This window comes from Syzygium oleosum, unplaced genomic scaffold (genome assembly GCF_021117445.2).
Source record: "Syzygium oleosum isolate NSW1041296 unplaced genomic scaffold, Sole_v2.1 Sole_v2.11, whole genome shotgun sequence".
NCBI classification, from domain to species: domain Eukaryota; kingdom Viridiplantae; phylum Streptophyta; class Magnoliopsida; order Myrtales; family Myrtaceae; genus Syzygium; species Syzygium oleosum.
The window spans coordinates 7,160,301-7,232,389 of NW_026607495.1; the positions used below are offsets into that span (position 1 = coordinate 7,160,301).

Genomic DNA, 72,089 nt, shown 5'->3' on the forward strand with positions numbered 1-72,089 from the left:
ATTATTTTACCTATCATGGCCAGTGACCAGGCCATGGCAAAAAAAGAAAAATATATATATTTTTAATAAAAAAATATTTTACCTGCCATGGCCAGCGACCAGGCCATGGCCAAAAAAAACTAAAAATGTATATTTTTAATAAAAAATATTTTACCGGCCATGGCCCAAAAAAATAAAAATGTATATTTTTAATAAAAATATTATTAATAAAAAAAATATTTTATCGGCAATGGCCGGCGACCAGGCCATGGCCAAAAAAAAGAAAAAATACTTTTAATAAAAATATTATTAATAAAAAATATTTTACCGGTCATGGCCGGTGAGCAGACCATGGCCAAGAAGGAGGAAAAGAAAAAAAGAAAAGAAAAAAAAGAAAGAAATATTAAAATATTTAAAAATATTATTAATAAAAAGAAATTTTGTGGCGTTACCAAACGCATTTCTGTTCTTTTTCTATTCCAGGGATGGAATTTTGGACAGTTAACAAACTCCTTAAAATGCTCAGAATCAATTCCGGGCACAGAATCAAAAAGAATCATTTCTGAGCAGAATCTGTTCCCGGGCACAGAATCGTTGTCATGCGCAGCCTAAATATAAGCTCTTCTTTGAAGTTTTTTTAATCTACATCATTAACCTTTTTACTTGGAGAACTTGATATTTTTAACACCTGCATCAAAATAGAACTTGATATCTAAATTGAAGAGGTCTCTTTGATTTCTTAATTAGCTAAAGGAAAATTTCAAATTCAGCTCAATAAATCCCGTAAAAGAAGCCGCGCATCTATATCTCATTGATTACCTTGATTTCATTTCTTGCACATTGTTTCTTGGTAAATTATTGACTGGATTAAATAGGTGAAATGATTTTTAGTTTTCTTTCTGACCATTGATTTTGCTAACATCTTCTATCATGACACGTTTCTTAGTTTTTGCGGTTTGTGTTTTGCTACATGCTACCTTTCAACAGATGCATGGAAATCGTCCCGTCCGCAAGGACAGCAATCTAGCAAAAACTAGTTAAAGAACTAGAAAGACAAACATATACAGAACCGGCTGTACTTGGGATGTGTGCATTAGAATTGAGGACACCAAAAAGCATAGTACTTTATACTCTGATTAATTGGAATAGAAGCTATGATTTCATTCAGGAACTCACAAGCTTCTGATACAATAAAAATTAAATTCACATCATTGAGATAAATAGGAAGTCTACGCGACCAATGCCCTCAACGTCAAACCCAAAAGGGTAGTCCACGAGCAAGCAACCCTTGACCGGTAGCCACAAGATTCAAGCCCTCATTCACCTCATGGCCAGTCAATCCCGTCATCTTTAATATCTGAAGAACAATACATATATCATCAGATGTGGCCACCCTTCAAACAATATGTTTGCTTACTTCAGTGGAACCATAGATGAGCATTCATCAAATCTCACACTACTAATGAGGCCACTATAGATTTTCCAAGAAGTTAGTATGCATTTACCACACTAATTACACTTCGATCAGTCCTTATCAATAATTCGTATCAATGAGATAATGCAGAAAGTGGGATGATAAGAAGATGAATATTAGAAAACACCTATATAACTAACTCTGTTTGTATGCAGTTACAACAGTTCGTAAGTTGACTAGACCTAATCAAACCCCAAATACGAGAATAGCAGTGTGACAAAATGGAGTCGAGTATAATACTTGAGATTCCAAATGATTTAGTGTTTCATTTGAGCCATCTTCACATTTACGCTCCTAAATGGGACTGATCACAGCAAATATCACAAAAATATCCACCTTTTAAACTCATTTAATGGCTTCCTAATGCTAATTTGACCATTCCAGAGTTGTGGGGTGTTGGTTTTTATTGGCACGCTCTCTGTACTTGCTCTGTCCATTTCTTGGCGTAAAACAGTAAGAAAAAGAACAAACTGCTTTCCTTAATGAGAAGAAATGAGCTGATGAAACTCCTACTCTTCTACACACACGAATCTGTCCAATGAAAAGGATAATGACCCAAAACCAACGCCGCAGCATCGGTGATAACATTCTGCTTTCAATCCAGTAAGTCTCCCCCACACCACATTCATCATCACAGCTAATATTAACTCTGCATATTTTCAGTTTAGAAGTCCTAAACTTTCTTCTCAATTTTTCTACAAAACAGGATAAAACAATACCATAACGCGAAGCAATCGACAGTATAGGGACAATTCAACGTACTGAAGGCTAGGAAGTTTGACGGTGATCCATACAGTTGTTCGAATGGCTGTACATTGTCATCTTCTGAAGGCACCGCTTGGTCCAAACTGTCAATTTGGTTCCCCATGCCATTTTGGGATTTGAGACTTTGGGATTGTGTTGGCATTCTAGCAGCAGTAATGCCACTATATCCTGGAGAGAGAGAACATTTAAACGATCAGCATTTGATTCCACACCTAAGAGACTTGCTACTCCTGGCTTGCCCACATTCATGGTCTGCATTGGTGGTCAAATCATATCCCATTGCGCTTCTGGAGTGCCTCAAGGTTGTCACATCTACACTCCCCTGTGTATGAGGTACATATGGAAAACGCACTGTTTCCTCTTCACATTACTGATCTTTTGAAAACCGTTAAGACTTGTAAAACAACAGGTTCGCTTGTTCACACACAGAGTAAGTTCACTTGGATATCTGCAGCATATTACTTTCTGTTTGTTCCTCCCTTTATGTCTAGTAAGACATCCAGCACATATTTGTAATTCACAAGATGCTAAATGTAGCTTTACTTTATCTCTTTGCATATAGCTTATATAGTTGTTCGAAAATGGTACATCAAAATGTTGAGGTTTGTTTCATGTCGCATATACCAGAAAATCGATGCAACATTTCTCATTAGAATAAACCTGTTAAATGGAAGGATCTGAAGATAAACAAGAAATGAGGTGGGAAAAAGCATGATCTCAAACTCAAAGTGGTGAAAAATCACTGCACAAACAAAATAAAAGAACCAACAAAAGGATGTGGTGCTTGTTGTCTGACTCTATGTTACTTATGGAACAGTTCATTTTAATCACCTCTAAAGCCATATCATTGGAAGCCTGCATATTTCCCTCCCAAAGGTGTTTGGTACTGTGGAACGTTTTAGCTGCATCATGTCACTTTGATAATCTAAAACCACAAAAGAAGTGGCTACATCTCGGCTAGTGTTTAATTACGAGCAACTTTTTCTTTACCTCATAGCTAGTTAGAGCACATACCTTCCACTATGGATGCTGAACTTTTAGGAGGTACTTTCAAACCAACTTGACTACCCAATCTCAGCGGAGGCATATTGTCATGAACTGGATGGCAGTATTGTTGCTCTCCTAGAACTTCACATAGAAAAAGAAAATGAGATCTCCTACAACATGGAACGTGAAGAAGCCTCATCCTCGAACTGTATAATATCATTCCAATTCTCATAGGCCTTTTTCACCAACCTATCTGCGTAGACCCGGAAGACTAGACAATTACTACTTCCTGAGCCAGTCGCTTTATCAGGCTTATCTTACACCCTAGGTGACTCTAAGAATTCAGGCTGGACTTGTATGTATAACCAAGGCACTAAGAAGATGTGTCTAATATGTTTCTTCTTTTTTCTCAGACAGATCAAACAAGGTAGGAAGATGCAAAGTAAGCGGTCAAAATACAATTAAGGAAATCGTGGACATCAAGTAGATGAAAGCAACAAAAAGCATCTCCAGTTGAAAGTACCATAACATGGTGAATGAATCAAAACTTTGAACTCTGTAGAGCATAGAGTGCTCCTAAGATGCTAACTGCACTCCTGATGCTGCAGATGGTGATTGTGGTCCCATGGAGGGTGCTTTTGGTGATGTCTTCTCAAAGGGCAAGAACAGCGAAAGAGTTGGGCACTTGTAAAAATTAAAAATAAGCGGTAATCTACTATTGGGTTTGCGAATGGTGAAATTGTGATATTCATTACTTACAATAGTTGACCGGACTAATAGGTTACTGGTCATTAACTTACCATCTATATTAAAATTTACTATCAGCGTTACTTGTTTACCATCCATGGGAACAAAATTCCGTTTTTAGCGAAGGAATTATGGAAATCTGCCCTCAACCTCCCCCAATCGCCCACTCAAATATCAGCTAATTTTTAATTGCTTGGACGGAACACGTACATAAATTCATCCATGTACGGCCAAATGGATAGTGTATTGAATGAGGCTCATTTTGCAACAATCGCAGCTTATAAAATATAGTTTTGTGCTTAAAGGGAGAGATAGTTTTGTGTTTTAGAGCACGTACATTCAGCAGCAGAGCCCACATTTGCCAGAGGAGCTTCCGGACCATCTGGAGCGGCACAGATTCGTGGAGTCAATTTACATTGAACAGGGGAGAAATTTTCAATTTGTAAGACTTGAGATGGAAAAGAGCGTGAGCTTTTCTTCTGCATTGAACAAGAAAAGGTCTCTCCATTGAACTCCTTAACATCATTCCAGTTATCAAAGGCCTTTTTCACGATTGTATCTCCATGTTCCTGGAAGAAAAACCCTCGGTATATCACACAAGCTGGACTAAAAAAATTACTTATCAACCCGAGTACACGCTCTGACTTCAAGCAGCAATATCTTATTTCAGCAAGTGATGTTGCATTCCAATGGATGAACTTGTATTCAGAGTAAGTACATAAGTGCAGCACAGAGAAAGAATAACAAAAGAAACATTGAAAGAATTTCAATTCACTTTAGGCGTATCGCTGCCCATTTCTCCATCACATAAAGGTCAGGTGCTCAAAAGATGTAATGGAGAATATGATCAAGGCAAGGGTCCTCAGGGTGAAGATGCAAAGTTGATCAAGAAAGGACCAATGAAGAAATAAAACACGCATCAACTTGTATTCTGCAAGTAATTAATATCTTCATAGTTTTAAACTTGGAAAGTAATAGTTGCAACGTGAATGTGTTAATCGTTCAAACGACAATACGACGAAGAGTGCCTCGGATTTTCAGGGATGACACCAAATCGACTGCTGAAATTGATCTCTAGGTTACTCATGCTTTTTTGTATAATTTTCACTGCGGAGTACAGAAGGCCACTGAGATATACAAGGTCACTATCCTCAACTATGCATTGCAACAGGCAAAAGCTCAAAATCAATCTATTAATAAAAAGTTTCAACTATGGATCTAAACAAAGCATCTAGATTGTCTTTTTGTTCTCTCTGCGGGCACTTCATACCATTTTTACTGATAAAAAACAAAAACAAAAGCATCTAGATGTCCAACCAACTCCTCGTTTCAAGTTTCCATATCTCTGACTAATTCTAAAACCTATTAAGCCACACAGCTACGAGTAAACATCAAGACAAATTATATGAATTAAGCATGATAGTGTATAGCGCATGAACTGGCTTGGCAAAACTTAGTAGAAACTCCTAGTTACTTACCTTTTCATCAACAGAAAGTCGATGAGTAGCACAATATATACTATCTTTGATTAAGCCGATCATTGACGATCAGTGTTGAAGACAGCACCAGGCTTCCGCACGCCATCAGGATAGTACAAATAAAGTTTCCAATTGGTGTTGCAACTCTTTGCATGATTTTCAAGGGTATCCCAGTTCGTCGAATTTGAGCTCATCCCAAGAATCTATGATGAGTGAACACACCAGACTTACATTCTTTGTAGTCAATCAAACCCTAATTGAGAATAATTATCTAAATGCCTACCTCTTTCAGTTTCACGGGGTCCGTAAACAATTGCAGTAGAAAGTCCCCCACTTTATGTATTCCGGCTTCACTCAGTTTTTGGTGATATTTCCCAACCTTGGCAATCATCTTCGTTGGGTTTATTATTTAGTGTAGTGTTAACAAGTTGGGGGCATTTTTTGTAATTATGCTAGGCTTAAGGTTAAGCCTATATATACCTTTTTGTATCTTCTTTTACCACTAACTATATTGAAGAGAGAGACAGAGAACTTTGCCACATGGTATCAGAGCTCAGGCTCTCGTCTCTCTTTCTCTTGAGCTATCCTCCCCTCCGATCCCTATGATCGCACCACCGCCCGCTTCTGGGCCGCCTACATCGACGAGAAGTGGTTCCCGTCCATGAGCGGCATCGCGAGAGCGCAAGGGGAGGAGGCGAAGAAGGCTGCGATAGACCAAGTCGTGGAAGGCCTATCTCTGCTGGAGGACGCGTTCGGCAAGATCAGCAAGGGCAAGCCCTTCTTTGGCGGGGACACCATCGGCTTCCTCGACATCGCGCTCGGGTCGTCGGACTGCCAGCGTCAGGATTTCTTCTTCTTCTTCGTTCTCCGCACAAACCACGCTTGAAATCCCAACCGGCCTCTGTTGAAGTCAAAACTCATGCTGATCGAGTGATCCAAGAGAGGTGGTCATCGCGCATTTACGGTGATCTTCTCCAATATTTTCGTCTTGGGCTCTTGTTTTTCCTCGTTTTGCTGCACGTAAGCTGTTTGATTTCTGTCCTCAGTGAGAGGCATTTGCTTTTCTTGGTCCTGTTTCTTGAATTTGGAGCAAAGCCATATTAGCATCTCGAGATGACCTGTCTTCAATTCATTGGTAAAACCGTGGCTTCTTCTTCTTCTTCTTTTGGCGTCCGAGGAAGATGATAAAAGAGGAAGATTTTGCGAAACGTATGTAAAGAGGTCATTGCTGAAGAATTAATCTTGTCAGCGGCTTTGGTCTTGATCTGGCTCGTTCGTGCGACCTGCTCCAGCTCGTGTGAGCTCTCTGCGTTAAAGGGCTGAGGCTGAAACTGGTGAAAGGGTTCCTGTTGCTGCTGCTGGAGGTAGAGATGGTCGTGGCTGGAGGGGGTGGAGACGTTGCTGTGGGTCGCCATACTCGGGATCGCTCCCTCTCCCTCTTGTTGTGTTGACCCAGAGTCTTCTTTCATGTTACAGTCTTCCCATTCACGTATGTGTGCAAACGTAAACCGAAGCAACTTGGCAAGTTCTTGTTCTTTTTTTGGTAGTTTCAAGGGAAACCTGATTTGTCTTGCTGTTCCGTGTTCAATATAAAATCTGCATCGGGGTTGTTCTCTCTGTCGAAGCGGCTGCCCCTCATTCATTCTTGTTGAAGACAGTAGTGCTATGGTGGCTCGTGGTGGTAAAGGAGGTCGTGGTGTTCAGGGCCGAGGTGCCCCTTGTGGTGGTGGTAGTAGCGGTTCTAGAAGAGCTAGTGGGGGTCGTTTTTGTACTCATTGTCAGCTTACAGGACATACTGTTAATTATTGCTATGACCTCCATCCTGAGCTTTGGGGTCTACATGTTTCAACTCCTTCGTCTGAACTTCCGTCTGGACAGGATATGGTACATTTGACTCGTGCAGAATATGATGAACTGATTAGGGCACGACAGCTTGGTGTTCCTTCAGATCCAGTTGCTACCTTGGCAGAGCGCAATGATCATACTTGTCTCTTGTCCACTACAGCAACCCCTCGTCCTTGGGTTATTGATTCGGGTGCCACTCATCATATGACTGGTGATCAGCATCTTCTTACCTCAACCTCATCAGCTTCGTCCACTTCAGTCACTTTGGCAGATGGTTCTCAGTCCAAAGTGACAGGTTTAGGTTGTGTATCATTGAGTTCTTCTGTGTCCCTTTCCTCATAATCTACTATATGTCAGTTCTCTTACCCGTGAACTTGATTGTGATATTATCTTTTCTTCTTCTTCATGTGTTTTTCAGGATCGGAAGACTGGACGCCGAATAGGTGGTGGGCGTCAGGCTGGTGGATTGTACTTTTTGGACCCCGGGATTTTTGCTGCTGCCACTACCGTTCAAAAGAAGGCTGTAGATGACTCCTATCGATTACATTGTCGCCTTGGTCACCCCTCAGCAGACGTACTCCAACATTTTCCTTTTATGTCTAGTTCTAGTCTTCAGTTTGATTGCGAAACATGTCAGATGGGGAAACATCATCGTGTGTCTTTTCCCCCTCGTGTTTTGAGTCGTGCGTCTCAGCCATTCGAGCTAGTCCACTCCGATGTTTGGGGTCCTAGTCGGGAGTCCTCTTTTGGTTTCCGCTATTTCGTAACCTTTATTGATGATTGTACTCGTACGACTTGGTTATACTTAATCAAAGATCGTACCGAAGTATTTTCTTCTTTTCGCCATTTTTATAATGAAGTTCGTACTCAATATGGCTATCCTGTTAAGTGCTTGCGCACTGACAATGCTCGCGCACTGACAATGCTCGTGAATATTTTTCTTCTTCTACCTTTATTCCATTTCTTGCGTCGCATGGTATTTTACATCAGAGTTCTTGTGCTCACACTCCACAACAAAATGGGATTGCTGAACGAAAGAATCGTCATTTGTTGGATGTTGCTCGTTGTTTACTTCTCCATACCCATATGCCTAAGTCATTTTGGAGCTATGCTCTTCTTACAGCATGTCATCTTATTAATCGTCTTCCGTCCTCTGTGTTGAAGGGAGCTATCCCTTATGCTCTTCTTCATCCCGATCGTCCTTTGTGGACTGTTCGTACTCGTATTTTTGGGTGTGTTTGTTTCGTTCATTCTTTGTCTCCTGGGTTGGATAAATTGTCGCCTCGTGCTGAAAAATGTATATTTGTCGGTTACTCTCGTACTCAAAAAGGATATGTCTGTTATAGTCCTACTCGCCATCGGGAGTATGTTTCTGCTGATGTAACTTTCTTCGAGGATCAGGCATATTTTGGCAATGTTTCTCCTCAGGCGCCATTAACGATGGATCTTCTGCCACCTTCCGGACCTTATCAATCGTTGCCGCGTACTCCGATTGCTTCTCAGCCGGAACCACCACCTGTTCCTTCTACTGATGCTCCGCCTGATTCAGGATTACCTAGACCAACTCCACTTCAAGTCTATAGACGTGGTCCTCGCCCTATTTGGGGTCGTGCCTCTCCACCAGCAAACGTCCCACCACCACCTCCGGCACCAGCTTCTGATCCTCTTCCACCAACTCTTGCCGATTCTCCTATTGCTCACCGTACCCGATCTCGGTATCCTCTTTCTCATTATGTGTCTTATCATAATTTAACCCCTCAAATGTCTCTCTGTGTCATCTCTTGCGTCTGTATCTGTGCCCAGTAGTGTGCAGGAGGCTTTGGCCCATCCAGGTTGGGCTAGTGCTATGGAGGAGGAGTTGGCTGCATTGCATTATAATAAGACCTAGGTGTTCGTCTCTTTGCCTCCTGACAAACAATTGGTGGGTTGTCGTTGGGTCTTTGTCATCAAACATCGTCCCGATGGTTCAATTGAGCGTTTGAAGGCGCGTCTTGTTGCGAAGGGTTATACTCAAACTTATGGTATTGACTATGATGAGACATTTTCTCCGGTGGCCAAAATTTCTTCCATTCGTATCATTATTTCTTTGGCTGCCCGGTTTAAGTGGACTCTTTATCAGCTTGATGTCAAAAATGCATTCCTTCATGGTGATCTTCACGAGGAAGTTTATATGGAGCAACCACCCGGGTTCGTTGCTCAGGGGGAGAAGGTGTGCCGGCTGCAAAAAGCCCTTTATGGACTTAAGCAATCTCCTCGTGCTTGGTTTGGCCGCTTTAGTGATGCGGTTATTACTTTTGGCATGCATCGGTGCAGTGTGGATCATTCCGTGTTTAGTATGTCATCTTCAAAGGGGTGTGTTATTCTTGTTGTTTACGTTGATGATATTATTGTTACTGGGAATGACGTGGAAGGTATACAGTGCCTTAAGCAGTTTCTGCAGAAAGAGTTTAATACTAAAGACTTGGGTCATCTTCGATATTTCCTTGGCATAGAGGTTGCATATACTAATGACAGTATCGCTCTCTCTCAGCGAAAGTATACTCTTGACATTCTTAAGGAGGCGAGCTTGCATGACGCTAAACCTAGTGACACACCTATGGACCCCGGGGTGAGACTTGATAATGAACATGGAGAGCTTCTTCATGATCTTGAGAAATATCGTCGGTTAGTAGGAAAGTTAAATTATCTCACTATTACTCGTCCAGATATTTCCTTTGCTGTTAGTGTGATGAGTCAATTCATGAGCTCTCCCCATACCACTCACTGGCAAGCCATTCTACACATTGTTCGCTATTTGAAGGGGGCTCCAGGTCAAGGACTTGTGTTCCATAATCGGGGTCATCTTCATATAGCTGGTTATTCTGACCCTAAATCTTTGGAGGTGACAGCATACTCTGATGTAGACTGGGCCAGTTGCCCTGTGGATCGTCGGTCTACTTCTGGATACTGTGTCTTTGTTGGTGGCAATCTTGTGTCATGGAAAAGTAAGAAACAATCTGTTGTTTCTCGATCTAGTGCAGAGGCCGAGTATCGTGCTATGGCTAATGTTACAAGTGAACTCCAATGGGTTCGTATGTTGTTGACTGAGATTGGACTACCTATGACTGGATCATCTACTCTTCATTGTGATAATCAATCTGCTGTTCACATTACTAGCAATTCAGTGTTTCATGAACGAACAAAGCATATAGAGATTGATTGTCACTTTGTTCGGGAAAAGGTGAATTGTGGTGATATACGGTTGGTGCACACACGGTCTGAGGAACAGCTAGCAGACATTTTCACCAAACCTCTTCGACGTGGACGAGTTTCATACATTTGCAATAAGTTAGGCTTTTTTGATATGTACTCTCCAACTTGAGGGGGAGTGTTGGGTTTATTATTTATTGTAGTGTTAACAAGTTGGGGGCATTTTTTGTAATTGTGCTAGGCTTAAGGTTAAGCCTATATATACCTTTTTGTATCTTCTTTTACCACTAACTATATTGAAGAGAGAGACAGAGAACTTTGCCACAATCTTCAACCTCCAGACCTCATCGTCAAATGCAGGTAAATCATGTTTCTTGGATACTGTAAATGGACAGAACATATACAATAAAGTTCCAGACAATATTAGATTGATGAGCTGAAGCAAACTTCTGTAGGCGTGCAGACTCTCTCCTAAAACTGATCCAAAGTGTCAGCATTTGCTAATAACATAGAAGCCCATCGTTTTTTATTCATCAGAATTTTCTTTGGAGATGTAAAGGTTTGTATGAAATAAAGCTCTCAATTAAAAAATTGAAGACTGCATGTCCGAAACCATGTTTATGGTCAGTCATAAAGGAAGGACAAGGTTTATATGTACTGTAATGGACTAGGAAAGACTTACATTCTCCTCTATGTTCCTTGACACGGAAGGCTTCTGTTTTGGCTTCTCGGATTCGTGTATTCCCAAAATAACCCGATGCCACCTTAAGTCCTATCCTGAATCTTTTACTCCTATTCCAGCTGGAATTGTCAGTAAATATCAGTTCTCCCAGCTCCCGAACACCTCCCTTGAGCGTCACTAGGAGATCTCCTATCAAAAGTGGCCCCTTTCGTTCACGTTCTTTAACCACGTAGTTCTCAAACTCTTCTTGAGCCCAGTCATCCTCATCATCTTTGTTGAAGTCACCTTCAAGCACGACGACGTCCAACTTGATGGAGGATTCCGAACCTGATGTAACAACATCCCCTGCATTCGCATCGATCAAGGCAACAGAAATGCGAGCAGACCCGTCTCCTTCTATTTTCTTTCCAGTAAATAGAGGATCTGACAGTTTGGTTTGAAGTTGAAGTCGTAAGTTTCTCGCATCATTCTTTCCCGTAGATTTAGCATTAGCCCTGCATTCTCTCCGGAAATCAGCCATTAGAAATAGGAAAAGGTATGGAAGCGGAAAATTGGAAAAGTAATGACACTGAGAGACAAACTACCAAACATCTCATTTGGACAAGTCTTATTGCCAGGGAAACTACAAGGATTATTAGATGCATTGTCTTAGAGAGTATAACAATGCAAATTTTTTAAAAAATAAAATAAAATGCTCCACTGCTCTCAAGCTACAAAATATTTTGTTCAAAACCGAGTCATTGTGACCTGACTCTCACTGAGCTCTGACTGCCTGCTGTGGGGTGTTAGTGGTGGTCGGACCATTATTCCCCAAAAAATCAACAATGCATAACCGGTCAATATTACACAGAAAGCCAGCATCAAGGGGGAAGTGCATTCATGCCTTCCAAGGTGGGGAGAGTGAATATTTGCAAGCTCCACTGTTTCCGTCTGTTCAAAAGCACCAACAGAAGAATTGCCAAAGTTGGAGACATCAAAAAAATTAAGCAGAAGGGATACAATGCCAATCCATTCCACCATAAGGAGTTGAAAACTTCCTTCTTGAAAACAACTTATTGAACACCTTATTTTAAATTGTTACATGTGCTTCGGAATGGTTATGATTCAGCTTTAGGTTATAAAGCCACAGTTGTGGATGTTACTGGGGCAAATGGAATGGAGATGGTCCCCAGCAAGTTCTTACGATCTGCTTGAAACTCAGATGGCCTTGTGTGGGTTGATTGCTCTGAACTCTGGCCCCATAGACAAAGTGGTATATACTAGTTCATCTAGTGGCTCTTTCTCTGTAAAGGAGGCTCAGGAGAGAGTGAGGAAATGCATGAACAGTGACTTGGCTTAGGCTTGTATGGTTTAAGTCTAAATTGCCAAAATATGGCTTTATAACTTGGCTAGTCATTCACAATAGGTTGCACACATTGGACAGGGTGAAACTTGGGCTGACATTGACAGCACTTGTGTGCTATGCGGACAACATGAAGAATCTCGGATGCACTTGCTCTTTAAGTGTGTATTCTCAAAGCAGATTTTGGGAACAAGTTTTACAGCTACTCTCAATTCCTAGATCTGCAAGTGATTGGAAGGATGAATTTACTTGGAATGCAACAATGTATTATCTCTGGAGAGAGAGGAACTTAGTGAAGCATGAAAATGTATCCCCTCAAGCTTGTCATGACCTTGATGCAGTCGTTCTTTTCCTGTTAAAGTCTCTTTAGAAGCTATGATTCAGGAAGGAAATAAGACACTTACTGCTGATGTCGAGTGTTTGTGGAGAAATTGGCGAGTTCTTGTTGGTTAACTTTGCTGTAATCTGGTCTCATGGTTTTTGAGTTTGCATATTGTTTTTCTGGGTAGTATTTTGATGTTGGTACTGGTAGTGTGGATGCAGCAGACAATGATGTCATGTTGTCATTTGGTGTGTGGTGTCATTACATTCAAGATATAAGGCTTCCCTATTCTAACAGGTTGTTCAAATCCTTCACACCCAGCAAGGATGAAAGTTGGCCTTAGTCATCCGACGGTGCCGAGGGCAAGGGCCATCGCTCAACGGATAAAAGTTACTCTAGGGATAACAGCCGATCTTCCTCAAGAGTTCACATCGACAAGAACGTTTGGCACCTCAATGTCGGCTGTATGTGGGGGACATTAGCATAAATGGACTTGTATGGGATGTAGGCCTCCCACTTGTTTCCTTCCACAGGTTGTGCAATAAAATGAATGTTTACTTATAAGAAGAAAAAGGAAATTGTGCAAAGTTTGTGCTCAATGACTGCTGTTCAAACAGTCGGCATAAATTAATTAGCTAGAAACGCACTTGTTGGTCAATAAGTTCATTTGACTACTTCATGACAAGCAGATAAACAACTCGTATCTGAAGTGTTGATGGGGATATGTCTGAGACAAACTGGAAATATTATAAGCTCTGTTTATCTTACCAATTTCTGAAGAGCATTCTTCATTGAGCTTATCTGTTGCATTACATCTTCGAGAGCATTCCCAGTGCAACTACACCATGAAAATTGACACCGTGAACACCTGCTGTCTTGTGGACTTATTTGTAACATATAGACAAATATTCATACATAACATTTTAGTTACTAGTACAAATGGATGTCAGACCTAATTACAGTACAGAAAGATACATACCAGACTCATCATATACATTCCCCTATCTAAGATGACATAGAAAAGTCAACTTAAAGCTGGAATACATATTTATCCAGTACATTGATAACAGAAGCAAGTGAAGTTAATTAGCAGCTATCTCCAAATGCAGTCCTTTCAATGATTAGCAAAAACATGTATGTGCAGGTATTACACTGTGACGAACAGAATCGTGGGTTGATGGCATATGATACTTGATGATGTTTCTAGTTGGCGAGACGATACACATGGAAATTCTACCAGAATCAGTTGATGCAGATAAGATACTGATAACAGACCAAATGAAATATATTAACCTTTGACAACATTCAGCGGAGTGAGATTTGGCACGCTCCAGCTCTTCTCTTACCTGTCCAGCAAAGAGCAATAGCGGAAAATAACATTGCAATAGTCATCTGTCACGTATTCATCACAGACAACGTAGTCATCGCAGACAGCATGAAGAATCTCGAATGCACTTCTTCTGTAAGTGTAAATTCTCAAAGCAGATTTTGGGACCAAGTTTAACAGCTACTCTCATGTCCTAGATCTGCCATTGACTGGGAGATGAATTTACTTGGGACTTGCCAAACATGAAAGGGGAATAGTTTGAAGGTATTAATGAGGAAATTAGCCTGGAAAGCAGCAATTTATTATCACCGGAGAGAGAAGAACTTAGTGAAGCATGAAAATGCATCCCCTCAAGCTTGTGGTGTCCTTGATGCAGTTGTTTTTCTCTGTAAATGTCTCTTTAGATGCTATAAATCGGGAAGGAAATAGGACGCTGCTGATGGTAAAGGTTTGTGTAGAAATTGGCAAGTTCATGTTGACTAACGTCGCTGTTATCTGGTGGCATGGTTTTGAGTTTGCATATTGTTGTTCTAGGTAGTATTTTGCTGTTGGTACTCGTAGTGTAGATGTGGGAGACTATGATGTCATGTTGTCATTTGGTGTGTGGTGTCATTAGATTCAAAGTCAACTTGATGAATTAATTTCAAGATACCAGGCTTTCTTATTATAATAAATTGTTCAAATGGATTCCCTTTCTCCCTGTCGACCAAGCACAAAAGTCAGCCTTAGTAATCTGACGGTGCCGAGTGGAAGGCCGTTGCTCAACAAATAAAAGTTACTCTAGGGATAATAGGCTAATCTTTCCCGAGGGTTCACATCGATGGAAAGGTTTGGCACCTTGATGTCGGCTGTACGTGCAGGACAATATGCTGTAATAGACTTGTATGGGATGTCGTCCTCCCCTGATTTTATTTTCCACAGGTTGTCCAATAGAATGAATATTTACCTATAAAAAGAGAAATTGTGCAAAGCCTGTGCTCAATAAATGCTTTTCAAACAGTCAGCATAAATCAGTTAGCTAGCAATGAACTTTGTTGCTCACTAATTTCATTCAATCGCTTCATGACATGCAGATAAGCAACTCATATCTAAAGTGCTGATGGAGATATGTCAGAGACAAAGTGGAAATTTTATAAACTCTGTTTATTTTACCAGTTTCTGAACAGCATTCTCCAATGAGCGCACTATATCTTCGAGAGCATTCCCAGTGCACCTACACCGTGAAAATTGGCACCATGAAGAACTGCTGTCTTGTGGACTTTTTTTGTATCAGATAGACAAATATCCGTATGTAACATTCTAGTTACTAGTACAAATGTCAGACCTAATTACTGTATAAAAAGATGGATACCATACTCATCAAATGCATTCCCTTAATCTAAGGTGACAGAGAAAAGTCCATGTAAAGCTGGAATACATATTTATCCAATACAGTGATGACAAAAGCAAGTAATGTTAATTAGCAGCTATTCTCCAAATGCACCGTTAGTAAAAAATGTTTGCGCCGGTATTACACTTTGACTTTGCCAAACAGAATCATGGATTGTTGGCATATGATACTTGATGATATTTTTAGATGGCGGGACAATACACATAAAAATTCTACCAGAGGAATCAGTTGATGCAGACAAGCTACCGCCAACAAACCAAATCAAGTATATTCACCTTTGACAATATTCGGCCGAGTGAGATTTAGCACGCTCCAGCTCTTCGCTTACCTGTCCAGCAAAGAGCAAAGGTGAAAATTACATTGCAAGGATCATCTGTCACGTATTCATCACATTCAAGTTTCCACATAACAGATGTCTTCGACATGCAAATTGTCATTTACCACATTTTCCAAGATTCAAGGAGACAATTATGTCCAAGGCACTTCATTGAATATTCATATCTTTTGGTGATTCATACTGTCCAAAACAACGTGAAAAGCCTCAACCATGTTCTTAGTGGAATTGCTTCCCAGGGAAAGCCTAGAACAGTGAGCAGGTCGTTTTTACCACTCAAACAATTTTTCTCTGTACATCTTGCGGCAATTTCTTATGCGGGTTTCTATCCAGAAACTGACCAGTTGGTCAGAAATGCATCCAACCGATTCTAATTGAAGAGATCAGCAATTAAAATAAAATAAAGACTATATTTTGTATGTCCTAGTTGGCTAGTTTACTCATCTTACCACTCTCCGGACATCCTCCTCCGTCAAAAAGCTCCTTGGCACAAGATTACTCTCACACAGGTTGCATACTTGACTGTGTGAAGATCAGAACAAAAGTACAGTCAAGACAGGATAATTTAGCAAACAGGACAGCAAAGTAAAACGATAACAGCATACTTGATAGGTAAAAAATTCAACCAGAGGTCAATTCGAATAAGGAGGAAGTACTGTGATTGGCCAACACGAATATGCATAACAGATTCAAGACGACAAAATTTGAGGTCTTTAATTCTTTGCATTAAAGCCACAGCACAAACTCACAAACAAAAAACTAAACGAGAACGATTTAGAACTACATGAGGCAAAAGCTAATCAATGTTATACTTCAACGCAGGCTTCGCCATATTTCTCATTTCAAGAATCTTCAACTCAAGAACTCTTCATTGAATCACCCTCAAGTAAAGCTAAAACTAACATGATCATCAAACAACTAAACAAGCATTGAAACATTAAGAGGGAAGAGTGAACTCACTTGATTGGAGCCAAGCATGGCTTCTTGGGTTGACTTGCTTGACTTGAAGAAGTAGAAGGCAAAGCTCTCTTTTGCATCGCTTAACAAGAAGTAAGAGAGTGTCTGAATTTTGGGAGTGTTTGGTTGCTGAAAGAATGTTGAAGAGAAAAGAATGAGACAGTAGACAGTTTATCCGCGAACTCAAACTCAAAATGACGAGTTTGTAATCACTGGAGTGTGTTTCTTTTTGTAATGTCTGAAGGAGTAGGCACATCATTTTCCGGAGAAAAGTGACTTCATATTCATGTACAATTCCGGGAAACGTTGCGGGTTTTAGATTTTTTTCTTTTCTTTTCTCCAATTTTGCTAATTTCCCCCCTTAACCTTATGGATCTTCATGTAATTTTTTTTCTTTTTTTTTTCCGCCTTTTGCTTTTCATTTTTGGCTTCAACGCAGAGCTTAAGGTAAATCTTTTCAACCCGATCTCTTATCAATGGGTCACATGCTCGAATATCGATTATCATCTAGGAGTGGCTTTTGAACAAGCGACAACAAAAATTCAATAAATCGCTTCTAAACTCATGTGACTATAACTTATAACACTGACGAGTGTATGTTATAGTTATCTTACTTGACTGGTAGATCGCAATGCCAATATTATACAAATCTCAACCAATTTTGCTTTTGATGTTGAAAAAGTTTACTTACTTTCACTATCTTGTGATATTATTGTTCTTAAAATATCTTTTCAAGCTTCGAGGATGACAATGCTATGTTTGTGTACTTGAATTTTAAATGTGTTATGAATCACATCAAAATGATACTTTTACAAATTTTATCTTCAGGTCTTTTTCTCACTTTCGAAGATTTTACCTCGGTTAGTAAAATGCTCGTACTCTTACGTAAAGTACACATACCTACGTAATTTTACAAAAAAATTCCGTCTCTCGCACTTTTGTTGAACTTACAGAAAGATACTCATATTTTTTAAATAAAGTTTAAAACATATGTCGTATTATACTCGGGTAAAAGTACTTTGATTATGATCTAACTAGTTGTCTTCCGTGCTTTGCACTGAATCTCTTTGCAAAGAGTTGGATAAGTGATTCTTGATGTATCATTTTCATAAGAACTATCAATCTTAGATAATTTTTCAACTACCAAAATAGATAATTGTGAGTTATTTTCCCAAATATGGATTCCTATAAAATCTACAATGTAACTTATAAATTGTAGAAAACCGTGCAGCAACCTTCACAGAAACCAAATCTTGCTAAAGACTAACTGAATAGAAAGTCACGGTCATTTATAGTCGATTATAGGTATGAAAAGGTAACTAAAAGGTCTATTTTAATAGCTGCATCGTTGTATTTTGTGCTCTTTGAGACATTAGAGATTATAGATAAGACTAAATTAAGTATTGAATTGGGAAAAGTACTCAAAAAGTCCTAAACCTATTGCATTGATACTAATTCAATCTTAAACCTTTCAATTAGACCAATTTAGTTCTAAACCTTTTTGCATTGGTACCAATTTAGTCAATCCGGCCAATTTAAGCCGGAAATGCTGACGTGAACGTTGACAGTCCAACATAGCACTGCTGGTGCTGACGTGGACAAATTTTATAATTTTTTAATAATTTTTCAGATTTTTTAAATTTTTTTTCTTTTTTCTCTTTTCTTTTCTTTGTTTTTTTCTTTTCCCAGATACTGTTGGCCGGCGAGGTCACTGGCCGACCATCACCAGCCACAAGTGAGGGCATTGCGGTCCTCGCTCGTGGCAGGCGAGGGCCGCGACACCCTCACCCCACGCCCATGGTCGGCAAAGGCGCAGCAGCCCTCGCCCATGGTCGTCGAGGGCGCGGAGGCCCTAGCCTAGACTAGCCTATGGTCAGCCAACAGTTTCTGGGAAAAGAAAAAATAAGGAAAAGAAAAGAGAAAAAAAGAAAAAAAATATTAAAAAAATCTGAAAAAATTATAAAATTTGTCCATGTCAATGCCGACAGTGCCACGTAGGACTTCCGGCGTCCACGTCAACAATTTCCGGCCTAAATTGGCCGGATGGACTGAATTGATACCACTGCAAAAAGGTTTATGACTAAATTGATCCAATTGAAAGATTTAGGACTGAATTGGTATCAATGCAATATGTTTATAAATTTTTTGGTACTTTTCCCATATTGAATTGCATCGTGGTTTAGGTTACCACCCAACCTCAAAAATGTTACAGAGATTTATTCGAAATCAATTTCTGTAAACAACATAAAAGATAGATATTCGGGGAAGAGAACAACTAATTGGTCAATTAAATTTCCTAGAAAATGTAGATAAAGATGCAGTTGTCCAGGAATTTGATACGAATTCACCGATTTAAAGGGAAAAAAAATCACCAATTAATCAATTAAATTCACGTCAATATAATACTAGCGAAAAATATTTAATGCAAGGTATTTTTTATTTTATTTGCACTGAATCAGTTATTCATGGCCAATTACGATTAATTTCTTGTGCAAATTAATGCAAATACTGGAACTCTGCAAAATGACGTTGATCTCGTCAACATTTCATACATTATCCTGACTAAACTTTATCAAAATGATCAATCGTGAATAACGTATCTTTCAAGTGGGTCGAGCGGTCTAGGTAAAATAACTTCAGTTGACCATTTACACACCATTTGTGATGGTTGTTGGGAGGTTTGATATTGAAGGATTTACGTTATCATTACTTGCAAGACATGATGGTCTAGGGAAAATAACTTCAGTTTACCTTCATGTTTAAGAAGCTCAAACGCGAGTGGGTATTACTGTAAACAAGTCACCTCACCATACTAGTAATGATTACGCGTGAATGGAAGTTGCAAGAAAACTTTCGTACGTTAAAGGAGCTTGCGTTCTTACAACGGCCTCTGCGGCTTGTCTCCATCCTGTAAGGCGGGCTCCACAGATACGTTTCTTATTTTAAAGTGTCGGTGTCTGTGCACCTCACATCTCCAATTCACTCTGTAGTTTTGTTTTCCGTAGGAAGAGGGAATACCCTCTAAGAGTTTTACATCCCGGTGATCTCGAGAATTGGATGAGGATCTAAATGGAGCCTTTCAAGGACTTGCTAAGGTCCTAATACTACTAATGATTACACGTGAATGGAAGTTGCAAGAAAACTTTTATCACACGAGTAAGTTGACTACATCCGATAGCATCGTGAGTCGATAAAATGTAGAAGCAACCAATTTATCTTGCATGTCCACGTCACCTAGCTTGAAACCCAACTTCTTAATTTGGTCTCACCTAATCAAATTTGTCCAAATTAGGATTGCTACCCTATGTGTTGTTGCTCGACTCTCCACACCATTAATTTCACCAAATTAGTTCTTGTATTTGATGGTTTTATCAATCGTATGACATCATGTTGCGCACCCATTGATTACCGAATATATGTAAAGCAATCGTGTTTTCTCGTTTATAAGAAAAGGAAATTAAAAATAAAATAAAAATAAAAATAAATGCTCTAACCAACCACGGAAGACAAGCTAAATGGGGCACCATGCTTGTAATATTTACTAGTCATTATTATGTTTACATAAGCAAGGTAGGTTAAGCTTAATCATCGTTATCCGCGGTCTTACCACTCATCGAAGCTCAAGCTCGATGTTGGCTTTTTTGGGCATGATACGAGCCTGTGTTGGGGCCTCGTGACCTTCCGTAACGTTGGGCCTTTCATGCTTCTGGGTTCTCTTTGACTTCTTTTTAGAAATCCATTATCAAATTCTAGGCATGGATGCGTGCGCGTGCTTCGTCTTGGACGACGAATATCAACAAAAATCATGTGTTTCACAAAACTAAAAATTCCTCGGAAGTAGAAATTTAATGGTGACCAAATGGAGTTGCACGGATAAAGTTCATCGACAATACCTTGAAAAGTGTTTTCTTAGTTTATTGGAAAAATGACATAAATGGTTCTTGAACTTTGGCTAAATATACAATGTGGTCCTTGAACTTTAAATTTGTTCAATGTGATCACTGAACATTAGCCTTATATGTAATGTTGTCCTTAAACTTTTAATTTGTTTAATGTTAATCGTTAGAATTTAGAATGGTCATTTTTCACTACTAATTTGAATTAAAATAGAATATGCATTTCTAACTCATATTAATAGTTTATTTATTCAGTAACTAAATTGAACATGAACAAAAATTTTAAGGACCATATAGAACAAATTAAACGTTTATGAACGACATTGCACACAGGGTTAAGATTTACGGATTATATTGCATACTAAATCAAAGTTTAAAAACCGTTTGTGTCATAGCCCTAGTTCATTAAGAGAACTAACTTCCATGGAAGCTGAAATTGTTAAAAGAGAAGAAGGATGCGTGTGGATTATTATTAAGTAGTAGAGTGATTAAATTAATTAGGGATTTGCCTTTGCGACCCAAGGCAGCGAAGTGGGGTCCAGTCAATCCGCTATTTTGTCCAACGCCCCAAGGCGGCTCGGCTTTTTGACGTACGTGGCTAAATTTGGAGCTAAAGCTTGTCCTTACGCGTTTTCATAGGACGATGAATGACGTGTGATATGTGACGAGAAAAAAAACATTTCAGAAAGTTCCCAAAAAATTATTGCAAATTAACATCGTAGACATCATCCAATGGAAGATGTGCTTGAAACGACTATAGTCAAACATAAAATATATCAGTAAATTCTATGGGTAATTGCCGAATATATAATTATCGTCCGGGCTCTCATCGTTAGGAGGAATTCCTTCCATAATCTTTCATCGTATACTAATATTTGTTCGAGATGACATCTCGATAAATAATCGACCATCCTTTATAAGACAAAGGATGGAGTCTGTTATAATATTAATGCGGAAACTGAAGAGATCTTGTAATTTAAACAATCGCCAAATCACCTGAGAAACAAACGAAGAATAATAAAGACGCCAAGATTTACGTTGTTCAGTTCGAGTGTGGATGCCAGTAGCAAATAATCCACTAATAATTGGACAATCATAGTTACAATCTCTTACACTTTCGAAATATTTTCCACACTTAAATTAAGCCCGAACCTAAATAGCTCAATTAAATGTAAAGTTCACGGTACAAATTACCGGGTGGAAAAGTAAAAACCCTTTCTTTTACTTTTCTTTTCTCTTACTTGGCCCCACACGTACATTCATATATATATATATATGAAGCCCAAGAAGACAAAGATAAAGGTCAACTTCCTTAGCCCGAAGAATCTAGATTTGCGCAGAATTAAAATAACCACACTAGATTTTTGAACAAATCCTCTAAATGAGTCAGGTATTGTACGCAGCTCAAATTACATACATAATTTAACAGAGTCCTCAACCAAAAATAGTGATTTTATGGGAAGATTAATTTTATAAAACCTTTCCTGCGCGAATATAATAGCAAAGTTGGGAGTGTTGCAAATTAAATCAAAATGAGAGTTTCATAAAATCCCATTTAATAGCCTTTACTCAAGCAATCTCAGATAAATTCCCTTGTCATCCTGTATCACTCTCTGCGTGACTTGATTAAGTTTCCTTATTTGCAAAGTTTGAAATTGTAATAAAAGGGACGAGCGAAAACGCGAACGATGCAGATATAACATCGATTATGCAGCATATAGCACTAGCACAAGTAACACATTTCAATCACACAATGCATTATCACATAATTAATATTTCCTCTCGGGTTGACTTTCTTCAGCAGAAAAGGCGTCCATCGCTCTCTTTCGTCTCGTCATGGTGATCGAACTCGCTGACTCGAGTCTCCTCGTGAGTTGTGACTCATTTGTTGTTATGTGTGTATGTGAGAGAGAGAGCGAAATAGAGAGCGACTTATTTGCAGGGGCGGTGACCGACATGGTTAATTTTCCGCGATAATCAGGACCTATTAATTTTCCTGGAAAATGCTTTGTGCTTCCGATTTTGAAATTTTCTGTTCATTTGAATTCACACTCTCGTCCGACGTGCGGCGGGCCAAAAAGACCAGCATGTTTGGTAGTTTTTAGACGTCATTTTGCCCAGTAACGACCAGTCTACAACTACTATTCCTACAAAAATGGTTTGGTCGAACAGGGAAAAGGCAAGGATCAAATCACGAATTCTTAGACGAGCATGACCCAGCAGATGATTGAACTCATAGAGAATTTTCAAATGTAAAAGTACGTGGTGCCAGTTTGATAGTTCAATTAAGTGTTAAAAATTAAAAATTCAACTCTTACATGAGACTAAGCTTGTCCGATAACTTTAAATAGAACCGACTTAGATGATTACATTGAATCAAACATCCACTTTATCTGGTGATTATGGGAGGAGTTAGTTAATTCGTTCAATAGATAATTGATGGTAATTAGTATCTTTCCAAGTATATTGACAAAACCGGCCGATAATTGGTCATTTTTCTATGTTTGGTACGAGATTCGCAATATTCGATTATCAATCTTCAACTATTATCAAACTTTTTATTCCTATTTTTAGCACTTAAGATTATCAATACTTGAAATTCAGTTCTTAAATTTTAAGCACTTAATTTTCTATTTTATCATGCAGGCTCATAGTCTCCATCCATCATTTTTTCACATGGCTCCTGAACATATAATTTGTGCAACCAAATCATTAAACATGTAAAATTTTCTAGTAAAGTCTCTTAAGGCCTGTTTGATGACCCAATTGAACGCTGAAAATTGAAAATTCAACAACTAATGAAGTTATGCTTATTTGATAAGCTTAATTTGTTGACTTAAAAGACTCGATTAAGTCCAAAATCCATGTAAGTAACAGGTTTTTTTACTAGCCTAATCCCCTAAAAAAAGCCTCAACTTCGGTCTAATCCCAATTTTGCCCTCAGCTTTTTTTTGTCTAGAAAAAAACTCCAACTTTAGGTTCAGTCTAAATCTATCCCAAACTTTTTTTAACTATAAAAAAACCCCAACTTTAGCTGTAGTCTCAAATCTACCCTGAACGTTTTTTGTCTAAAAGAAATTAGCAACTTTAACTCTAGTCTCAAATTTGTCCCCGTTAACCTTCTGTCCAAAAATTGCAGTGAGTCATCCCTAATTTCCCTAATTTCCATATCAAAGAATTGGTTTCATTTTGGAGATAATTTTCCACATCACCTTACTGATGTTGATTTGTTACTGACTTGAAAATGCCACGTCAAACAAGTAATGGCAAAATGATAGGGATGAGGACACCACAAGTATCATAACTTTCGTACGTTGCTTACTTGAGTTTCATAACTTTTTTTGCGACCACTTAAGTGCCATGACTTCTAAAAAAATATTCACTTGAGTGCCATGACTTTCAATCAATCACTTAAGTGCCAAAATTTTTTAAAAACATTCGACCAAGTGCCGAGAATTTGACGTGACATAGCACTTATGGTAAACGTCTTTAAAAAGTTACAATACTCAAGTGATTGATTGAAGAGTTATATGACACTTAAGTGGCCGGAAAAAAAGTTATAGCACTCAAGTGAGTGCTGTGCGAAAGTTAAGACACCTAAATGATCGAAAAAAAAAGTTATGACACTTAAGTGAGTGCCGTATGAAAGTTGTAGCACTTGTGATGTTCGTATCCCCAAAAGGATAACATGGACAGATTTGAGACTAGATCAAAAGTTAAATAATCTTCTTTTAGACAAATAAAAGTTAATAGCAGATTTGATACTAGAGTTAAAGTTTGTGATTTTTTTAGACAAAAAAAGTTCAAGATAGAATTGGGACTGGACATAAAGTTTAGGTTTTTTTTAGACAAAAAAAAATTTCGGAGCAGAATTGGGACTGGACCTAAAATTTTGATTTTTTTTAGAAAAAATATTTCAGGGCAAAATTATGATTGGACCTAAAGTTGGGAGTTTTTTGAGGGAATTAGGCCTTTTTTACCAATTAAGCTACTAACAAAGAACGTCGGTATTGATTAATCCCAGAATTGCATTGAGTTATTAACTACACTAAGGGTAAGGTAAATTTTGGATGGCTTACTCAATTCATTTAATAGAAGAATAATTTATGGTAAATAGAATCTTACCACATATATTGCTAAAACCTACAAACAAATATCATTGTTCTATATTTTGGTAAGAAATTGATTATATTCAGCTACCAGCTTCTAATTGTCATCAGGAAAATTGTCCAAAAAGTCATAATCCTATTGCACTTTTGCCAATTCTGTCCTAAACCTTTCAATTTTGCCAATTGAGTCCTAAACATTTTCACTTCTTGCCAATTGAGTCTATTAGGCTAATTTTGGCCGGAAATTGTTGATGTGGACACTGCCCAGCCTATGTGGCGCTGATGTGAACAATTTTAATAATATTTTAATATTTTTAAATATTTTTCTTTTTCTTTTCTATTCTTTTTCCTTTTTTCTTTTTTTTCCTCTCTTTTTTCCTCCTCCAGTTGATCGCCGAGCCCTGGCAACTAGCCAAAGGTGAGGGCCAGCAAAGTCGTGTGAGCGTCGCCTGGCCCTCGCCTCTAGTCGGTTGTCGAGGCCCGATGGGTAGCTGGAGGAGGAAGAAGTGGAGGAAAAAAAAAAAGAAAAGGAAAAAAGGAAAAAGAATAGAAAAGAAAAATAAAAATAAAAAATTCAAAAAATATTATTAAAAATTATCCACATCAGCGCCACATAGGCAGCCGGTATCCACGTCAGCGATTTCCAACCAAAATTAGCCGGATGGACTCAATTGGCAAGAAGTGAAAATGTTGAAGACTCAATTGGCAAGAAGTAAAAAGGTTTAAGACTCAATTGGCAAAATTGAAAGGTTTATGACTGAATTGGCAAAAATGCAATAGGTTTAAGATTTTTTGAATAATTTTCCAAATTGTCATCGAACAACGTTATATTTTAAATTTCCAGGATTTAAGATTTTCAACACTTACCATTTTCCAGTTTTCTTAAACAAGCTACAGTCTTTGATCCCAACAAATTAAAGGTCTCGGGTCTATCGGTAGTAGCCAAAAACATGATGTTAAAAAAGTCGGCACGACAGTGGATAATCAATTTGAGTGAACCAAGTTGTGGAAACGTAAGTGCAGAATACAATTAAGAAATTCTCAATCAGTTTTTTTATTGTGTAGTGGCATTAATTATTTGAATATTGGGCTTTTGGTCAATACCGATCGACACTTTCATTCAATTACTTAGAATTGACGACGAGGGGACTTGATTGTAGAAAAATCTTGAACCGGATTTTAGAAATTCAAAATCCAAGGATCGCATAAGGAAGGGTAGGTTAAGCTCAGCCGTCATGGTCCACAGTCGTAGCACTCCACGAAGCTCCGAGCTACCATGACCGGCGCAAGGGGAGCTGCAATGCTCGGAGCAGCTTAAAGCTTAGCGTAGGCTTTTTGCCTGCTACAAGCCTGTGTTAGGGCCTCATGACTTCTATACTATTGGGCCTTTCATGCTTCCGTGTACATTGCTCAGAGCATTTTGGCTATGTATGTATGAAGGGGGAACCATCAGCCCACCAACCCGATTGGCGAAAATGGTGGTTAATTGTTTGTGGATAATGGGGCCAGTGGCCATACGGGCATGTGGCCATGCTGGTAAAAAGAATTGGGGGGTCGGTTGTCACAAGCACAAGAAAGTTTATGCGATAACATCATAGATTTATGGGTTAATACAACAAAAAACCATAAATGGTACACATATAATAAATTTACCTAAAACTAATTTTTTGACAACCAAAAACCCCAAACTGGTGCACTTGTAACAAATTTATCCTTAATTAGTTTTCGTTAAATTTTATTGTTAAATTACTTTATTAAATGACACGCGGCAATTGACAAATGTACCAATTTTGGGTTTTATCATCCGTTTGTCAAAGGTGTACCAGTTTGTGATTTTTTTATGTATTAATCTAATTTAACGGAAACTTACAGAGGGCAAATTTTTCACAAGTGTATCAATTTGAGGTTTTTCGTGATCAAAAAATTAATTTGGGTAAATTTGTCATAGGTATACCAATTTGGGATTTTTCGTGATCAAAAAATTAATTTATAATAAATTTATCACATGTGTATCATTTTTGGATTTGTCGTGGTATTAACTCTAGATTTATTTATACAACGTTTTTATACTTAGTTACGACTCTACCTCGTAAGGGAGGGGAGGGGAGGGGGGTGGGGGTGGGGGTGGGGGCGGGGGGGAGGGCGTTACGGGGCACGAGAAAATTTATGTGGTAACATCATAGATCTATGTGTACCCTGTTTTTATACTTAGTTACGACTCCACCTCGCAAAGTTGTATTGTACAGATGGTGTATAGTAGAAATGGGGTAGAGAGAGAGAGTAGTGGGGCATTACTGACTAATTGATTCTGAACTGTCATGATAGCATTCATTTAGCCTAGCTTGCAAAATTTTCTAGAGGCAACTCTATGGGATTTCATAACCAAACATAATAAACTATAACCGACATGAATTCTTCTTTTTATTTTTTTATTTTTTATCTTTTCAAGCAGCGGGGGAAAAAGAGAAATCCTCTAAAAGAAACTACACCTCTTCATCTCAATGATTACCTTAATTTGATTGCTTGCACTTTCTTTCTTAGTAAATTATTGACTATATAAATAAAGTAATGATATTTTAGTTTTCCTTTTGACCGTTGATTTTGCTAACATGATATATTTTTTAAGTTTTCAGTTTGTGTTTTGCCATATGCTAGAGCCACGGTCGCGAGGTTCCCATGCGCTAAGGACCGTGCAACATCGAAGAATACACGTCCAAACCCTAATGGAGCTTTCGGAAAATTCCCAATAATGCCAGTAGTTAGTAGACGAGAAGATGCGATCTCGGCCACTAGTTCTAGAGTCGATCAACGGATGTAATCTGAGGCCCTCTACTATATAAAGGGGTGTCTTCTTTCTCATTTGTATTCATCTAAATCAATTGAAGCATTTATATTCTCTCCAAGAGCTTCTCTCTAGATTCTCTCTCTACAATCCGAGTGAGCGATCGAGAAAAGCAATGATCCAAGGAAGCCTAAGTTGCCGCATGGGTCGTTCCCAAACTATCGACCTGTGACACTAGTCTACTACCTTACTAACTAGATTATTAATTCCTTTTTTAGCCATTTCACCGTAGAACTAGAATGACAAACAAATATAAAACCGGTTGCATTAGAATTTAGGATACCAAAAATCATAGTGTTTGTAATTTGATTAACAGGAATAGAAATCATCGTTTCATTCAAAAACTCGAGATAAATAAGAAGTCTCCATGGCCAGTGCCTTTCAACGTTAAATCCTTAAGTTTGTCCAGGAGCAAGCAGCGTTTCAAGCCCTCAGTCATCCCATCTTAGCCAAGCCATACTAGCTTGACAGCTTGATAGATAAGAAACAGTATATGAATGCCACCAAAGAAACTAAAGTATACACTAACCTTACACGTTGAGCAGATTGAGAACTTGCATGCTTCAACTCTTCCTTTACCTGATGAAAATTCACCAGGGATGCGCAACCACATACAACAAAGCTTCAAAGAACTTGTTTTCAAAATGGTTAAGATGATCCAGAGCATTTTCTAGGAGAAATATCATTGTACATACAACCTCTTAAAAGATGCATTCAGATACTAGAATCTGGTTCTCAACATTGCCATTAGTCCAAGCAGAAGATTCATGACAAAAACTTTCCAACTATCGCGTCATTTTCATTGGCAACTGACTAGTTGGTAATGCAACTCTAACCCCTTCGTAGCCAATAGGTGAACGTGAACAACAAAAATATGTAATCTATTGATTCAATCATCTTACCACTCTCCAACTAGTATCCTCCGGCAATGAGCAAATCGCTGGCACAACTTCCTCTTTGAGGGTGTTACAGATGCAGCTGCATGAAGAAAATTTGCACAGCAATTGGAATCCAATGGAGTTGTTATGACTTGTATTCAATGTTATAGACAAAAACATCTTTAGTCTCATGAAATAGATGATATTGAACCTCAAAGATCTTGCACTTCAAGGGTGCATGACTGAAATCAAGTTTTAGACTGATTTGGAAGAATTCTCGCTAATTCATGTCACTTGTATGCATTTCGGATGAAACCCAGTTGATTGTTGTTGTGACATCCCGAATTTTGGCTCATTTTTGGGATTTATAAAACGCGTAATTTGTCAGTGTGCTTATAGTAAAATCTCGCCCGGGAACTGATCACTCCCGGTTATCATTTTAAATTAGAGATTTCGCTAGAATCGCACTCGATCAAATTTGGCCGTTATTTGGATCCCGAACTTGGCAGTCGATTTCCGGGAGTTTCGGGACAAAATAAATTGGACGGTGTCAATATTATGGTAGCCAACATTGAGATTGTCAGGAATGATGGAAAAAGGAGAGTTTTTGATTAAGTGCGAATTTGGACTAGTAGACCTCCCTCGTTATGATTTGGTCTAATTAATTTGGCCTTTGTCCCTTTTTATATGCGAGGCTTATTTTAGACCGGTAAATCGCTTGTGATTTTGAATTTGGGCCATCGGATCGCATTTATTATATGAATGAAATTTGTTTATTTTTGTTCTTCTCTCTCCCCCCCTCTCTCTCTCTCTTTCTCTCTCTCTCTCCCTTCCTTCTGTCGCGCCGAAGACCCCATTGCCCGCACGTTTGTCCTTTTCTCTCTCTCTCTCTCCCCCTTTTCTCTCTCTCTTTCCTTCTCCCTCTGCTTTCCCGAGCCGCGCACGTCTCCCCCCTGCCCACGTCCCCTCAGCCCATGCCCATGCAGACCAACCCCTGACACTCTCTCTCTCTCTCTCTCTCTCTCCTCTCTCCTTCTTTCTCTTTTCTTCTTTTCTTCTTCTTTCTCTTCCTTCTCCGCCGGGCGTCTGGTTCTGCTTCGCCTTTGCTTCTGCTCGCCCAGCCTCGATGCCGCCCGAGCCGCCCGACCACAGACACCGCCGCCGTTGCCGCGCCCGGCTCGGCCGCGCGCCATCGCGCCATCCGCCCGGCCGCCGCCCGACCGACCGGGTCTCCTCCTCCGCGCGCACAAGACAGACGAGTTCGCCCGCCGCTTCGCCGCCGCGTCCGGCGAGTCCCAGCCCGTCGTCCGGCCGTCGGCCCGGCCTAGCCTACCTGGCAAATAATGTCCCGACGCCCGAACATCGCTGCCGCCACCGCCGAGCGCCCCCCGGCCGCACCACCCGCCTCAGCCCACTTCCTCTTCTTCCCTCTGGCTTTCCGCCGTTCGCCGCCGCCGGTGCCGCCGCCGTGAGCCGCCGTTCCTCTTGCCTCGCCACCACCACCATCCCGTCCCCCTCACCTCTCCCTCTCTCCGCATCTCCCTCTCTCCCGCTCCCTCTCTCCTTCTCGGCCGCTCAAAGGCCTTCGCCGGAGGAGCTCCGCCGCCGCCATTACTGTTCCGACCCTGATCCACCACCTCGCCCAGCCGTCCAGCCGTCCCACCTCTCTCTCTCTCCCTGGCCGTGTCCATCTAGGCCGTGGATTAGCTTAGGCCGTCGCCGCCGCTCGCGCCGTTCGCCGGAGCCGCCACCGCCGTTACTGTTCCGGCGAGGGACCGCCGCTGTCCTGCCGCCATTACCACGTGTTCAGCTCGGTTTGAAGCTTAGGACATCCGGTGAGTTTGACCCTAAACCCTAATTAGGATAATTTGCATTTCTAGATGGGTTTTAGGGGTTAATTAGGGTATTTTAGGGGTTAAATGGTGGAGGGTGATATGGGCTGGATTTGTGATGTTTTAGGTGATCAAGGATGATTATTTAGTTGAGGTTTAGCGGCCCGTATAGTGCTGTGATGTGGCGAAGCATGGGTGCCGAGATTTAGACAAAATGGCGAACTTAGTGGATGAAATTGATAGACCGGGTGGTGGCTGTTTTGGTGGCTGTTCTATGGGGTTAGTGTGATGAATTAATGGAGGTTTAGTGGCCCGAGAGGCGCTGAGTATTGACCGGACAGATTTGGATCGGAATAGCCCAAGTTCGGGAGAGTTCGAGCTTGAATTGCGGATTTTAGTGCGCGTCTTATTTAGCTTTGTGGTGGCTGATTTGAGTGGCGTTCTGGAGAGTTGATGGAATATTTCGAGGATAATTAATGGCCTAGAATTAGTGGACTAGTGGCTGTCCATGGCCGGATCGTATTGGGCGAGGCGCGATCGATTTGAAGTTTAGTGGTGTAATTGGCGGAATTGTTGGATAGATCGGACTAGTGATTAAATTGTCCTCGATCGGAAGTGATTCGGCAATGTTGTGACATGTTTAGTTTGGCTAAGAACGGAGTAGCTTGGCGAGCCTCGAATGCGAGGGTTCTTGTTATCCCGGTTGTGTGGATTGTGCATGAATTGTGTGTCAAGTTGATGCCATGGCTGATTTGAATTGATTGTCTGATTGGGCATGTTGATTTATGAAATTGAATATGCGTGGTGCAAATGCGCATGATTGCATCGTGATTTGAGTAAGTGGTGCGGTGCAAGTGAATGCCCGAGTGTGAAGTTTATGGCCATGAGTTTGCATCACGAGCATTGGCACGGCATGTGCATTTACAAGTGTGCTCGAGTGACATGTGCATTGTGATCACCTAAAATGCCCTGATGCGTTTAACGCGGGGTTCAGATGAAAAATTGGTGCTTGTGAATGTGTGATCACAATAAACCCTGATGCGTTTTACGCGGGGTAGTGAACCCGTCCTGAGGCGTTTAACGCGGGACGATGCCCAGATTGCCGGAAGACGGCCAACCTGATGCGTTTACGCGGGTTCGGTCCGTATATGGAGATCGGTGTTGCGCCTGATGCGTTTACGCGGGCTAGAGACACTGGGCCTGATGCGTTTACGCGGGCCAGGAAGTGTTGGATAGTGATGGACCTGATGCGTTTTACGCGGGTCGGACCTGATGCGTTTAACGCGGGTCGGAGGAGAAATTGATAAATGGCAAGTATGCTAGAGTGCAAGCGTGCGAAAATGCATTGATGAGGCGTGAGCACGCGTATGAGCACGAGCATAAGCATGACATGCGTTGTGACCAAATGATGTGTACATGTGCTGCGACTGGATCCTATGTTTTATGCTTGAATTGTAAGTGCCTAACCTGCAGGGCAAGGTGAGTGTTGGATTTGGGCCCGAGGGCCTAAGTCAATTATGATTTGCTTGGAGTGTTGATTTAGTACTCGTCAGGAGGTGCACTTTAGCCTAATTTAGGTTTAGGGAATTACTCGCTGAGATTTATTCTCACTGTTGTTGAAACCCAATTTTTCAGACCCCCAGCCCTGAGGATGGCAGGCGTATTGAAACGTTTTGGGAGGAGCCCCGGCTAGATATAGTGGTTGATCGCCGAGCCACGTACCCCGCTTTTGACTTTTGAGTGTGGGCTGTTTATGAATATTGTATATGTTTCCCGATGTCAAAACAAGTGTATATTTATCCGTGCTGGTTGTTGTATGGCTATCCTGGATTATGTGTATTTTATTGTACGGGTGGTTTTAATTACTTCCGCATGTGCTTTATATCTCTGTGTTGGGTGTTGGGTCGGCGACGCGTCCTGGGACGTCGCACACGAATCGACCTTTGCGAGGGATGTGGCGCGCCGAGGAGTGCGGGGCGTGACAGTTGTGACTTTGCGCCAGGTGAAAAGGACAATCAAAGGTCTAAAACGAACATCTTGAAGAGTACATAGAATTGAATAGGATGCAAAGGCATAGAAAGATGAGATCGCCAAACCCCATTTAGTAGGAATAGCTCAAATACTGTTGTGGTGGTAAGCAAACAGGTTTCTGAACCTCTATAATGTATTAGCTTTTAACATCTACATTTTTCCTTCTAATATAGGAACCCATGTGCCCAGAAAAAATTTCACAGCACAATAGCCACGATAAACAAAGACAATTGCTGTTCCTCCAAATGAAAAGTATTAGTACCTCCGCACAAGATCAGCCAAGTGAGATTTTAAACACTTCTGCTCTTTCCTGACCTTTTTCAGGTCATATTTTACAAGCTTGAGTTCTTCCCTGACCTGTTTAACATTGACAATCAGTGAGAATGTGAATACTCTCAAGATGATCTATCACACTGGGAAATCCACTTTATTTAAGTTGCATTCTTATTTCTAAATCTTTTTCCCCTCCTCCCTCAAGCAATTTGTCAGGTGCAACATTTCATCAATTTCCCAGTTGACGTACAACATATCTAAACAAAAGTTTGCTTCATTGGAATGTCTCACAATCAGCATTATTTTAGAACTGACATGAAGACGACATGACCGGCCTAAAAAATGTGCCACAAAGTGTGGCATCACTCCTATTAAGAAAAATGAACCGTTGGGTACGAGGGTAGTTCTAATGTCCTGCATCTGATCAAAAACAGACCAGCAGATGAAAATGCAATGGAACATTTGATCCCTCACCACTGAAATCAGCAAATGACACGGAAATGGCACTGGCAAATAGTTTGCATGACGGAAACAAATGCAATTTCTACTCATCTTACCACTCTCTGGATTTCCTCTTCGGTCAAGCAACTCTTGGGCACGTCATCACTTTCGAGTCTGCTTGACGTCTCAATCAGTCTTTTAGGAACCATGTTTGCACGAAACAGTAGCCAAATGGATGAAAATACATCATACTCCTATACTATTCCAGAAGATGGATCTATATCCATGCATAACACAACAAACCATGACTCTGCATATCTACTTTCGACACTGATGTGACCTCTTCGGACAAAATTTTCCGACAAGATTAGGCAAGAGAGAAACATTCCGAAGAAGAGTCGCTGAGAGGAATGCCTGATGCGAAGCGCCAACTGGTGTGCGAAGAGCCGACAAAGTTTGAATCGTAGAAGAACCTTGTTTTATTCAACCTTCTTCCAAAAGAAAAGAAAGAATTCGGAGGTACTACCATCGGCAGACATCAAAATCCAAAACATATGTCGTGCGATTCTGTAAAGGCTTAAGCTTTTGGTTCAATGCGGAATTGGGTTCCTCATGGAATTGGGATTCAATTCCTACATTTTTCCCGTTTGAAGAGAAATCGAAAGGTGAATTTGGATTTCACATGGGTTAATCCTCAAAGATTGTCGAATTGGATTACCTAGCAACAGTTAGTATTGAAATTCCAATTCCATGTGAAAAGGAAAGAATGACATTACTTGGAATACAAATCTACTCCTAGCTGGTATAGATAAATAAAGGTGGGCATCTTGAACTGAACGGGAGCTAGATCAGCAATGCCGTGATAAAAAAAAAAACAAAAAAAAAACATCAAAAGCTCCAAGGAAGAACCAAAGACACCAAAGGATTCATACAACCCATGGAAATGCAAATCCCAGCAGCAAAAACAGTGGGAAAATGAAGAGATTACTCATCAGATGGATCCAAAGGCTTCCTCTTAGAACGGCCTGTCTTGCAGGATCTTGGAGCACACGAGGAAGGCTTAAGATTCACTCCCATGCTTGTTTTTTCTCATTCACTCGATCAGCAGTTTAATATATGAAAGAAGAAGGAGAACAAATATGAGATCGGAGTATATGGAAGAAGTAGTGGGGTGGTTCACTTTAAGATGTGCCTTGGCCAAAAATTATCGGAGTATACATAGTTGTTCGGTTCTTGAAGGGGGAGAGGTGCGAAGCGAGAGGCATGTAACTTTCTGGGAAACTTTAGGTTACATTAGCCGCAAACATTGAATTTGTTTCTTTTCTTTTCTCCGATTTCGGCCTTTTGCCTAATAAATGAGCTATTTTTAGCCTTCAACGCAAGTTTAAGCCAAATCCTTTGAGTTGGATCCCCGATCGACGGTACCTGACATGCTCGAATATCAATTATCATCGATATCCAGATCTAGAGAGAGAAAGTTTAGAGAGAGAAATTCTGAAGAATGCTTTCTATTGCTCAATTGTTTGATGGATACAAATGAGGAGAGAGCACCCCTATTTATACAAAGACTCGACTCACTACATCCATTGATGGCCTTTTGATCTAGTGGTAGAGATCGTATCTCCCCATCTACCAACTACCGACATTTAATGCAGGAATTCTCTAGAACATGGCACATTTACCGTATTGCTCGTCCCTCTGAACATTTCAGAAGTTCTAGAAGATTTGGACCAGTCTTCGTCGATCGTGTACACGGTCCTTGGTGTATGGAAACCCAAACCGTGACACATGACCAAAAGTCGTAACAACTAACGATAGTTATCTATTGATCGATCTCAAGAATATTTAAGGCGAATTAATATGGCTCTCCATCAAATTAATGATGTCGAAAATCGCTTCATTTGATACTTATAAGGTTTTTCTTCATATGTTTAGGATGCCATATGTATTGTACTTGGGTAAAAGTATTTCGATTATGAAAACTCACTAGGTTTCAATAGAGAGAGAGAGAGAGAGAGAGAGAGAGAGGAATTACTGAAATTACTCCTCGAGTATGAGCTGCGACGATGTTGTCTTTTAGATTGGGTTAATACCACGAAAAACTCCAAACTGGTACATCTATGACAAATTTACCTCAAACTAATTTTTTGTCCACCAAAAATTCCAAACTGGTACATTTGTGATAAGTTTACCTTCCGTTAAATTGGATTAATACCACGAAAAATCACAAATTGGTAAACCCGTGACAAACGAAAGTGTAAAACCCCAAACTAGTACACCTGTCAACTTTCATGTGTCATCCAACTCAGTAATTTGACAGTAAAATTTAACGGAAACTAATCAAGGGTAAAATTATCATAGGTATACTAGAGTTTTCGGTAGTAAAAAACTTAGTTTGAGGTAAATTTGTTACAGGTATACCAGTTTAGAATTTTTCGTGATATTAACCTTATTAGATTTACTTGAAATGAATAGTTTATGTGAAGTGGTGGTTGTGGATCATAAGAAGGTTCTGGAAAATGTTGCTTGCATGCATGTTTCATTGTAGTTGGAGGATTTATGTTTGGCCACTATTGTCTAAGAGGCTCAAACGCGCGTGGGTATTACTGTCAATATGCTACCTCGCGAAATTAGCAACTTTATCTCATGTTCTTTTGATACTAGTAATGATTGCACGTGAATGGAAGTAGTTGGAAAATTTTTATATCGCGCGTAAGTTGACTACCCTCCAATTCTAATCGCGGTCAACCTCATTCTGATTTGAATTGTGGCCTAAACTTTCAAGCACGCCGCCGAAGTAGCCGGCCATCGCGTCGAAAAGGAACCATCAATACTACTCACCCTATAAAAGTTTAATTAAATCGTTCTAATTAAGCGTTGTGAAATGAAAATCCGGTAAAATGTCTAAGCTACCAATCATCTTGCATGTCGAAGTCGCCTATCTTAATTTTGTCTCACTAAATCAAATTTGTCCAGATTAGAAGTGTTACGTTATGTGTGGTTGCTTAAATCCCCACTATCTATCTCGCCGAATTAATTCTTGCATTCGACGATTTTATCGATCTGTCTGACGTCTGACGTCGTGCTGTGCGGCCATTGATTACGGAGCATATGTTAAGTGATGGCATGTTCTCATTAATAAGAAAAGGAAAATTAAAATTAAAACAAAAGAGAAAATGCTATTTAACCAACCATGGAAGACAAGCTAAATGGGTCACCGTGCTTCTAGTTGAATAGAATTACGGATGAAAGATAGACCAAACATATTGGCCCGCATCATATCTTTATTATAGCTCGATTTTTATTAATTTCCCCAAATTTACTAAACATTTCGCTATTAACGATTTTACCACTCAATGTTGGCCTTTTTGCATGCTACAAGCCCTGTACCGTGCCCAACTCTTTTTAAGTCATTCTTCTACATATTTTTTTGGAAATCCATATATCAAATTCTAGGTTACATTTATTCGCCCGTACACAATCTTAATATTTCATTACATTTTTTTCGTGAATATCTTGATTTTTTTGGCATTATCGATTAATCAATTAAATTGTTATTGCTTGATACATTGTTACCGAAACTCGGGGATTGAATTTAAACTCAAACGTGCTAAAAATCTCGCTCCCCATAAGCCAAATTTCCGGCTCGTCCCCCGACTGTACAATCAGATAAATTTAAATCTGATTATGGGCAAAGCATGGTAACAGCATAAATCTAAGTCTACAATGTTTTTATTATTAGTTACGACTCTACGTCGTTAAGTTGAACTATACAGTAGGTGCCCCGTAGAAGTGGGGCAGAGAGAGAGACTAATGGGGCATTACTGACTATTCGATCCTGAATATTCTCAAAATAGTACTCATTTTGGCTAGTTTGCAAAACTTTTGACAGGCAAATCTCTGGGATTTCATGACCAAATATTAGACGCCATATAACCGTCATTGAAATTGTTTTTTAAGCAGTAGTAAATCTGAGTATGTAGGGGGATATTAATCATAATTGAACAGCTCCCTTCACAAATTTTCCTCAAGCCTAATGGCTTTAAGAGTCTCCCTCGAAACCAATACCAAGGGTAAGAAAGTTGGCACTTGGTAATGACAGAGGAGAGAATGTTTGCTACATAGTTCTACAGTAATTACTTGTGTCTATAATCTATATCATGCAAGAGCTTAATATTTGTATTAGAGAGGTTGATTTCTTTGTTAGCAAGAGGAAAATTCCAAATTCAGCTCAATATATCCTCTAAAAGAAGCCATACCTATATATCTCATCGATTACCTAAATTTGATTTCTTGCCGATTGTTTCTTGGTAATTTATGACTGGATAAAATAAGTGAAATTTTTTAGTTTTCTTACATACACTGGATCGCTTCCCTTCGACAGATGCATGGAAATGGTCCTGTTTACAAGAACAGTAACCTAGTAAAATCCAATTATCGCCAGAAATTTGATCCACAAATTTAATCCCTTTCTTAACCCATGGCATGGTAGAACTAGAATGATAAACAGATATAGAACCCATTGTATCCGGACGTGTGCGTTAGAATTTAGAATACCAAAAAGCATATCGTTCATTATTCGATTTAGGAACTCACAACAAACATGACTCAAATCACATTATTGATGCAAGTAGAAAGTCTCCGCAGCCAATGGCATGAACGTCAAATCCGAAGAGGTTGTTCGGGAGCAAGTAGTGCTTGATCAGTAGCCACAAGATTCAATCCCTCAACAACTGTTCCAAATCAATCACGCCATCTTCAATATCTGAAGAGCCATATAGATAATATCAGAATGTGTCCACACTTCAAACACCACGATTGCTAATTTCTCTGGAACCATAAATGAATATTCGTCAAATCTCACGCTACTAATGAAGCCATCGCTATGTCCACTACAGGTTTTCTGAGAAGTTAGTGTGCATAATTTGCCACAATAATTACACTTCGATCAGTCCTTATCATCAGATAAGCCATATTAATGAGATAATGCAACGGTTACAGAGAGATAATCAAAAGTAATAGCATAGAAAGCACCTACAAAACTCTCTTTGTATGCAATTAAAACAGTTGGTAAGTTGACGAGACCCAATCAAACCCCTGATAGGAGCTATCAGTGTGACAAAATTGAGTCAAGTATCATACTTGCGATGCCAAATGAGTTAGCGTTTCCTTTTAAAGGAAGGAAAAGAAGCTTTGAATTTTTAGATTTTCCTTGTTCTTCTATTGATGTACAGAATACGTTTAAATAGATACATAGTTACATGATGAGGGCAAAATTGATTCCTTAAATCAAGAAAAGTATCCTCAAATTGAGGAAAGAATTTTAAATTCAAATCAAGGAAATTATCCTAAAAGATTTTAGGATGATATGTTATCATCCCCCCTTGAGCTAAGCACAATTGGCTGAAGGTGAAGCTTGCTCTGCAAAAATCTGATGCGATTAGAACTTAGACCTTTTGTGAACAAATCTGCAATTTGATCTTTGCTGGAGATGAACTGAACAGTGAGAATCTTACGCCTAACTAGTTCCTTGACATAATGAAAATCGATAGCGACATGTTTCGTTCTTGAATGGAAAATTGGATTGTAGGCGAGAGAGATTGCGGAAATGTTATCACACCAGATAGTGGGTGGCATAAGGAGTGGGCAATGCAATTCACGTAACAAGGAACATAGCCAAATTAATTCAGCTGCAGTGTGAGCTAGACACCAGTACTCAGCTTCAGATGGAGAACATGCCACCGTGGCCTGATTCTTTGCACTTTAGGAAATGGGGTTAGAACCGAAGAAAACACAAAACCCACCAGTAGAGCGTCGATCAATGGGGCAACATGCCCAGTCGGCGTCGCAATAAGCAGTGAGCTGGTGTTGGCCTGGACGAAATTGAATATTGTGAGTGATTGTGCCTTTCAAATAACGCAAAATTCATTTGACCGCCATAAGATGATCCTCGGTCGGAGACTTTAGGAATTGTCAAACTTGATTGACGGCAAAGGAAATGTCAGGACGCGTCAAAGTAACATACTGCAATGCTCCAACAAGACTCCGATAAAGAGTGGGATCCGATAATGGAGGGCCATCACCGTGGCCAAGTTTTTGAGACACAGTAGGCGTGGGGACTGGTTTACATCCGTCCATATTTGCATGCCTTAGAACATCCACAATATACTTCGACTAATTAAGTTATAGTCCTTCCGAATCACGTGTTATTTGAACACCAAGAAAATGAGAAAGAGGTTCGAGATCCTTCATACGGAAATGATGGCCAAGATGCGAGATCAATTGCTGCAACGCTGAAGTATCATTGCCAGTGAGTATGTGATCATCAATGTACAAGAGGAGATATACGGTTATATGTCCTTGGTGGAAGATGAATAATGATGGATCAGAGTTGGAGACGGTGAATCCAAAATCATGAAGTTTTGAATTAAACTTTTCATACCATGCTCGAGGGGCTTGACGGAGGCCATAAATGGATTTCTTCATGTGACAGACATTATTAGGTTTGCCCAGATCAACATAGCCCAGAGGCTGGGACATGAACACTATTTCCTGCAAATCACCATGTAAAAATGCACATTCGACATCCAATTGTCGAAGTGGCCAATTGTGAGAGACAGCAAGAGATAAAATAATTCGAATGGTAGTAGGTTTCACCACAGGACTGAAGGCCTCGATAAAGTCAACACCCGGTTGTTGATGGAAACCTTTAGCAACAAGGTGAGTCTTGTAGCGACTAATATAGCCATCCGGATTTCGTTTAGCTCAAAACACCCATTTGCAGCCCACTACGTTCATAGTAGGATCATAAGGGACCAAACACCATGTTTGTTACTGTTGAAGAGAGGTAAATTCTTGATCCATGGCATGACACCATTGAGGTTCCTTAACCACTTGGGAGTAACATGTTGGTTCGGAGATATGGTTGGCAGTAAGTGCAATCGAAGTGGGTGAAGGGTATGGGAAAAGGCCTTTTGTTTGGTAAAACCAGACGTAGATCTTGTTTGCATTGGGTGAGTGGAAGAAGAAGGGACAAGTTGATTATCAATAGGTGGAGGAAGGGGGGCTAGAGGTCTGCACGATAGGTTCGGTAGTTGATGAAGAAGGCACCGGTGAGATGTTGTTGGATGTGAGAACGACCTGTGAAGTGGTGGAGGGATCACAATGAGCATGCTCGGATTGAATGACTCCAAAAAAATCGAGACTATGAGGTAAAAGATGTGAAGAATGAGTGAGAGTGAGGAAACTTAGTTTCATCAAAGACCACATGACGAGAAATATATACTCGACCAGATGAGAGATCCATACAACGATAGTCTTTATGACTGGGGCTATAGCCTATAAAACAACAGGGGGTTGATCGAAGTTCCAATTTGTTAGCCTTGTAAGGTCAAAGCCATGAGAAGCAAAGAGAACCAAAGGTTCGTAAGTGTGAATAATCAGGAGGGGTGTGAAATAAAGATTGATATGGACAAGTGTGATGTTGAAGTATGGGCACGCGGTTAATCAAATAAATGACTGTGGTGAAGGCTTCCAACCAAAATTTAGAAGGCATATGAGCATGGGCCATCATAGCTAAGCCAGTTTCGATGATGTGGCGGTGTTTGCGCTCCGCAACGCCATTTTGTTCTGGTGTGTGGGGGCAAGAATATTCATGTGTAATGCCCTTGCTTTTTAAAACTAACAAAGATGTCATAAAAGTCAGATTTTAATCTCATCGGAAATAACCATGAATATTTGGAAAACTCATCGACAAAGAGAACATAATAGGAATAATTAGAACAAGATAATGTGAGCAGGGCCCTATACATCACAATGTAATAATTCTAGAGGACGACTAGAGGTAGAATAAAATTTGGAAAAAGGAAGCTTGTGACTCTTCGCCTGCTGACATGAAGAGCAAATGTGAGATCCAGATTTATTGGAAATAGAAGCGATTGAGAAAATCTCATGTTGAATGTCATGAGAGGGATGGCCGAGACAAGCATGCCATTGGTCCGTGGTGATGGAGGAACTGTAATGAGCTTTTGGGGCGGTGGATGATGGTGGAGTGCGAAGTGGGTACAAGCTGTTCTCAACTGGCTCTTGACATAGTATCTTGATATAGTGTCGTCCCCGTGGCCTTGTCTTTAATACAAAAACCTGAGGCATCGAAGTTAAAGAGACAATTGTTATCTTTGGAAAATCGATAAATAGAGAGTAAATTGTGTGAAGCTGTGGGACAATGAAATATAGATTTGAGGTGAAGAGGTGATGAAGAGGATGAAAGGGTAGTGGAACCAACATGTGCAATGGGCATATCGTGGCTATTACCTATCTCAACAGTGTCATTACCATCATAAGCAGTTGAAATTTGGAGATTTTCGAGTTCCAGGGTGAGATGATGAGTGGCTCCGGTGTCGGTGTACTAAGTGTTGGGTGGGGTCGAGACAGTGACAGCCATTACTGCAAGTTTTTCCAATGGATGGTAGCCTTGATAGGTGTAGTCCATTCGGTGATAACAGACGATGGCAGTATGACCCATACGATTGCAGATCTGACATTGTGAACAAACTCCCAAATTTTGAGATTTTTGTTGACCTTGGGGTGATGGTCATTGTTGCACCGATCCAGAGGAGGTGGAGGACTGCTGGCATGGTGGAAATGTTCCACGAGATGGTGCATGGCCACGGCCCTGAGAGAATTGATGAGAGTTGTTGGGCCTGAAAGGTTTGGAAGCCACCAATGCAGTAGACTGTGCTGAAACCGCAAGCGGTGTATCTTCAGTCAAAGAGAGATCCTCACAGATTAACAGGGTATGAAGTCCTTCAATAGATAGGGTCGATGTCCTGGTGCGAACACAAACCGAGGAACAGAATTGTCGATATGATGGTGGCGGCTCATCGAGGATGTGAATAAGCAAATCATCCTTGCTTACAGGAGAGCCACAGGCTACCAGCTGGTCAGAAATGACCTTAAATTGCTCGAGATAATCAGCCATAGATTGAGTGCCCTTCTTGGGTCAAGTAAGCAACCGTTTGAGGGACATCACATGGGCAGGTACTGTAGAGGCATATCTATTATTGAGCAGGTCCCATGATTGCTTGGCAGAAATAAGTCCGACGATATATGGAAGAGCAAAGTTGCTTAATGTGGCATTGATCCAATTTAATAGCAGCTGGTCTTTTTCAAACCAAGTTGGATATGTGGGATCATCATATGAAAGTGGAGAAACAGAGCCATTAACATGATGCATCAGGCGATGACCACGCAAAATAGACGTGAACAAGGATTTCCAAAGGAGATAATTGGAGGCATTCCGTTTGATTGGGACAAGGCTAGAAATGTTTGAAATCACAATAGGTGGGGATTGAACTGGGGTACTAATAGCGCTAGTAGCTTCAAAATTGTTGGAGACAGCCATGAGGAAGAAGAAGCAGGATCACAAATAATGCTATTACGCAGAATACTCTGATACCATAAAGAAAGTAAAAGAAGTTTTGAATATTTAGATTTTCCTTGTTCTTCTATTGATGTACATAATACGTTTAAATAGATACATAGTTACACGATGAGGACAAAATTGATTCCTTAAATCAAGGAAAGTATTCTTAAATTGAGGAAAGAATTTTAAATTCAAATCGAGGAAATTATCCTAAAATATTTTAGGATGATATGTTATCACCTTTCAGCCAGCTTCAACTTTACTTGTTTAGTTCCCTAATGGGACTGATATCACAAAAATATCCATCTTTTAAACTCATTTAATGGGTTCCTAATGCTAATTGGACCGTTCCGGAGTTGTGGGGCGTGGAGTTTTCATTGGCACTAGAGGTGGCTCTTTGTCCATTTCTAGGCAGAAAAAAGAACGAAACTGCTTTCCTTAATGAGAAGAAATGACCTGACGCAGTTCCTACTCTTCATTACAAAAGCACGAATCTGTCCAATGAAAAAGGATCATGACCCTAAACCAAAGCCGCAGAAGTAATAACAGTCTACTTTTGTTCCAGCAAGTTATAGCCACGCCACATTCATCATCACGGCAAATACTAATTCTACATATTTTAAGTCCCAAAATTGTATTCCCCATTTTTCCACAAGACAGGATAAACAATACCATACGGCAAAGAAATCGACGTCACGGGGAGAAAATTCAACGTACTGAAAGCTGGGAAGCTGGATGGTGACCCGTCCAGTCGTCCAATTACTTCGGTGTCTGCTGAAGGCCCAATTTGGATCAAACTGTCAGTAGCTTGGTTCCACATGGCATTTTGGGAATAGAGACTTTCTGATAGTTCTGGTAATCGAGCAGCACTAGTACCACTGTTTCCTGGAGAGAGAGAGAGATTGATGAAGCCCATAATAGACATGGGGCAAGCCAGGAAAAGCAAGTCTCCTGGGTGTGGGATCAACATGGAGCCCATAAATTTCTAATGTTGTGATCTATACGGACAGTTCTACTATATAGATTTAGGTCCCAAAACCCATCTGAAGAACCAATATTTAGAACATTGCAATCACGTGCTTCATGAGAAATGAGAATAGACACCAATGCTCCTCCCCTGTAAAATATGTCAGCATATTCTTGTCTGACTCTGCGTTCCTTATGGAACAGTTGATTTTAATCCGCTCCAAAGCCATATCATTGGAAGCCTGCATATTTCTGTCCCAAAGGTGTATGGTACTTTGAAACGTTTTAGTTGCACGATGTCACTTTGATAATCTAAAACCGCAAAAGAAGTGGCTACAGTTAGGCTAGTGCTTAATTATGAGCAACTTTTTCTTTTCCTCGTAGCCAGTTAGAGCACATACCTTCCACTGTGGATGCTGAAATCCTAGGTGGTACTTTCAAACCAACTTGACTGGCCAATCTAGGCGGAGGCATATTGTCGTGAACTGGATGGGAGTATTGTTGATCTCCTAGAACTTCAGATAGAGAAGGTGAGATCTTCTCCGACATGGAACTTGAATAAGCCTCAGCATCGAACTGTCTAACATCACTCCCATTCTCACAGGCCCTCTTCACCAATCTATCTGCATAGACCTGGAAGACTTGCAAATTACTACTTCCTCTACCAGTCGTTATATCAGGCTTATCTTACGCCCAAGGTAACTCAAAGAATTCAGGCTGGACTTGTATGCATTTTAAAAGGCGCTCAGAAGATGTGTCTAGTATGTTCCCTATTTTTCTCAGACAGATCGAACAAGGTAGGAAGATCCAAAGTTCGCAGTCAAAATACTGACAAGGAAATCACGGACATCAAATTCTGTGAATTTGATGAAAGCAACAAAAAGTATCTCCACTTGAAAGTACCATAACATGGTGAATGGGTCAAAACTTAGAACTCTGTATGAGCATAGAGTGCTCCTAAGCTGCTAACTGCGCTCCTGATATTGCAGATGGTGGTTTTGGTCCCATGGAGAGTGCTTCTAGTGATGTCTTCTCAAAGGGTGAGAGCAAAAGAAGTGGGCAGCTTTTGTCATTGGTCTTGGTGCTGATGGGGGTTGATGAGGCAAGATCCTCTTTTTTATCAGTTCCATTGTTGAATCATTTTGAGGTAAATAGCGAGGAGCATGTATCCTTGGGTACTTAAGATTATTAAGGCTGTTGGCCAGGCCCTTGGAGTCTCCTTCCAAGGGTTCGAAGATACCTATGATTCTTTTCGAGGAGCTAGAGAAGCAAGGGCTAAGGGAAATGATGGCCCTGAGCATTTTAAGTCATTGAAAAATAATCGAGGAATTGAAATGCCTTCAGTGTTCCGCCAATAACGATAAAACTCCTGACAGGAACAAGGTTGTGAGTGGTAGCAGTGGAAAGGGCTCTTCTTGGTTTATATATAGGTCAAAATTATTTCTTGGAACCCACCCATCGGTGGCCGCGTTGGTTTGCGTTCAGTTCCTTTCACGAGAGGTCCTGGGTTCAAACTCGCCCATCGGTGATTTAAGTGGGGGGGTCGTGGCGGTGGGATGCTGCGCTAGCCCCCCTCGAGGACTAGTCGGGCATCACCGCTGGTTTGAGCCCTAGCTCGCCGGCCGCGCGGACACCTCAATTATAAAAAAAAAAAGAAAATTAGTTCTTGGAATGTCAGGGGGTTGAATGATGGTGACAAGTGATCGGTGACAAAATTTTTACCAAAGAATGGAGACAGGACATGGTGTCTTTAGGAGACTAAAATGGAAGATTGTCAATTGGATGTTGCCAGGAAAACTCTAATTCTGAGACTTGTGACCCTCATCCTCGTCCGGAGGATGTCCTTTAATTGCATTAGTGAAGACATGGCATCACTTTTGAACTACCTTTTGATGTCCTTTAATTGCATTAGTGAAGACATGGCATCACTTTTGAACTACCTTTTGTAACACCTCGGGTCTACACTGTGTAATATTGTCTGCTTTGGGCCCACTGGCTCTCACGGCTTTAAAACGCGTTACACAGATATAGAACCCCGAACCTTATAAGCATGTCCAGGACTCCCCCCCTAGGCAATGTGAGACAAGAAAGGCTCCCCCTTCCTTGTGCACGTCCGAGGACTGAGGCGCGGATGCACCGCCATCCCTTCTCCTCATGCTCTGCCGCTTGGCTTGGGTCGTTACACTCTCCACCCCTTACGGGCACAGCACCCTCATTGTGGGCCCACACGCGGTCAGGAGTCGGCTCTGATACCACCTGTAACACCCCGGGTTTACACTGTGTAATATTGTCCGCTTTGGGCCTATTGACCCTCACGGTTTTAAAATGCGTTACACAGATATAGAACCCCAAGCCTTATAAGCTAGCCCGGAACTTCCCCCCTAGGCGATGTGGGACAAGACAGGTATCCCACTTCCCTGCGCACGTCCGAGCTAGTGGCGCGGACGCACCGCCATCCCTCCTTTCCACGCTCCGCCGCTTGGCTTGGGCCGTTACACCTTTTGAAGAAGAAGAGATCAAGAAGGCTATTTTGAGTTATAATGGGGAAAAAGCACTGGTCCAGATGATTTTACTTTGGCTTTCTATAATGAGAATTGGGAAGTAGTGAAAGATTATTGGTTGACGGTTTTCCACAATTCACTCGAAGGGTGATTTTGTTCGAAGTCTTAATGCTACTTTTATCTCCTTAATCCCTAAGAAAAGTGGTGCGCAGAACATCAAAGATTTCTGTCCACTCAGTTTAGTGAGTAGCGTGCATAAAAGTTTGGCTACGGTTCTTGCAGCTAATTAAAACGGATTATTGGCATGGTGGTGGGACCTTATCAAAATGCTTTCGTTGAAGACATATCTTAGATGCAACTCTGATTGCAAACGGGGTGATGGACTCCCACTTAAAAGCGAAAAGGAAAGGTATTATTCGCAAAATCAATATGAGGAATGCTTACAATCATGTTTCGTGGGACTGTCTTTTATTTGTGATAAAAAAATGGGTTATCGCGTGCAATGGTGTAATTTAATAAAGAGATGTATCATGACTCCACATTATTCTGGTTTGGTTAATGGATAACCGGTTTTTTCCAATCGTTTCAAGGGCTTGGGCAGGGTAATCCTCTCTCCTCCCTTCTGTTCGTTCTGGTAATATAGGTCCTCAGTAAAATGTTTAAGTAAGGCGTCTGAGTTGGGTTGGACTTCTGGCTCATATGGCTAGTCTTGGAAAGGAGTTTACTATTTCTCATCTTCTCTTTGCGGATGATACTATCATTTTCTGCTGAGATAATGTTCAACAGTTACTTTTCCAGAGAAGCATCCTTTTATGTTTTGAAGCCGTATCGGGGATTAAGATAAACTAGAGCAAAAGTGAGCTTATCCCACTAGGTGATGGTGTGAATGTTGGCTTGCTTTCTTCTGTTTTGGAATGTCGTATAGGTTCTTTACCCTTAAACTTTTAACCCCCAAAACAATCTTATTCTGAATAGCCTCCAGCCTTTTGGCAACCAAACAAGGGATAGGAAAGAGAGACGTGAAATAGATAGGAAGATTGGAGAGAGTGCTTTCCATCTGGTTAAATGGAAAGCAGTTAAGCAACGCTTTTGTAACGGCGGTATTGGCATCAAGTCTCTTTCATTGCTTAACAAGGCTCTTCTAGGCAAATGGTTATGGTGGTTCATGTAAGAGTTTTCCTGTATGTGGGCTATATTAATTGAGATTGTAATTAACCCTTTATAGGCTTGGTCTAATAAGGTTGGACATAAGGATTCTTAATCAGTCTGATATGGGCCTGGCTTGTGTGGGCCGAGTTGAGCCCGGCCCGTTATGAGAGGGACTGACTGGAAACTCTATAAATAGAGTTGGAGGTCCCCCCCTTAACCTAACTCTCTCTCAAACACTCTCAAACCTTGCATATAGTACTTGTGAGGGCTGAGGCAGTCTCATAGCGGCAGGGACTCCGGAGGTTATAGGGGAGAAGAGCTCCGGCACCTGTTCTTCGTCATTTCCGCATACAGAGGCGATGGATTCCAAAACAAGTGCATAAATCTCGTTTATCCTTTTACCGTACCCTCTATTTCTTGCTATGGCGATCCTCGAGCGTTCGGCCGCGCCTCACGGCCTGCTAACATGTGGTATTAGAGCCGCCATAGTCAAGATTAGACCGTATTGTTTAGTATGTGATTTTCGATTTTTCATATGATGAAAGTTAGAATAAATTACATAAATGGATAGATCGTCTCAAACTGAGAATTTTGAGTGATCGCCGGCCTCCGGAGGCCGCCGGACGTGGCCGCACATGCCGCCACGCGCTGGAGCATCAAAGAGCCTCGGTGGCATACGCGCGGTCACGCACGGGTGTTCCCAGTGTGCGCATTGCATGCGCTACGGTTTCCACGAGCCAGGTCGATCCGGCTGACCCGACCTGACTCCAGAACTGACCTAGGGTTTGACCCGTTGACCTGTTGACCGGGTGACCCGACCCGAATCTAGGATCCAACCTGGTATTTGACCCGACCCTAGGATCCAACCCGAAGTAGACCCGACCCGAAACCCGACCAAGTTGACCGTTGACCGAACCGGTCGAACCGGTCTGCGGTCGGACCGGTCCCTTTAGGACAGATCACGCGCTACGCCTTCAGGAGGCGCGTGAGGGCGCGTCCGGGCTCCGTTTGGAGCGTGTAAGGTATCGGCGTGCTCGTATTAAGATTCTCTACATTGTGATATATTTATTTTACATGTTTGATGCTTTTAAGGATATGGAAATGCATACAGAACCCTATATACGTGTTTTTTTAGGGTATATTTGCATATTTTCATGTATTTCTCTATGATTTCGGAGATACAGATTAAAGCTTACATGTATATGACCACATAAAGAATGTGTAGAGCATGATTCATTGATAGTATATATAAGGTTCAACATATATCAATGATTAGAGCGATTTAATTAGCATGGTGTGTAATTTTAGTGACATTGCCCATGTTTTAAAGTCTAGAATTACATGTATATGATGAATGTGATACATAAAACTTATATCCTTAGTACGAGAGAGTTTCAAGAATTCAATTGGGTAATGACCGCCAAAATGACACACTTAATTGGGTTTGTGAAATATCAGTCTTGTATTTTTAGGGATGTCTCCTGTTCTAATGTGTTGTCATACTCCCAAAAGAGGTGATTATGTATTGGTTAATGGAGAGATACATGTACAGTATATGCTTGAGGAATGACTGATCTTAGTGGTTCATACATCAAAAGGTGGTAAATTCATAAAAGATTGGAACATATTCTCATGGCCGTTGTCATGTAGAGGCTATATAACTACATGTCATGTATTCTGCCCAAAGGTGATTATATGATGATGTATGTAACCCTCAAGATAGTACTCACATAATGCTAATTATAAACATTGCTTGTTTTCCCAGTCACCTATTCTCTAAACGGCAACTCCATTAGTATTAAGGTTCTTACTGGTTCAAACTTTAAGAAATGGAAAGATGATTTTCTGTTTGGTATGGAGCTAGCAGATATTCATATTGCTCTTACTGAGGATAAGCCAGCAGACGTCACTGCTGATAGTACGGATATAGAAAAGGTACACTGTACTGCTTGGGAAAAGAGCAATAGGATTTGCTTGTTATTCATGAAGCGATCCATTCATGACCACTTGAAGAGTGGTTTACCAGCTGACTGCACTGCTAAAGAAATGATGGAAACCTTGCAAGCAAGGAATCGTATCTCATTTAATATTGAGAGTGGGACATATATGTAAGTACTCAGCTATATGAGGTATGATGGTTCCAGTGGGGTTAGGGATTACATCCTTAGGACGATAGACCTGCAAACAAAACTGAAGGCTCATAATATTGTCCTTTCTGATGCCTACATTGTGCATCAAGCCCTGAACACCCTTCGTACTGAGTTTGGAATTATAAAGACCAATTATAATTCCCAAGATGAAACTTGGTCAGTTAATGACCTGATAGTTAGGGTGGTGGCAGAGGAAGAGAAACTGAAGAAAGATAAAGGAAAATTTTCTTTTTATGCCTCTAGTTCCAGCAGCAAGAGAAGTAAGAAAGTCAAAAATTATACTCATAAAGGAACTCCTGAAACCACCAGTCATTCTGGCCATCTGGGTCCTAAGGTAGCATCCTTGAAAAAGGATGATGTTCATTGCTTCTTTTGTAGGAAGAAGGGTCACATGAAGAAAGACTACAATAGATATAAAACTTGGTTGTCCAAGCGTGAGCAGTCAAATATTGATTCTTTGGCATTTGTTTGTGAATCCGACCTATCAAAAGCCCCATCCAGTTCTTGGAGGCTAGATAGCGGTGCAACTAATCATGTTGCGTTTACCAAACAGGGATTCACAACACAGAAGGAAGCCAAATCAGGATGAATCAAAGCTCACCGTAGGAAACAACAAGAAAGTCGACGTCGAGTTCGTAGGAGATGTCATTTTAATTCTGGATTCTAGTTTTAATATGATGTTAAGAAACACCTTTTATGTACCTTCCTTCAGACGGAACTTAGTTTCCGTATTTTGTTTGGATGTGTGTGGCTACTCTTTTGAAATAAAGAACAATGTTGTTTCTATGTTCTTTAATTCAAATAAGATTGGGTGCTGCAATATATCAAATGGTTTGTACAGATTGTGTTTAACTCCTAATGATATATACGTCGCTTATACAGCTGAAAAGGTCGTTTCTAAAATACCTCTACCTAAGGAACAGTCTTATGCATTGTGGCATAAAAGACTTGGTCACATTTCTAGGGAAAGAGTGGAAAGGCTGATAAAGTTCGACATCTTGCCTGCTCTTAAAGAGTGGACCTTATACCGCAACATTGTGTAGAAATTTTTATTTCATCACTTTTATTGACGACTATTCCCGATATGGTTATCTATACTTGATTAAGGAAAAGTCTGAGTCTCTTGACAAGTTCAAGATTTTTCGGACTGAAGTCGAGAAACAGTTGGGAAAAGTCAAAAAGGTTGTCAAGTCTGATCGGGGTGGTAAGTATTATGGCAGACATGGCGATGCTGGATAGCTTAAAGGGCCATTTGCCAAATACTTGGATGATTCTGGGATAGTGGCTCTGTTTACTATGCCCAGGAGTTTTGAACAGAATGGTGTGGCCGAAAGGCGGAATCGCACCCTTATGGACATGACGAGGAGTATGATTAGTAGAACAAACTTTCCTAGCTTTCTGTGGGGTGAAGCTTTGAAAATAGCTCTCTACATTCTAAACAGTGTTCCTTCCAAGGCTATTCCATTAACTCCTTTTGAATTATGGACTAAACGTAAACCTAGCTTGAATCATCTTAAAGTCTGAGGGTGTCCTGCAGAAGTAAGGTTATACAATCCAACATTGAGCAAGTTGAAATCCAAAATCACTCGGTGTTATTTCGTATCTTACCTAGATCATTCAAAGGGGTATCGATTTTATAGTCCCCATGGAGGCCCAAGAATTATGGAATCACATACAGCGAAGTTTCTGGAATTTGATGTGGCCGAAGAAGGTAGTTACTATCAGACTATTGAGGATAATGATATAGTAGGTACTAGTGTATCTTTCTCTCTACCTATACAGATGATAATGGAGACCCCTATACCACAGACTGAGCTTGTTATGGTCCAGGATCCTATTATTGAAACAGCTTCTGATGAAGTACTTCAAGCCTCTCAGGTGCAGGATAAGGTTGTAATAGTTCCACTAAGGAGATCTATCAAGCAGAGACGATCGGCTATACCACCAAATTATATGGTCTATCTAGGAGAGCATGGCTATGATATAGGTTGCGTGGTTGATTCAGTAACTCATTCAGATGCTGTTTCTTGTCCTCAATCAGATATGTGGATGGATGCAATGAAAGACGAGATACAGTCTATGAAACATAATGATGTTTGGGAGCTTGTTGAATTGCTTAAAAGTTACAAGCGTGTTGGCTGCAAATGGGTGTACAAAACCAAAAGGGACTCCAAAGGAAAGGTTGAAAAGTTCAAAGCCAGACTGGTAGTCAAGGGTTTCAGTCAGAAAGAAGGAGTAGACTATGAGGTAACTTCTTCTCCAGTCTCTTCTAAAGATTCTTTCAAAGTGATTATGGCATTTGTAGCTCATTTTGGCATGGAGTTACACCAGATGGATGTTAAGACTGCTTTTCTGAATGGAGACCTTGATGAAGAAGTCTATATGGTGCACCCCGAAGGTTTTACAGCTGATGATTCAGGTGAGCTTGTGTGTAGACTGAAAAGGTCTATCTATGGCCTCAAGTAAGCTTCTAGACAATGGTACTTGAAGTTTCATAGTGTTGTCACTTCATTCGGTTTTATTGAAATCAAGTTGGATCAGTGTATATACAGCAAGGTCAGTGGGAGGAAATTTATTTTTCTCATACTTTATATAGACGATATCTTGCTTGCGAGTACTGATATTGGTTTACTACATGAGACAAAGCAAATGTTGTCGAAGAATTTTGACATGAAGTACCTTGATGAGGCATCTTTTGTCCTAGGCATTGAGATCCATAGGAATTGTTCTCGCCGAGTATTGGGTTTGTCTCAGAGGACATATGTTGATCGTATTTTAGAAAGATTCAGTATGCAGCACTGCAGGCCAGGAATTGCTCCTGTCGTAAAGGGTGATAAACTGAGTCTGTCACAGTGTTCTCATACAGATATTGAGAAAACCCAAATGAAGGATATACCTTATGCTAGTGCACTTGGAAGTATCATGTATGCTCAAGTTTGTACTAGACCAGACATTGCTTTTGCAACAGGACTTCTAGGCAGATATCAGTCAATTCCAGGACACGATCACTGGGTTGCTGCCAATAAGGTTTTGAGATACTTAAAGAGGACAAAAGACTATATGCTGATCTACAGACATGTTCAGGACCTACAGCTGGTAGGGTATTCGGATTCAGACTTTGCTGGCTGTCAGGATGAAAAGAAGTCGACAACGGGTTACATCTTTAAGTTAGCAGGAGGTACAATATCATGGAAAAGTGAGAAACATAAATCAATGACATCCTCTACCATGTAAGCGGAGTTTGTAGCATGCTTTTTGGCCGCTACTCAGGCAATTTGGCTCCGGAACCTCATTAGGGAGTTAACCATTTTTGATTTTATGGATAGGCCCATACAGTTATATTGTGACAATAACTCTGTAGTGTTGTTTGTTAACAGCAACAGAGGTCTCAAGGGGTCTAAGCATATGGAGGTCAAGTACTTGACCATAAAGGAAAAAGTTAGGGATGGTGACATTACAGTAAAGCATATTTTCACAAATGATATGGTAGCATATCCACTAACTAAAGGCCTTCACCCCTGTATATATGAACGGCATGTCGTTAACATGGGCTTAGGAGTATCATGGGATGCTGTTGTTTAGTGAGAGCTGCTTTTGTCTTTGCTCTAATAAAATTTACATCTGTGTTTTTTGTTACATTTAGTAACATTTTGGATGTGTATCAACTCATTTGCGTACAATAAGGTATTTCTGAATGCATTATTGTCATGTTAAATACACATATAATGTGAAAATCTTAAGGTACTGTGTAAATCTTGAGTAAAGGCTATGAGCATTCAGTTGTTAGCCTTAAGGATATGTCTTATTACACGTAAAGTAATGTTAACAATAAGGGTAAGACATATGTAGGTTCATTGGAACTGTAAAGATATTGTCTAGTGACACATCAAGTTTTTGTGACACTTAAGGAGAGAGAATGTGGACTAACAAAGGGTATGACCCATAAGGTATAACTCCTTATGAGGTGTTATCCATTTGCCACACAATCATATCGAATCCATATCAGTAAAGTCAAATACATTTGTAACCATGGAAGGCTCTGCGTTTGATGTTCATGCAGTTACCGCCATAATTCAGTATTTGAGATCTTATGGGATCAGATTGACTATTAAAAATAATCCCTAGACCAATATAAAGGAGCACACATACAGTACGATTTCACTTAATATAGCCAAAGTGGGAGAATGTAAGAGTTTTCCTGTATGTGGGCTACATTAATTGAGAGTGTAATTAACCGTTTACGGGCTTGGTCTAATAAGGTTGGACATAATGATTCTTAATCAGTCTGATATGGGCCTGGCTTATGTGGGCCGAGTTGAGCTCGACCCATTATGAGAGGGCTTGGCTGGAAACTCTATAAATAGAGCTAGAGGTCCCTCCCTTAACCTAACTCTCTCTCAAACACTCTCAAACCTTGCATACAGTACTTGTGAGGGCAGAGGCGGTCTCATAGCGCCAGGGACTCCGGGGGTTATAGGGGAGAAGAGCTCCGGCACCTGTTCTTCGTCATTTCCACATACAGAGGCGATGAATTCCAAAACAGGTGCATAAATCTCGCCTATCCTTTTACCGTACCCTCTATTTCTTGCTATGGCGATCCTAGGGCGTTCGGCCGTGCCTCACGGCCAGCTAACAGTTCAATGCTGAAAATAACCGTCTTTAGAGGAAAGTGGCCATTGCTAAATCTGGCCTTGAAAGAACCGGTTGGATTTCCATAGTAGAAGATTGACTCTTGGGCGCGGTGTTTGGAGGCGGATTACAGCTGAGTGGAGTGACTTTGTTACTCATACAGAGTCCTATAGTGGGAAATGATAAGTGGATGCTCTTTTGGCTTGACACTTAGTGTGGGAATATGTCTTTCAAAGATCGTTTTCCTGACCTCTTTGACATCGCTAGGACAAGGAGGCTCTTGTGTCGGATTGGTATCGTTTATCCTAAGAGAAAATCACTTGGGAGACCAACTTTAAGAGACAAGCCCAAAATTGGGAACTTGAATTTTTTGTTAGCTTCTTTATTTGCTGAATAACTCTTTAAGACTTTCCTCACTAGTTTGGATACCTTGTCTTGGAGTAGTGGCAAGAGATGGATCTTTTCCTGTTAAGTCTTATTAGTTTACTCGAAAAGAAGACCTCTTGGTGGAATGAAAGCTTTTCCTTGGAGAGCTATTGTAACAACTAAGGAATGCATATTATAAATATCTATTTTAGAACATATATGTTCAGTATATCGAATTGACGATGTCAAAACGATTTATTGATGCTTGGTTTGATATGTAAATATTTCTTGTTTAATTCAATTGATGTAAAATCATGATAACACCATTTTACAATTCTATTTAGAATAAGGCCGGATTTTTTTTGACATGTTTTAAGCAAAATGACAATACACACATCCATTAATATACCATATACCTTGCAACTCACATATTATTAGAGGATATGGATGCGTCTATTTTGTAACAAAAATCTTAAGGATTTCACGAAACTAAAAATTTCTTAAAAATTAGAAATTTAATTGTAGGGAATGGAACTGCACAGATAAAATTCTTCGACTTGGTAAACTAATTTTCTTATTTTACAAAGAGAAATAATTTCAATGGAAATCAAAATTGTGAGTGAGAGAGAGAGAGTGCGTGGGGAATATTATTGCATAGTAGAAAGATTAAATTATTTTAAGGTTTTTTGCTTAGTGAAGTGGGGTCCACTCTGTTCGCTTATGTCAGCGCCTAGCCCAAGCCTGCTAAGGTTGCTGCTTGGCTTTTTCGTTGTAGCCCGTCATACGTTGTGAGGTGTCATAGGTGACGCGAAAATATTTCAACGAAGTCCCCAAATTTTATCGAAATTTGAAATTGTGCCCAGCATCCATTAGTAGACGACGAGACGTGCTGGATAAGAACCTAAAGTTTAAGCTATATTGGATATTATTTCTTTGGGTTAATACAACAAAAAACTCCAAATTAGTACATCTGTGATAATTTTACTCCAAACTAATTTTTTTACCACAAAAAACCCTAAACTTGTATACCTGTAACAATTTTACACTGCGTTAACTTCCGTCAAATTTTTCTGTTAAATTTGCTGATGTTGACGACACTTCGTGACATGGCATGGTGATGTGGCAGGTTTGATATAACGAAAAACCTCAAATTGATACATATGTGATAAATTTACCCCAAACTGGTACACACATGATAAATTTACCCCAAATTGGAACACACATGACAAATTTACCCCAAACTGGTACATGTGACAAATCTACCCCAAACTGATACACATATGACAAATTTACCCCAAACTGATATATTTGTGACAAATTTATCCCAAACTGGTATACCTATGACAAATTTACCCCGAACTAATTGTTTTGATCACCAAAAATCTCAAACTGGTACACACGTGACAAATTTACCCTCCATCAATTTTTTTCAAATTTGACCGAGTTGTGATGTGCAATCGAGCTTATTTTCCAGAATACTTTAACATTGGCTCTATATCGTCAATACTAGAAATTATTTCTTTCTATTGGAATCATTATGAGAAGACAATTGGAAGCCTGCCAAATGCAGCACTTCATTCTTGTGCCTCGGAAGATGCCTTCTAACTAAAAGACAGATTGTATGCGCAGATATACAAATGAAGTACTATTTTACATAATGAGCCAGAAGCAATATACTTTTCTAGATATAAAAGAAGACTTAAGATGCAAATATCGCAGAGAAGCCCAAATTAGGATATTAACCTATTCTAGCAGCTGTGAAACCATAAATCAATTTCAATAGTATTTATCATCAAAATGGGCAGAGAGAGAGAGTCCCTTCCGGCATACAAGCCACATGCAATCGACCAAATTCATCATCACAATGCAAATAACATTATCCACACAAAATGGAGAGTACGTAACTAAAACCACGGATCAATATATACTCGAACAAGCTTTACAAATTAGCCTTTACCAGACTTGAACAAGCTTTACAAAATAGCTTTTACCAGACTTCAACAATCTTTACAAAATAGCCTTTACACCAGACTTCAACAAGCTTTACAAAATAGCCTTTACACCAGACATTCAACCAGCCAACTAGCCAAAAAAGGCACAATCCACACCAGACAACAGAGGTCCAAAAGCATGTTCTATATCACAACCATCCAAAAAAAGTTAATATATACTAAACTTGAACAAGCTTTACAGAACAAGCTTTACACCAAACATCCAACTCTCCCTACAGGTTCATTGCCTTGCTTCACTTTGAGATTGTTGAGTTTGAGAGGGTCTAGAAATTTGGCTTGAAAGATCCACCGTATGATTTGCACCACCTTGATGAATTTCTTGTACTATGTTACTACCAGGCATCTAAAAACGAGGGAAAAAACGTAATGTTATTATGCTAATCAGTGTAGATTAAAAAATCCTCAACAAAATAAAATGTTTACCCTTAAATATGAGTTTCCAGTGGCTTCAGATACACAAAATCCATATCCTTGTAGAATCTATAAGAAGACAAATCATATTAACATTTTACTTTGGCATCATAAAAAACCATATGAATTGTATTTGTTGAGCAAAATCCCTAATAAGTTTCGACGAATGACAAAACTATCTAATACTGACCAGAATTACACTTAAGTTATTTGATGCAGGTAAATACTGAGTCATCAGACTTAGTCGATGAAATGACTTTGTCATCAGATTCAAAATTACTCGTCAGATTCAATGAGTGTTATTTTTGGCATGTTTATGCAGGATAATCAAATTGATATTTTAAGATTGGTAATCACAAGATCGTTCCTCAAATACGAAGAACTACACTTATGAAAACCTTGATTTGATTGTATGGGCGATCAAATCACTCGGAGATAATGGTTTTTATTTTAACGGCTATGCATCCTATTTTGGGAAGAATCTCCAACGGGTTGATTTGGAGATCAATACTCTGAAGACTGTCCTAAGGATTGATTGGAAGTAGAGGAGTATAAAAGGAGTGCAAACGTCGTACAAAAAGCAAGAACCAGAATCGAGAATTCCAAAGTTTGAATAGAGCTTCGATCTTACACACTTGTGATTACTGTTTTCCACGTTGTGTTTTTAGAAAGAAAATTACTTGAGTGAAGAGTGTACGTGATAGTGTTATCTATCATCTGAGAAGCACAGCTCTTGTAATCTTCTGGTGATTCAATAGTGAAATACAGCCAATGGGCTGCCAGCGTGGAGAGTGGACGTAAGCTCAATAAAGCCGAACCACTATAAAGATCTGTATGCAGTATTCTCTATCTCTAAACTTTTATTTATTATTATTGATATTATACTGCATACATATTTGTCAAATAAGTTCATCAGAACGTCGTCTTAGTCATCAGACGTAATCATCTGACAATAATTTATATACAAGTTTGTTATACGAATCCATCTGATATTAATTTTACAAGTTGTTGACCTCGACTATATTCATTCCGCACGTTTAAATCATTCAATTTGTAAAATCACCTATTCACCCCCTCTAGGTGATAGCATTAGCCGTAACAGTATTGGTGGACCACTCACCCTCCTCTTCTGAAATCTGGCAATATTTGATTGTGCTCTTACATATCCAGCTGTGGTACTTTCACTTTGTTTGTTAGATGCCCCTCCTTTAATGGTTGGATGCTTTGAATGCTTCCTTGGCCTACCTCTTTTGCCCTGTATAATAGACATATATAAGAAAGGTATTTTAAGGGAAAATTGATCACATTTGTGTTTGAATTTCCTTACCATTAGTTTGATCGCTAAAGGTGCCGAAGGTTGGGGGCATGTTGTCTTGTTGTGTCCAATACCATGACAATTGGAGCATTTCATGGTAATACCGGATATAGATATTTTAGTAGGATCGGTGTTGGTGACCCTTGGCTTCCTTATTCTTTTGCTTTTCTCATCCTTTTTCTTCTCACCATTGGGTCTCTTCCTGTCTTTCTTGGGCCTCCCCGGAAGCTTTCTAAATGGTGGAGGCAATAAAGGCTCTTCACTAGTCTCTAGCCACATCTTCCTTCCATTCAAGGTAGGTAATGCAAATTGGTAGCAACGCTCGTACGCAGCTTTCTTGAAGCAATCAGCTACGTAGTCATTTACGTTACACTTCATGAAGTTGATGCATGAGATAGCATGGTTACATGGTATCACCAATATATCCCACTGTCTGCAAGTACATGTCTTCTCATTCAGATCAACCATAAACGTGTCATCATTTACTTCAACTTCGAATCTGGAAGCCGTAGATGACCTTGGAATGCAAAACCTAGACTTCATTTTTTCCTCCTCAATCTTCAATCTGATTCTTGGACAAATCTCATCTCTTGAACCAACCATTAATTGGCTTTTCTCATACATTCTTACCATAAGTAATTTTCTTATGCCCTCTAACATATCAACAATGGGACATTCCCTTTCTCTGCATATATATGCATTGAACGTTTCACTCAAATTGTTCTTGATAGCAATGCAATTTTGTCCACACTTGATAAATGCCCTACAAAAGTATTATGGACCCTATCTCATGAAGTCTTCATATGCATGAACAGACTCTTCCTTCATTTCTTTTATTGCTATGTTGAAATCGGCCTCATATGTCAAATATGTAGCTCTCCAAAAGCAATTCCTAAATGTTTCTCCCTTGTATAGATTTTTCCAGTTAGCATAAATGTGCTGAGCACAATTCCTATGCTTTGCTCGAGGAGAGAGTTTAGAAACTACATTGAGAAGACCCTGCAACACATTATTTAACATGCAAATAAGTTAGTCTATAAACAACATAATACTTCTATTAGTAAAGCTTGTGCACAACCGTATCTCCTACATTCAAGTCTTTCACTAGTAGCTCGAGGAACCAAGTCCAAGATTCTTCAGTTTCGGCTTCAACCACATCCCATGCAATTGGAAACATTTGGTTATTTCCATCTCTACCAGTAGCACAAAGCAACATCCCTCTAATTAAAGTCTTTGTAAAGCATCCATCCAATCCAATTACTCGCCTACAGCCTGCTAGAAAACCCTCTTTCGGTTCTTTGAAGCCCACATAGAATCTCTTGAACGTATTATATCGTCCAACTTCCAAGTCAAATGTGCTATTCGGACTACAACGAATCAATTCAGCCTTATAAGAGTGCAACAACTTGTATTGCTCAACAAATGGACCTCTAATGATTCCAATAGCTCTATTAATCGCTTTATAACAAGTCCTCTTATTTAGTGTCAGTGCCCACATCTCCATTGCATCCGCCTGCATTTGTGATGTTGTATACTTCAAGTTGGCTCTAATTTTAGGCAAGAATTGCTCCGTAAGCCATACATACGTTGCATTCTTATTTCTCATGCTCCTAGGGCAAGTATGTTCATTTCCAACAGTATTTATGATGAAAGTCTTCTTACTTTGCATCTAGCTAGCAAAAACTCTCCATTCATAGCCATTCATACACCTACCATCCATTTTTGTCTCTTCACTCTTCTTCCATCCAATGTCAAATCCATTCAAGATTGCATAAAGTTGCATAGCTTTCTTGAATTGAGCACGTGAGGCAAATCTCATTCCTACTTTAAACTGTATTTCTTTATGATCCCATTTGGGGTCATATCTTGTCACGCCCCGAATCCTATCGAGCTCGCGACACCCCTCTTCGGTCGAATTAGTGCGACGTCCTAGGAAACGTCGCCGACCCAAACGATCACATAAGAGATATAAAACACCAGCAGAAGCCACCAACACCCGGACAATAATTGATTAGGGGTAAAAGGGAGAATAAACATTCATTACTGATTCAAACTTATACCATATCCACCATATACAATCCACATAATTTACATACACACCAAACTTCTAAACTATATACCACTGACATCAAAAGATCAGTAGCCTGGATATACCCTATCTTCAAAAATGGAACACCTCAAAAGGTTTGCCTAACCCCTAAACTAACCCCTACGCTCTCGAGATGGCGTCCACTCTGAATCAGACTCCTCAGAACTCGAGTATGAATCCTTCTGAGCCATCTGCTCCTCTGAGAACTCCGAATCATCCTCAATCTCAATCGGGTTATCCACATCACCCGACTCTAGTGGAACCTCTACCCACTCCTCCTCTTCAGGCTCCTCTACCGGCTCCTCCTCTGGTTCATTCTCTGACTCGTCCTCTTAATCGTCCTCAGGTTCTTCTTCCGGTACTTCTTCAGGCTCTTCTTCAGGCTCCTCCTCTGGTATCACACCTAGGTCCACATCCATTAGGTCATAACCTGCCTGGGATTCCTCCGGCTCTAGATCAGGCTCGGCTACTCAAGGTTCAAGTGCTGCAGGTGCAGGCCGATGTCCGGACTGTGCCAGGCTAGTCTCCAGACTAGTCATCTTGCCATCAGGAGGAGGTCTGGCTGACGGGTCCCAGTCCCCCACTACGTCAAAGGGGACATCGAAACCGCGGACGGGGCCAAACTCATCAAACCCATCCCGAAACATCCAGGTGGTATAGGTGTGGGCCTACCAGAGAGGTAACCCTATATCTACCCAGACTACAGTAGTGTGCTTGATCCAGGTCATGTTATCGTCTATCGGGTACTCTACAACATTGTGATCGGTGTGCATCGGAATCCCAAAACGCTGGGGCGGCAGCGGTGGTAGGTTCATGGCTCAGGGCGGGGTTCTGAAATGATTGGGTTAAATAACCATGAGACGAATCTCAATAAGTTGACAGCCTAAACCCCACTTAAGCTACCACGTATCTCCAGACAAGTCCAAACACTCAATCATTCAATACATACATATCGCGCGCATAAATGCACTTACCTAGGCTCGACCTACACATTAGTCTCAAGTACACGAATTTCAAACCACATGCACATTCCAAGCTATTCTCATGCCCAAAAGCACATATCGTACACATGACATTTCCGAACTCCACATTTCATACTCGTTCATGCCCTTTCACACAATTTTCATTTTCCATCTCTTTCCTCGGCCCGCGTAAACACGCCTCAGGCCCCACATTCCTATCGCGACCCACGTAAACACGCCTCAGGCCCGATCTCACTTTCCACTTGCCATATCACACAATGCTATCGTGACCCGCATAAACACGCCTCAGGCCCGATCACATTCTCACTTGCCACATCACACATTTCACTTTCAATCTCTTTCCACGGCCCGCGTAAACACGTCTCAGGCCCCACATTCGTATCACGACCCGCGTAAACACGCCTCAGAGATTTTGTGACCACGTGAACATGCCAACACGCCGTATTTTATCTGTACCCCGCGTAAACATGCCTCAGGGTTTTTTAGTGATCACACGCACATCGCACGCCTCAATTCTCACACGTTCACATACTCGGGCATTAAGTACATGCGCTTAAACGCACCCAATTCGACCGTCACAATTCAGCCCACATACGTACATACAACCATCATATAGCACGCTATTTTTCACCACAAAAACCATAGCACAACAATCACGGCATTACACGACAATTTCACTCAATTAATCACCGAATCAAATTATCCATTCTACGCGCCAAATGGAATTTTCCAACATTCAAACCAATCAATCACAGCCCTTATTTGGCCTCTAATTTGCCATCAAAATATCACAATTTCATTCCTAAGGCCCCTCATCTAGATCAGCCCCAAAAACCAATTAAACCGTGTCTAAACTAGTCCGTTAATACCCGATATCCTAAATAGGGTTTAGATTGTAACTTACTTGGAATCCTAAGCGCGTCCAAGTAAGAGAAAGAGTGGTAAGCTGGCGGCCACGCGGCGGCGGAATGGCGGCTACGGCGGTCCGGCTGAATGGCGGCGATCGGCGACGGCGGCGGCGGCTTGCTTTGCCGGCTATTCATGGCCACGGGGGAGAGAGAGATCGCTGAGAGGGAGGGAGAGAGACGGAGGTGGCATGAGGGTGGTGAGGGCATGGCTCGGTGACCGGACGGGCGACGATGGGGCGGACAGTGGCCGGGCGATGACCGCGCGGCAAGGGGGAGAGAGAGTGAAGGAGAAATGAGAGGGGGAGAGAGAGAAAATTGATTTTAAATAACCCAATAATTGACCCCCTTTTGGCAAAATGACCATCTTGCCCCTCTCTCTATTTTCCAATCGACCGTCACGATTCGTTCTTATCTTGAGATCAATGGCCGAGATCGAATCTTTTCCAAAATATCCAAGGGTAAAATGGGGATTTCACAAAAAGTCCAAGGGCAAAATTGTCCAAAAATTGTCATTTCTAAAGTAAGGGTAAAATTACGAAAGTGCCCTTCCCCATTTACACTTGGCCTTAACAAAGGCCCAAGGGTAAAACGGTCATTTTCCATTTCTAGCCGAAATTCGATTTTTCTGAAGGATTCGGATAATTCTAAGGCTGATCACGCTAATAACAACGTCGTCCAAATGTTCTGTCGTGACTTTCTAAATTTCCAATGCCCAACTTGATCTCTAATTAATGACTAAATTTTAAATAACGTAACTTGAGCGTATCTTAGACTAACAGGTGACTTTTGGGGAAATTCACACTTTTGACCCGTGGCCGATACTGAATCAAGCCACGTTCAAGTTCACTCGCGTCGTGACGACCTCGGTGGTCACTTAATCGCGAGGATCGATCACTAGTTCCGACGGGCGCGATCGTTTGGTATAGGTTTAGGGTCATTCGTCAGTTCATCTCGTGGCCAAACGGAATCACCCGCGATCCGCTAATATGACAGCGGCGAATTGATCCCTAACTATCCTTGGATCGGCCTACATTGGCTCAAAATGTCACCTCGACAATTCTATGGTCGAAAGTCGATTCACGATCGAGTTTCTTTGGTCTCGCGAATTTAAATCCCTAATTAGCCTTTCCCTAACGGTTAGTATCCTAGGAATAATCAGTTCCGGGCGAGATCTAACTGCAAGTACGTCCATAAAATTATCCATTTCATAAATCCCAAGTGGGTAAAATTTCAGAATGTCACATATCTAATGGTTTTCGATCTTCCTTGGTCACAGAGTTCTTCATCTCCATCAGAGTTAGGAGGGCTCAAATTTTCATCCCCTTCTTCTAGATCAATGTCTCCATCATTTTCACCCTCATCCTCATTTTCAAGAATGTTAACGGGAACTATATTAGTGATAGTAGTAGCAGCAGCAACAACTGCATCATCATCAGCCTCTCTTCTCATTTGCCTTGCAAGAAAGAAATCATCATTACCACCATCGAGAATGAAGTCATCGTCACTTAAAGATAATGTACCGGGATCTTGCTCTGATTCACTATCCCTATCGCTATTATCACTCTCACTATTATCACCACTGGTAGAAGAACCATTACCATCACTAAGAGCAGCTGCTTCAATATATACTTCAATAACACCAAAAGTCGATCCTAGACCCACCAATTCTAGCACTTGATCATCACTAAAAATCTGCACAAGACCACTTCTCAACAAATTCCCAGGAATTAGGTACCACAACTTTTCGACTGTATATCCTAGACCAATAACAGCCTTAACAATTGTGTTATAGTTCACTACTATTGACTTACAACGATGGAGATATTCTACATGGCGGCCTGTGTACTTCGTGATGTTTCCAAACTCTATAACTCCACCCAGGTTAAGTGCAATTGTAAAATCCTTAGACATCTGCAAGAGGACAACAAACAAACCAATTATTTTGTAATAACCTCTCACAGATAACTAGCAAAGATGGGATGATCAAGTTCGACATACGAGATGAGAAGGTCGAGTTTGACAAACAAAAAGGTTGGTATTGTCGAGTTCTACATACAAGCCCAAAAAGTGAACTCTTATAAGACATGTAGAATCACACTCAAAGGACACCTGAAATCAGTGACAAACTTAAGTGAATTTGGTTCTGGCATTTCATCGGGCATGTGGTGTACAAGTCAATCATACCATTCACAAGCAGGTTTCATGTTAAAAGTTTTGACACACGTACGATTCTAAGGTTGGAAAGACCACGTAACGATAACAAGGACACGAGGACGTGAACCAACTGACCTACATAGCAAGAGGAATACGTAAGCGTACAAAGAAATTTGCAGAAAAGCAGTAAATCATGTAGGGCCGAGACATAGAAACATAAGACCAAGTTTGACACAAACCAAAAACAAGCGAAGCAACCAGATATGCGATCAGAAGGTTATGGCTGAGGATCCAACGAAAAAGAAACAGAGGAGGTCCCCTCGGAAACATAGTGCCTCGAATGCGAAGTGGTACAGAGGGCTATCATTTTCCTACCTCGACAAGATGAAAACTATGACATAAACCCAAGATCGTGACCAAGCTTGGTGGAAGTGGCCAAAGGAAGAAGGCGGTTTGTCGAAGGGAATGTCGGAGGAGAAGAACTGATTTGTCGCTAGGGTTTGTTTTGTGTTATAATGAAGAGAGAACGTGAGCTAATTGAAGAAATATCAATCAAGTTGTTATTGTTTTGAAAAAGACTAAGTTATTTTCATGTGGCTCTCCACGCGGCTTGCCACATCACCAAGCGTCGTCCACGTCGGTAAATTTAACGGGAGAATTTGACGGAGGGTAAAATTATTACAGGTGTACCAGTTTGGGATTTTTGGTGATCAAAAAATTAGTTTGAGGTAAAATTGTCACAAGTGTACCGATTTTGGATTTTTCGTAATATTAATCCTATTTCTTTAATATTTTGTTATTCGCCTTTTTTTTTCTTTTGGTTGATATTTTCAAGGTCCAATATTTTGTCCGTTTTCGCTAAAAAGCGCGCGCTTGCACGGACCACAACCGCCCAAATCGATACCTAGAATTTAGGGAATGACCGATCGCCCTTTATGAAAACAAAGGACGAATCCATCAATCAAAAGGTCCCGATTTTACAAACAGAAAATTGATCTGATAAAACTTTCGCCGAACGAATATAATAACAAAATCCTTAGCATTGCGAACCAATCAAACCGAGAGCTTTGTAATATTTCATTTAACTGCCTCTACTCGAGTAATCTAAGATAGAGTCCCATCCCATATCGCTCTTTACGTGACTCGATCGAGTTTCCTCTCGTGCAAAACTCGACATTGTAACAAAAGGGATGAGCCAAAAGTCGTGAAATAGAATTGACTTGAATGTTGAGTACGGGAGGAGTTAATTAACTCGTTCAAATAAAAAATAGTTACTTGTAATCAAATGTTGCCAAATATATTGACAAAACCTACCAATAATGGTCAATTTTCTTTTTTTTATGTTTGGTGATTCATAATATTCTTTTTTTTTTTGTCAAACGAGATTCATAATATTCAACTATCGATCATCCATCAAATCTTTTGTTTCTATTTTTGGCACTTAACATATTTAACGCTTCAAATATTATTTAAGTTTTCAGCACTTAAATTTCGATTTTATCGCACATGCTCCTAATCTTCATCCATTGCTTTTTCATGTGGCCCTTGAACTTATGATTTGTGTAATCAAATCGTTGAACTTGTAAAAACGTTCTGATAAAGTCTCTTGAGGCCTTTTGATGACCCAATTAAGCGCTACAAAATTGAATACCCAACAATTACTATGGCTAAGCTTGTTTGATAAGCTTAATGTGGATTGACTTAAAAGAATCAATTAAATCAAAATTCCACCAAACGTGATAAGTAAGGGATGTTTTTTTACCACATAAACTACTAACAGATACTGGGGCTCCAAACACCTATCGCCGGTGTTGAGCAATCCCATGACTGCGTTGAACTCTAAACTTTACCGAGGGGTGGGTGAACTCCAATGAGGAATGGCTAACTTTATTCATTCAGTACAAAAATAATTGAGGGTAATTAGAATCTTGCCACATATATTTTACTACAAATAAATATCATCGTTATATACTTCGGTGAGAATTCGATTATATTCAGCTATCACTTTGTAATTGTCATCAAACAACTTTATATTTCAAGTTTTGGGATTAAGACTTCAAACACTTAAATTTTCGATATTTATTTTTCAGTTTTACTAAGCTAGCTGCAGTCTCTGATCCCGGGAAATCAATGGTCGCGTGTCTATCAATAGTAGCAAAAAGTATGATGTTAGAAAAGAATCGGCACAACAGTGTATAGTCATTTTGAGTGAGACAAGTTGTGGGAACAATAATGGAAGGTACAGTTAAGTAAATTGTAGAAAATAGTGGATAATCAATATTGAGCTTTTGGTCAGGACCGATAGGCACATTACATTTGATTATTTGGGACCGGCGACGAGGGAACTTGATTGTAGAACATACCTACAAGATAAACCCCACAATCTTGAAAATTATAAATTCAAGAATCACATAAGCAAAGATAGGTTAAGCTTAATCTTCGCTTACCCGCGGTTGTCGCAACCTCCTCGCGTGGTGCACCACCTAGGGGTTGGCTAATGGATTACTAAGTTTAAACCTAGCTCAGACTCTCTCAGGTCCATACCAATTCGCGACTTAAGTTCAAATTATTAACATACAAATCAATTTTATCTAGGAGTCGCCGCTAATTAGTTTTTGGTGGATCTATTAAATACCCATGTAAAGCGTGGGATAATTACTTTACTTCTACGAACCAAAAATTCAATGAGTTTGGGGACTCGGTTACACTAATTAATCAACTAGTACCATTTCGGTACCTAACCTTATTCAATCATCAACCAAAGTGTTCAAGCAGCCTTTTGGCAAATCATGAATCCTAGGGTCCTAAGTCTTACCAGGCTAAAGGGAAACATAAGTCAATGTATTGGAAGTGTGCAAATAAGTAATAATCGAAATAGAAATGCGCAAACAACGAGCACTTGTCTCTAAGAACAAACAACAACCTATAGCAAAACCCTATGAGCTTGTTCAATATGATGAGAGACTAACAGCATTTCAACATACTATCCTGAATCAAAGGAACGCCCAATCAAAGCTAAAACCTATCAAACATTCAAGCTTAATCGAGACCGGCCCACAAGCATCTAGCGAACATGGGCCATATTTCGTATTGTAAGCGGTGTTGAACATGGTGAAGCGATGGCAGATCAATCACGCATCCATATTATCATCTTGACTATACCGAAAAACATTTAAGCGAAATCAAGATCCGCCTACTTCTGGCTTAACTAACACAGACCAACAAACAACCATGAAGGTAGTCCACGTCCAGCAACTAAGAAGTTCAGAAATGCATAAATACATTTGAGAGTAACGACAAAAATCTGCAACCTAGTTGCAAAAGTGCTCTCTGCATACTATATATTTTAAAGGAACACATTTTTAAATGTAATTGAGAACCCTTGGATAACATATCACCACACAGTTTCACACACGCCACTCGTGCACAACTCCCCGACTCCTCCGCATACACACACCGTAATATTTGGACTTTTTGATCCCAAAAAAAACAAAAAAAAAAAAGGTTGAAAAGTCAAAGAAGCAAAAAGTTGATGTCGTCAGTTTATAAAAGGGACCCAGAGCACGCAAATAAACAGGGAAAAGAAAAGGGGCTCACCGAGAAAGAAAAGAAAAGGAGAGAGGGGAAGAAAGAAAGAAAGAAAGAAAGAAGAAAGAGAGCGCGTACTCGTCACGGGAGTTTTGTCAAGCCAGATTTATTTCATTTTGCAACGCGCGGTAAGTACTCACGCCCCTTGTTCGTTCAATCGGAAAAATTTTCCGGGTTAGGGCCCAAATTTTGGAGTTTTGTGAACATCAAGCCGAGTAATCCGATTTTTGAGTCGTTGAGCTGCATATATATAGAGAGAAATGATAGTTTAGGGTGTTGTGGGGCTATGGGATATTATGGATCTCGATTTGGGCATACGGTTTACCCGAAACAAAATTTTGAAGTTGAGCGTGTGTGATGAACAGTGCGCGACCAGCCGCCTTTAGGCCTATTTTGTCAGTTTTCAGCTTGGTTTTGGGTCGGCCAAGTTGTGTTTCTTCCGATGCCTCGAAAGATCTTCATTTTGACTGTAAGATTGCTTGGAACGGGGTTCGGGTGAGAGATTTATGGCACGACCAAGTCTCGCGTTCAAACTTCACGTTGCGAATGACTTTGAATAATCGCTTTGGACAGGCGATTTGTGAGCAGGTTTGAGTCGTTTTGGTTAGCGTTTAAGCTTGGTTTAGTCAAGTCATTAGTTAAAATAGTATTTTATTTGATTTTGACGTCGATTCTCGTTTAATTAATAGGATTACAAGATCATCGGCGAATTTAGCCATGTTATTTGGTCTTGGGGCATTCCCAAGTGAGTGGTGCTATCTTTTCTTTGAGTTTATAAACTCATATTTTGAAAATGAGAAGTATGAGGCATATTACCTGCAAAGTGTGATTTGGCTAAAAGGCAAAGGTAATGTTCATAGCATATTCGAGGCATAATTTCGGATCGGGCATTTACTACTTTTTAGCTATTTGTGAATGGTTTTGGGAAACGACTTATGAAAGACGTTTCGAAATATTACTGGTTTATGAAATGAATTCCGAAATGGCATAAGAAATGTCTTGTGATATTATATTCTATCTAATGAACGGAGTTGGGAAAGATCATATATTTTGGGTTTGGCGAGACCTTTTTGTGAAAGAATTACATTGACTTTGAGGACAGTTTATGAAAGATGATTTGATTCTGTTTGTGAAACCAATTTATGATACAAATTCCGGATTGGTTTTATGAAAAGAATTAATTTTATGAAAGGCTGTGCTTTGATTTGTGAAACCAATTGTGATATGGACTGGTAAAGGGCTAAGTGCTGTGACATCCTGAAATTTGCCCATTTGAGATTTATGAAATGCTTGGTTTTATGAACGTACTCGTAGTCAGTTCTTGCCCGGAACTGATCATTCCTGGGATACTAACCATTAGGAAAATGCTAATTAGGGATTTAAATTCGTGCGACTAAAGAAAATTCAATCGTGAATTGATTTTCGATCATAAAATCGTCGAGGTGACATTTTTAGCCACTGTAGGCCGATCCAAAGATAGCCAGGGGTCAGTTCGCCACTGTCATAGTAGTGGATCGCGGATGATTCTGCTGGACCACGAAATGAATTGACGAATAGCCCTAAACCTATACCAAACGATCGTGCCCTCGGATCTAGCGATCGATCCTCGCGATTAAGTGACAATCGAAGTCGTCACGAACTGAATGAACTTGCACGTGACTCGACTTATTATCGGTCATGGGTCGAAAATGCGAATTTCCCCAAAAGCCGCCCGTTAGTTTGAGAAACGCTCGAGTAACGTTATATATATAATTCAATTATTAATTAGAGCCTAAATTGGGCATCGGAAAATTTGAAAGTCACGACGGGACGTTAGGACGACGTTGTGGTTGAAACGTACAGCTTTGGATTTTCCCGAATCCTTCAGAAAAGTTCAATTTCGGCAAGAAAATGGAAAAGTGACCATTTTACCCCTGGAAGTTTGTTAAGGGCAAGTGTTAGAGGGGAAGGGCATTTTGGTCATTTTACCCTAACTTTTGAGTGGGACAATTTTGCCTTTAGAATTTTATGAAATTCCCAAATTGCCCTTGGATATTTTGGAAAAGATTCGATCCGAGCCGTTGATTTCAAGATAAGATCGAATCTGGACCGTTGATTGGGTTTGTGAGGAAAGGGCATGATGGTCATTTGCCCCCCCAATAATTGACCTTGATGATTTAAAGGCCCAAATCTCTCTCTCTCTCTCTCCTCATTCTCTCTCCATCTCTCTCGGCCTCCCCTCCCTCACCGTGAGCTCTCTCTCTCCCCCTTGGCCGCTCACCACCGCACCGCCGCCGCCGGCCACCGCCCGTCTGCTGTGCCGCCACCGCGCCACCACCCTCACGCCGTCCCCTTCACCCTCTCGGTTCTCTCTTTTCTTCTCTCCCGTGGCCATGTGGAACCGGCCCAAGCTGCCGTCGCCGCCGCACGCCGTCCAGCCCATCGCCGCCGTTGCCGTACGCCGATCACCGCCGCCGTGAGCCGTCGGCCAACCGTTCCCCCTTTCCACTCTAGCCGAGTCAGTCTAAGGTAAGTCGCACCCTAAACTTTATTTAGGATTTCGGGTATCGATGGACAAATTTGAGGTGGAATCGGGTTTAATTATACGCGGATTAGTATGGTTTTAGGGGCGGAATTGATTAGCGGGCCTAAGGAATGAATTTGGGAGATTTTGTATGAAATTTAGAGGCCGAGTACATGCTGGAAATTGCTGGTTTGAATGCTGGAAAATGCGGTTCGGTATGTAAATTAGGTATTTAGATCCGGTGACTAATTGTGGGAAAATGTCGTGAAGAGCCGGAACTGATTTGCCGTGGTTTTGATCTGGAAAAATGCCAATTTGTATGTTGGTTGTGCATTTGAACTGTGGTTGAATTGTGGTGATGAAATTGGGTGCATTAGTGTGCAATTGATTGATCAAAATATGCTTTGTTATGTGCACGCTCGGGCCGAATTGAATTAATAGTTAATTGGCCCTATTGGATGTTTATTGAGCATGAGAATGTGTGTGAATTGATGCGTGCACGGGCCACGTGTGATTGGCCAATTTATTAGCAAGTGGGTGTTGAGCATGTGAATGAGCGGGAAATCGTGTGTGGTGTGGTAGGTGTGATTGTGGAAATCCTTGAGGCGGTACCATTACGCGGGGATATTTATCCGTCTTGAGGCGGTACGACTACGCGGGACGATGCCCGGTATTACCGGAGAACGGCCAACCTGAGGCAGTACCATTACGCGGGTTGTGTCGTAGGTGGTAGGTGTTGAGCCTGAGGCGATATGACTACGCGGGCAAGATACATGGCCTGAGGCGGTATCATTACGCGGGCCGAGTAGTGTCGTGAATATAGCCAACCTGAGGCGGTACCATTACGCGGGTTGTGCACTAGGAGAATGGATGTTGAGCCTGAGGCGGTACCACTACGCGGGCAAGATACTTGGCCTGAGGCGGTATCATTATGCGGGCCCAGAAGTGTTGTTATGAGTGAGTCGCAGTGAACCTGAGGCGGTACTACTACGCGGGTCACTGGCGAGATGGCTAAGAGTTGGTCGCAGTGAATCTGAGGCGGTATCATTACGCGGGTCACTGGTGAATGGAGTGGAATTTGTGTGTGAAATTATTTGGGAATGTGCATGTGATTTGGTGATTGTGTTACTGTGGCTAACGTGCAGGTTGCACGCATGAGAAGCCCAGGTAAGTACAATTGTGTGCTTAGGATGTGCTTGATGGGTGTTGTTGTGTTTGGTTTTGTCTGGAGGTACGTGATAGCCTAGGTGGGGTTTAGGGTGTGTGCTTACTGAGATGTATTCTCATGGTTGTCTCAACCAACAATTTCAGAACCACGGCCTGAGCAATGAATCCACCGCCGCCGTTGCCACCAGAGCGTTTTGGTTTACCAGTGCACACCGACCACAATGTTGTAGAGTTTCCAATCGAAGAAAATATGACCTGGATAAAGCATACCACCGCAGTTTGGGTAGATATAGGGTTACCCCTGTTGCAGGCTCATACATATACTGCCTGGTTCTTTAGGGACGGAGTAGATGAGTTCGGTCCCGTCCGTGGATTCGATGTCCCCTTCAATGGAGTCGGGGATTGGGACCCATCTGCCATACCTCCTCCTGATGGAGAGTTGACTAGTGTGGAGATTAGTTTGGCGCAGTCAGGGCTACAGCAAGCGCCTGCAGCACCTGAGCCCTCGGAGGCCGAGCATGATCCAGAGCCTGATGAATTACAGGTGGGGTATGATCCAATGGACGTGGATCTGGAGTCGATCCCTGAGGAAGAACCAGAGGAAGAAGAACCCGAGGCGAAACTTGAGGATGAGCCTGCTAAACCCGCTGAGCC

General features: G+C 40.6%; 3 protein-coding genes and 1 pseudogene across 6 annotated transcripts; 1 reads left to right on the plus strand and 3 right to left on the minus strand.

Annotated features, from left to right (window-relative positions):
* Nucleotides 1-1,078: 1,078 nt before the first annotated feature.
* On the minus strand, nucleotides 1,079-17,116 carry LOC115687895 (calmodulin-binding protein 60 D-like; annotated as a pseudogene).
* Nucleotides 6,673-8,172, plus strand: LOC115687894 (uncharacterized). 2 transcript variants are annotated; one of them, XM_030613613.2, is made up of 2 exons: nucleotides 6,673-7,576; nucleotides 7,694-8,172. In XM_030613613.2, the coding sequence occupies exons 1-2, from the start codon at nucleotides 7,096-7,098 to the stop codon at nucleotides 7,804-7,806; spliced, it is 594 nt and encodes a 197-aa protein (XP_030469473.2). In that variant the 5' UTR covers nucleotides 6,673-7,095; the 3' UTR covers nucleotides 7,807-8,172. The 2 variants fall into 2 exon arrangements, with proteins under 2 accessions (XP_030469473.2, XP_056171909.1); XM_056315934.1 differs by having other exon boundaries at nucleotides 6,673-7,570.
* Nucleotides 17,117-37,657: 20,541 nt separating the features above from the next.
* On the minus strand, nucleotides 37,658-44,946 carry LOC115687893 (uncharacterized). Of its 2 annotated transcripts, XM_056315975.1 has the most exons (3): nucleotides 43,912-44,942; nucleotides 43,262-43,429; nucleotides 37,658-37,885 (listed from the first exon to the last, which is right to left on the minus strand). In XM_056315975.1, the coding sequence occupies exons 1-3, from the start codon at nucleotides 44,057-44,059 to the stop codon at nucleotides 37,839-37,841; spliced, it is 363 nt and encodes a 120-aa protein (XP_056171950.1). In that variant the 5' UTR covers nucleotides 44,060-44,942; the 3' UTR covers nucleotides 37,658-37,838. The 2 variants fall into 2 exon arrangements, with proteins under 2 accessions (XP_056171950.1, XP_056171949.1); XM_056315974.1 differs by lacking the exon at nucleotides 37,658-37,885 and having other exon boundaries at nucleotides 43,085-43,429; nucleotides 43,912-44,946.
* Nucleotides 44,947-56,413: 11,467 nt separating this feature from the next.
* On the minus strand, nucleotides 56,414-63,926 carry LOC130139293 (uncharacterized). Of its 2 annotated transcripts, XM_056315973.1 has the most exons (3): nucleotides 58,056-58,676; nucleotides 57,849-57,983; nucleotides 56,414-56,660 (listed from the first exon to the last, which is right to left on the minus strand). In XM_056315973.1, exons 1-3 carry the CDS (start codon nucleotides 58,674-58,676, stop codon nucleotides 56,538-56,540), a joined length of 879 nt encoding a protein of 292 aa, XP_056171948.1. In that variant the 3' UTR covers nucleotides 56,414-56,537. The 2 variants fall into 2 exon arrangements, 1 of the variants encoding a protein (XP_056171948.1); XR_008817537.1 differs by lacking the exons at nucleotides 57,849-57,983; nucleotides 58,056-58,676 and adding an exon at nucleotides 63,835-63,926 and having other exon boundaries at nucleotides 56,536-56,660.
* Nucleotides 63,927-72,089: the final 8,163 nt, after the last annotated feature.

Coding starts and splice junctions, on each gene's coding strand:
- LOC115687894 (XM_030613613.2), top strand. CDS start 7,096: ATGGTGGCTCGTGGTGGTAAAGGAGGTCGTGGTGTTCAGGGCCGAGGT. Junction 7,577..7,693: donor GTCCAAAGTGACAGGTTTAG/GTTGTGTATCAT, acceptor TGTGTTTTTCAG/GATCGGAAGACTGGACGCCG.
- LOC115687893 (XM_056315974.1), bottom strand. CDS start 44,059: ATGTCGGAGAAGATCTCACCTTCTCTATCTGAAGTTCTAGGAGATCAA. Junction 43,430..43,911: donor TTCAGCATCCACAGTGGAAG/GTATGTGCTCTA, acceptor CTCTCTCTCCAG/GAAACAGTGGTACTAGTGCT.
- LOC130139293 (XM_056315973.1), bottom strand. CDS start 58,676: ATGGTAAGAATGTATGAGAAAAGCCAATTAATGGTTGGTTCAAGAGAT. Junction 57,984..58,055: donor CTTTAGCGATCAAACTAATG/GTAAGGAAATTC, acceptor TCTATTATACAG/GGCAAAAGAGGTAGGCCAAG. Junction 56,661..57,848: donor CCAGATTTCAGAAGAGGAGG/GTGAGTGGTCCA, acceptor CCTCGTTTTTAG/ATGCCTGGTAGTAACATAGT.